General features: G+C 35.4%; 1 protein-coding gene and 1 long non-coding RNA gene across 3 annotated transcripts in view; both read right to left on the bottom strand.

The window, feature by feature from the left end:
- LOC149773030 (dicarboxylate carrier UCP2-like) overlaps positions 1-24,309 on the bottom strand; it is a 37,057-nt gene extending 12,748 nt beyond the window's left edge. The window contains exons 1-4 of one of the 2 annotated variants that reach the window (XM_089946862.1): positions 24,213-24,309; positions 3,702-3,897; positions 1,685-1,839; positions 149-333 (exon numbers count right to left, since the gene is read on the bottom strand). In XM_089946862.1, coding sequence (XP_089802988.1) covers positions 149-289 — 141 coding nt within the window. In that variant the 5' untranslated portion in view covers positions 290-333; positions 1,685-1,839; positions 3,702-3,897; positions 24,213-24,309. The remainder of the gene's footprint in view (positions 1-148; positions 334-1,684; positions 1,840-3,701; positions 3,898-24,212) is intronic. The other variant, XM_089946864.1, reaches the window with a different exon arrangement.
- A 1,454-nt stretch (positions 24,310-25,763) lies between these two features.
- Positions 25,764-43,587, bottom strand: LOC149773029 (uncharacterized). Its single transcript, XR_016417495.1, has 3 exons — positions 43,423-43,587; positions 26,543-26,691; positions 25,764-26,257 (listed from the first exon to the last, which is right to left on the bottom strand). It is a non-coding gene; the product is annotated as an uncharacterized LOC149773029 (long non-coding RNA).
- Positions 43,588-72,089: the final 28,502 nt, after the last annotated feature.

Genomic DNA, 72,089 nt, shown 5'->3' with positions numbered 1-72,089 from the left:
GAATTTATTAAGTACGAGCGAGCGTCCGACAGTCAGGACTGATTGGAGGGTGAAAGCTTCAGTATGAAATAGACCCAGCTCGGTTGGTCTCCTCTACCAGTAATGTCAGGGGAAAAAAACGGAGATCTACTTGTTGGTCTAAATCTACCTGTAGCCTAACTTTAGCAGTATCCAGTGGTATGGACATACATTCTGCGATACAAGCGGCCGTCCCAGCGCTAACCATTTTGACCAGAAGTGAAGGCTCCGCCCTGGGATTTTCCATTCCAGCATACCCCGCTATTGTCATGATGACCGCTAGGTACAATCTTCGCAGTAGAGAGTTTTACACAGCTGATAAAAAGGTGACAAATTTGATCAAATAACAGCTGATTGTTAGAGATTCATGAAAGATATTAGTTTTACTGTAAGAAATCAGATGACTTTTAAAACGTAATCAATTCTGACTCGACACTGACAGTCAATGAATTTATGATTCGAAATTCAAGAGATACAATAAATTTCAACTCAGGTGCGTTCTGTTTATTACACGTTCTTACTGGATTTTCTCAGAGAGTACTTGACAATTCAAGCGCCTCATTTTTCCTGTCATTTTTCTTATAGGATGTGTGTGTGTGTGTGTGTGTGTGTTTTGGATGTTTAATGTAGCTTTAACAATTTATCAGTCATATCGCTACGTTGTCTGCAGTGTGACAGTTTATAGTGATTACTAGCACTGGGGCATCATCCCGCAGACAAGTAGCATAATGTCTCACCCAGTCACATTATCAAGACACCAGGCCAACCATTCCTAATACTAAACTCTTAATACTGAGCGAAAAGCAAGGCAACTGATAGTATCATATTTATAAGTCTTTTATATGACTCGGTCGGGGCTCGAACCCGTGACCTCCCACATCCGAGGCGGACGCTCTAACCACTAGGCCACCAGAGCGTTCTCTTATTAGGATCTAGAAGAAACTTAAAAGCAACAAGCAATTTTAGCAACCAATACCGACATACTTAAAATTAACATTATACCATACTGAAATCAACCTTTTTTAAAACTTATATTCATTGTTATTAATATATTTTTTACATGTGTTTTGATTTGAATTTGGATTTTTTAACGTTGCTTTAAAAACAAATGCAGTCATATCGTTACGATGTCCGCAGTGTGGCAGTTTATAGTGATCTCTAGCACTGGGGCATCATGTCGTATACATATAGCATGATGTCCCACCTAGTCACATTTTTTGACACCAGATCGACCAGTCCTAACACTAACCTCTTAATGCTGAGCACCTAGCGAGGCAGCTGTTAGTACCATTGTTATATGTCTTTGGTATGACTCGGCCGGGGTTAGAACCCGCGACTTTCCGCATCCGAGGTGGAGGCTTTAACCACTACGACACTGGAGTGGTCTATTTGTTGGTTGTAAAATTCTTTCAATTGACTTTGAATTTGGAGCTGTATTATATTTCTTTTCTAATCGACTTCAGAAAGTTTCTTGCTCCAGCTGATAAAATGCATGTGGTTGACATTATGTTTTCAAGAAACAGTTACATGTTTGATACTTTACATTACATCGTCCAAGAGCAAGACGTCTGGATGTTTCATGTGGATTGTAATGTGTGTGTGTGTGTGTGTGTGTGTGTGTGTGTGAGAGAGAGAGAGAGAGAGAGAGAGAGAGAGAGAGAGATACCTGGATTAGTCTGTGTTTTCGGATGAAGGAATCTCGTTATAGCACTACTAGATGTCCTTTGACTGTTAATTAGGGTATCTGGATCACTGTTACAGATATGTACAGATTGTTGAAAGAGAGCAAAACTATATTCCATATTAAGTGATTCGGCAAATCTGTGGATAAAAGAATAACAGCTTATATGTTCGTGGGTGTGTTTAAAATGTACGATAGCACAAACACGACGATTACGATTAACGAAATGCAGAGCGAACATATATAAGGAATAAAAGGGGCAATTTGTGTAACGCATCACGGGAACTGACAACGAACAACTTTTCTAAAGCTTGGAACTCGTTTACTTTTACTACTTTCCCAAAACATCTTCCATTTTATAAATACTGACAAATTTATGTGATACAGTTGGTTTGAATGCGACTGAAACCAACGTCTTGCGGCGGCTTCTCTTGAAATAATGTAGAACAATGTCGTTGTTCAAGTAAAATATTTTGATAGTTTTTAATAACATCGTAAAAGCTAATTTTGTCGTTTGAGAAATTTTCACACAGAATAGGCCTATTGATCCTACGTTGGGCCTTGTGCCTACGTTAATATCGGACTCTGTACATGTCACATTATGAATAATTCCATATACAACCGCTTCTGCTCAGCTACGAATAGTTTACAAGTTGGTGTATAGACAGTGCACGCAGGGTCGCCCCCAATGCTTTTTTCTGGAGGTTTGGCATATATGTAATGGTGGCACTCGCCCCCTCCCCCTGGGAACCTGTGTGCGCACGCCCCTGAGTGCACGTTACGAAAATCAGGTGCCGAATTTGTTCATTACAAATCATATACATTTTGACTCATCATTAAATCAGTGACTTTTGTTTTAGGAACGAAACAATGGTGTTGTTGAGATAGTTCCCAAATGACGTCATCAGCCGCCATATTTGTGGTATGCTGGCAGATTTAACGTGGAGTTTATATGGTGTTTGGAAGCTTATATAAATTCATTGAATATCAATATACTGTTAAAAAAAATACATAAACAAAACGCAAATCATGCTTTCTGTTAGCATCTATATCTGTAATTTATAAGCTGATTTAGCTTCGGTGTGCCTTGTTCAAAATGGTCAAACTGTCAAGTTGTCCATCATCCAGGTAAAATATGCCGAACACCGTCTGCTAGTGACCTTATCTGATAGCATTTATAGAGATGGGTGGTATATTGTAAAACGGATTGTTGATTACAATTTAGAGACTTAGGGACGACGAATATTCACAAATTAAAATGATATTAAAGATTTATAACGAAGAATCGTGACAAAAAATAAAGCATCCCCTTCCAAAGAAAACAAAAGCAAAAAAATTCAACAGATGAATCAGTAACATCGTTCAAAATTATGACCATCAATGGATTGGAAAATTCCACAATCGTCCAGTTTGTACGCTTTTTAAAATTTTATTCGACATTAAAGCAGTGCTCATGTCACGTTTGCTCATCAATTACATTGTAAAGGTACCATAAAATAGTTTCAAGCCTTATTCCTGGGTCACTTCTTGTACTGTATCTTTTTCTTTCACGGGGGTTGGGTGTAATATAACAATAACTTCATCCTAACAAACTTTCTACCTATATAAAACATGCCCCTGCGTTATAAGGGTGGTTGAAAGTTTAAAAAGAATTAGCAATATGGATGTGTGCGATCATCATACCTGTATGTTACTATATAACGCATCTTGATTGAGGGTTACACACACACACACACACACACACACACACACACACACACACACACACACACACATATATACACACACACACACACACACACACACAGAGGTGCAGGCTTGTTCATTTTGCATAAAATTCCCATAAAAATCATACAATTATCAATAACAATAAGACGAAAAACAAATATTTAACTTTAAAAGAAATAATTCGCCTGTTATAGCCGAATCTTAGACACCTGAAGCGAGAATTTTTTAATGTATATTTACTGTACGACAAAATTATTATTTTCTGAATACTTACCTTGAGATGTGACAGTCAGCTGATCGAAGACATATGGCGTATGGAACATGTGACTCTTGTTTACACAGATAGATTTTGGAGGGTGTGGCCCAATGTTTCAATTTGATTGGCTGACAGCGGGAAATGCAATTCTGAAGGATGTTTGGACTGGAACACACCGCCTTGAACCAGCGCCTTCTGTCACCCACTCATTGACCTTAGATAAGATTATCCAGTCAAAAGAATTACCATAGATTTATTGCACCAATGGAAGTGGATCAAGTTACACTGATATATACAGATCACAAAGTATTGATGAAGTGTGTTGACGCAGCAAAATACGACCGCTTGCGACAGATGTCAAGAACAATATATGTGTGTGTGTGGTGTTCACAAATCGATCTAAACATGAGAAGCTCTTGATATATATATATATATATATATATATATATATATATATATATATATATATATATATATATATATATATATATATGCTCACTTGAATGCAATGAGCAGGGTAATTCGTACATTTTTTAAAGCTGTTTTTCGTTCGATAGCTAAGTTCAGACATGTACACTGATGCACACGGACTGACTTTCATTCATTTGTCCACTGATTTATAAAAGGTGTTTTGTTGAACGATAACTTTCAAGCTATCTCCATCGCACGAAACTACATATGTTATTGAAGTGTCAATAACGGAGATGTCGATCGACCCAAGACAAGGCCGTGATTTTTTTTAATAAACATTCTGTCTCGGACTTTCCACTTCGAATAATGGAGTTTCGTCACGAGTAATCAGTCCTTATATATGTAGAGGCCAATATATCTCATTGACCCTTCTTAAATTATAGTTATATACCAAGGATTCTGTTCATATGCACCGCTCCGGTGGCCAAGTGGTTAGAACGTCCGCCTTGAAAGGGAAAGGTCGTGGGTTCGATCCCCGTCCGAGTCATACCAAAGACTTACAAAAATGGTACTAACAGCTGCCTCGCTTGGCGCTCAACATTAAGAGGTTAGTGTTAGGACTGGTCGGCCTGTTGACAGCATAATGTGACTGGGTGGGTCATCATACTACATGTCTGCGGCAAGATGCCCCAGTGCTAGACATCACTATAAACTGCCACAGTGCAGACATCGTAGCAATATGACTGAAAATTTTTTAAAGCTACGTTAAAATCCAATCACACACACAATGTTCACCTGCACGAAAACACTACTCTCATTACTTTTGGTAACAATAATACATTTCGTTACTGCGAGACGTAAATATTACCACTCCAGCTGCTCAGTCAAGAACTTCTGTAATGAGGTTTGAAATGAAGCAAGGTAAATTTAATTATGCAAGGACAGGTGTAATGAAACAAATGCTGATGCAGGAGAGGGTTTTATGAAATGATTAGTTCTCAACTTCAGAAGTTGGGGTTCATTATTAGCGGCAGATTTGAGTATACGCTAGATATTTGATGATCTTTGTTTAGTTATGTTATATATATAATATGGAGTAGATTGTTTTGAGACTGACGTGACAATATTCCTTTAAATTAGAGAATACATTTTTGTGCGTAGGCACAGTAGACGTGAGAAAATAATCTCAGTTGGAAAAATGTAAAAAAACGAACTTTCTTTATAAATATGAACGAGAGAGAGAGAGAGAGAGAGAGAGCGTCATTATCCTATTCATATTGTAAGATATTATTTAACAAATAAAGTTCGATGAATTCGTATTGGTAATGGCACACATAAATGCATTCAGTATTAATGGGTTGTTTAAATTTCAGAGTTTTGATTGGTGAAACGTAAGTCACACTTGAATTTCATTAAATCAGATTACTTGATTTAAAATAAAAACAGTTTTGGTTTAAGTTCGGCTCATGCAATCAGCGCAAGAGCATATACACGAAACATATCATTCACATAAACATTGAAAAGTGTATGATTGAACATCAGACGGTTGTTTGTAACACTGTCCAGAGATCGCCGGACAGATGAGATAGGTGTGGCGATCGTGATTGTGACAGTAATTGTTAAAATGACAATTAAACTTGAGCGAAAGATGTAATAATATATACATGAGCTATGAAAGGCTATGTTGTAGCTAAACAGAAGTTTCTGACACATGAATGTAAATCTGAAGATTGACGGCAAACTATTGACAGAATATTTTGTAGTCTTCAAAAACTGGTGAATAGAAACAACAAAAAAAAAAACAAAAAAAAAAAAAAAAAAAAACGATAGTGCCATAGTTTCAATATTTTGATTTAATACTCACCTATAAATCAAATTTTCAGAGCTTTATTTTTTTTTTTGAGCCAGTAAATTTTTAACGAAGCAGCGAAGTAAACCATTGTAAAATGTTCAAATAATATTAAAACAAGAGAGGCCCAAAAGAAACCGGACATAATTTCTGCTCTAATGTTTGTAGATTTGTGGTCAGTAATCACACTCGGTGGTCAGAGTTGGTACTTTGGCACATTGACCGTTGCCCGGACGCCTACCTTTGCATGTTCCAAACAATCAATGTTATGTATTTCTTAATCTTTGATCCGCGACAAACTTGTAAAGAGGTCATGCGTTGTTGAAAATGTACAGAAAAATGAAGCAGGACGAAGCACAATTGGGATTCATTTTAAATGCCGCTGACATGTATCTAGGGTCAAGAGACGGTCACTGACGATTGCTTTTGCTTAGGTGGGCATTTTTGGACTATATTTATGCTTGTGATTAATCATTACGGAGCAAAGCCAAGTCATTTTGAAACACAGGCCTTCACACTAATGACCTTGGGGTCATGGCCATAATGTTTACAGCGCATTGATTTAAGTTATGTTGGATGAAAAGCTTGACAAAGAGTGTAAACTCAGTTTATATATACTGGCTTTTGCTTGGATATTATTAATTTGGATTATGCATAAATGCGGCAAGGTGTGAGCGCCACATACTCATAAAATCTGAAAGAACTGAGTTGGTGATAGTTGCCCGATTTCGGGGAAAGTACGCGTAACTAATCGGTCACTTCTCTTTGTCTTATTGCAATGAACCCCTAATTTATTTTTTTTTTAAAAGCAATTTCCTTGCTATCCGAGTTTTTAGGAATTCCCTTTATGACGCGTTTTATTTATTAGCCACTAATATGTTAAGGGATTAACGTTGTCATATTTAGGACTTGGTTTTTGATAGACGTAATCACAAGAGCACTGACTCTTGAAACAAATAAAACTGGATTTTTACTGCTTCCCTACCACGTTTAACAAATTTTGAAGGAGTCATTATAAAACACGAAAGACTGCGCTACATAGTACATGAACACGTGTGTGTTACACATGCGATGCAGTTCCGTTAGTTAACATATGAAACAAAAATATATAATATATAAAAAAGCACAAAACAACTGACATTTTATTTGAAGTGTGTGTTTTTATCTATTAGATATATTAGCTTACTTACTTTTTATTACACAATTCTGTCAATGAGTATGTCTAAATGACAATCCCCTTTACTTAGAAACCTGACCGATATAAGGCCTGTAGTAACTAAGTCCGGGTGTATACCTCCGGTAGGGATGTGTGTTGAAATTAATACAATATCCCAAATTAATTTTCTATTTAAAGATGGAAGCGACATAAGCATTTTTTTTTTTTAAACTGTGTGTGTTTGTGCTAAGATTTCTTGATATCGTTAACGCGGCTAAAAGGGAACTCCACTTTCTATCAAATATACTTAAGTGGCTGTTCTTTATGATATTCACGAGTGAATAAATTCGTTCGATCTCTGCATGCTTAATGTTTGAAAATTATATTTGTGGGAAACATTAGTGTGAGTGACGAATCTTATTTACGGAATTGGTCATCGATAACATTGATGAAACATCAAGCTTAAAAAAAAAACACGAATTTTTTAACAGCCATGTAACCTTTCCACAGGGCTGGGTGACGGCCAGGTTAAACTTGTTGCCAAAAATAGACCTTATCATGTGAAACGAGAGAGAGAGAGAGAGAGAGAGAGAGAGAGAGAGAGAGAGAGAGAGAGAGAGAGAGAGATTTCTTTTCATAATAATAATGATACTAATAATAATGAGGACTTTGTTTAGCCCCTAATCTTTAGAAGCTCTAAGCGCTTTACAACATTAGACAACACATATAACATAAAAACATATATAATAATATGATTACAAAAAACAAACACCATGAAATTAGAATACATAAAAAACATGCTGAAAATATTTAAGGTATGAAACATTGTCAGGTCTTTAAGTTTGTTCTTGCAGTCGAAATAAGTGAGTTTTAAGAGCACTCTTGAATGGGATCACTGTGTCTTTGTGTCTAAGGTCAGTAAGGTTATATAGCACGACAAAAAGGTTAGATGATAAAAAGTATGTATCAAAATGGTTTATTACAAAAACACAACGATGATATTGTGAAAGGTTCCCGATGAACAGGGGATGTAAATGGTGCGCATAAAGGGTAATTGAATAATACAGTATAAATTAGGGTGATTAACGGTACCAAAGTTGGTTGCAAATGCTTAGAGGAAATAGGATTGTACACAAGTTATATGCTAGAATAAATGTCAACTCCTCTTTAAGAAATTTAAAATCCAAGACACTTTTGCCGTATCAAAAAAGTTCCATCATGAACTGAGCATTGTAGGAACGATCTTAGTTAAGGGATTACTTGGCCCATACAAAATCGGACCATAACGAACTCGGCCTGCCTAAGTCGACTTATACCTACTAGGCTAATAACGTACTCGGTCCATATAACGTACTCGGCCCATTATTTACTCGACCATTCGGTCAACGAATTATATAACAGTAACATGGGTGTAATGTCTTTGTTCAACCGTCATTTCATTTTTTGAAAATTCTTTGTACATTTCTTTCAACGTTCATTTATTTTGCATTAGAAACATAGTGGAAAAATCATAATCCCAGATTAATTAAATTATATACTGCATAATCAACATTTTGAACCTCTCATTGTCCTGCCGCTGTTAATTGTTAATTGAGTTGAAGGTAACACATGTTTACCCTACTATTCAAGATTGTTGACAAGATTTTAATCTGATTACAGTCGGACATCCCATTCGTATACATACATACATACATACATACATACATACATACATACATACAATCTTTAGTTATTGACCTTAAGACTAGACCTGGTGCGGTGGCACGTTAACAGATGTTCGGTTATTTGCACCTGCATATTTCCTAGTAATGCATGATTGTATAATTTTAACCTTTAATATGTGTCAAATCTGAAGAGATGTTTCTTTGAAAACGTTCTTAGGAAGTATTCCGGCACTATCATTGATATTTCCATTTGCATGTATACATTTTCTTCACCGGATACAGATATCCATTTTGTATATTTCACAAAGGAAATAATTAATGAGAAAAATCAAACATGTCCAGCTATGTGTTGCCTTTCATCGCCATTTAGGACAATCTAGAGTAGATTATTACACAGGAAATGCTTTGAATTATTTGCTCATGACTGGAAAGTCGTCACAAGCATTTAATATGGATAATCCGAAGCCCAATAACAACTTATAAAAAGATGATTAAATATTTGTTATACTGTAGCGACTCAGAGCGAACAAACCATACATAAAGGCCCAATAACAAAGTAACGTGTACAAAAGTCGTATGTGCCAAAATTGCCAGAATAATACTGAATCTTGAAATATAATGGTCTCAGATATCATCGGATGCCTCAAGGCTTTTCATTACATATTGATCAGTGTAATTATTTACTCGAACTGAGAGAAGCTGCCACTTTTCATATGCGTACGAAGGATACTGATTTTGATCGGCGACTTCGTGAGTCAACCGATTTCAGCCGAAGGCTGGAACACACAATTTGATGACGCCACCGTTGTAAACAGAAGACAAAAACTAGCTATTTAGGATTCTGTAGGTGATCATTATGTGATATATTATTTTAGATTACATTGTTCCAGATATAAATAAGTTATATACGAAATGAAGGAGAAACGTAAAGCACATTGTTTATGATTTGTATATAAGCTTATTTAATTTAAAACTTGAAGGTTATATCTTCAGTTCATCATCCCATAAATAAATCTTTTCTTATCCAATCAAATCATTCTTGACGCTAACATTCGAAACTCGGTCGACAATTCAGCCTCTTTTGAACATTTCATCTTTATCAAAGAAACGCCGGACACGCCGTTTCCATGCAAAGAAATAACTGCCAACTGGTCGTTGACATCAATACTGTTATTATCTTACACAAAATTGTCGCTGAAATTTCAACGAACAGCGAACCCCAGCAAGCTCATTGGATTCGCGATTAGGTACGTTTCTCCAAGGTTCACTGTTGATTTCAAAGAATGCAAATACTGTTTCAATGTCTTAAACCAAGGGGATGTGATAGGAACTGTTATGACAGTGTATCATATACTCGTGTGTAGCCTTTACGTTTCTTCTGTCTTCATTTATAAGAGATTTTTATCCACTAGATACACGTGTGCAAAACGGAAACCACTTGATTACATTCATGTCTTTGTTTCCCTTGCTCTTTTGTGTTTTACCAAATATTCTAGTATCATTTAAGGCAAGGACATGCAAAGTACAGACCGCGAGCCTGATCGGTCCTGTAACCTGGTTTCATCTGTTAATGTTCTGCGTTCAAAATCACTGATCCGTCCCGTGTTCTGGAGGATGCTGCCCATGCCTGATTTAAGATGTAATGTTTCCATGATAATCATACATGTATTACATCTTTACTAGAGGGAAATGATTGCTAACTGTATCGCTTTATTAATTGGGAAATGAGCCATTATATGCAAATATTGATGTTGTAAAGACCTCTTTAATTGAGTTGTCTGATTTGTGAAATCAGTTCAGAATTCATTTTGCAATATAATACTACAGCTAACAAATGTCACGATGTCGTTGTGATGTGAATCAAATAATCATAATATTACGATGCTGACAGTCGTTGCCAAAGTTTGCAGAGTCTGGAAAATGTGCCAGTGACGGAATCCCCTATAAGTCAAATAATGATTTTCACTCTGCAGAGATAGAAGAATGGAAATGATTGAAATAAAATAGAAATCATTTTTCAATTTAATGAATCAACAATCAAAACAAAAAATAAAATCGGTCCTTTTCATGCCCGAAAAAATTTACTATAGTTATTGTTAAATGGGACTATTTCGTAGCTATTTCGTAGCTAAATTTAGCAAGTATATCTAGGTCAACAATCAACAATCTCGATGCTTGAATGCATGTTACATTGGTTATTTGTAGTACCAGGATCAGACATCGCAACTGCTAAATGCTTTGATAGTATAAGACAGATTGTTTGCACTACCAGATTCAAAATTAACAAAGAAATATACTCTGGAGGACAAGAAAATGTAATCTTGCCAATCAAATGATACTTTTTGATGTGCACTCTTACACTTCCAATTTGCGAGTCATTTTGAATTTATATTCCAGAGGAAAATTCTAAGCTATCGTTTACACCTCATTAACAACGTTAACCCCGATCGAATGCTTATTTCCTAATCGGTCACATTAGAACAAGGAGGAAATATAAATGTGACGTGAAAATAGTTGTTACTTAAAAAAAATTACCTCAAAATGATTAATAAGTATTGGTTGCTCTTCATGGTGAGCGGAATGAACACAACCTTAGTTAAATATAAATGCATTTCATGCTATCTGCTTTTTATAGTGTCATAAAACAAACGATTACAGTGTTAATATTCAACTTGAAGCTTTAATATTTACACAGTCTAATTGTTATGCACCAAGATAACGAATCAGTATGTGAAACGAATGCTTTGTGTGCCAGTGGGAAATTTTCAAACATATACATTACACCATTTTGGACAGATTTTGGTATGTACAGCTAGGTGAATACAAACATATTTAAAAAGATTTGGAATCCTTTACCTCTCATCCAAATTAAATATCAAATTCGTAGCCACAAATTATATGCTTTTTCATTCAACAGTTTATGTGGCTAAAAACCATGTGTGACTCTAGATTATATTAATTTTAACCGAAACAAAATCTCAGAAAATCTAATACTTTTAGGTCAGACTTACACCTACAAAGACTGACGTCTAAATATAAGAAATGATATTATGAATGAAAATGCTTTTATTATTTTTCACAGACAGGTAATGTTACCAGTAAATTCGTTCTTATGAAAATATAGATACAGTATACAGAGCCACGTATGCTAAGATTCGTGTAGCTAGACAAATTTTGATATATCCATGTTGATGGAAACAAACAAGAGATAACATTGACGTCAACAGTTTAGCTACGTATTTGAATACAGTTTTCATTTGTCTATATTCCCTACATACTTGATAGATTTTGTTAATACTTGGATGAATCATTACACAGAAGGGATTGTTCCTTCTGCAACACATTCACTTGTCCATTTGACTTTGACACTAAAATCAGTAACCCAGTTCTAGCACAATTACATGGAGTATTTTTTGGTCAGTTTGTTCAGTAATTATTATTTCCTAAACTCCTTGATGGATTGATTCTTTTCCTAAATTGCAATGAATTGCAATGAAAAAAAGACAACTGACTTTGCGACATGCTTATTTGCCTTTCCGACCTTGGGGTCATGTCACAAGGTTTGCATCTAAATACTTTAGGCATTGGTTCCACATGTAGGCTTCAGCCATCATATGGTATCACGGTACCAATTGTTTTTCCATATACCTCAATGCTAATGTTTTGTGAAATAAATATACTTTCTGTCCTACTTGGGCATGCATGTCACACACTGTCATATAGAACAATGCTAGATTGTCAATTTGACAATGACATAACCAGGTACTCCATTGCATTTAAGAGAGATAACTCTACTGGAACTAGACAGGGGTAAGAGTTATCTAGTCACAACAAGCACATTTTCAGCCATGTGTACCATATTTTAAAAAAATCATAAAAAATACAAAATATGATCTAGATAGAAATTAACACAAACTCACATGTTGCCAAGAGGCTCAACATTTTTTTTAAGCCAAACAGAAAGTACAACTCTTACATAATGCACCAATCACAGCTAGTGTTGTTCTTTAATTCTGAATACAATGTTCCATACACCTTAAGCTCCGCCCACCTGGACTTGCGCAATTGGTACCGTTATACCATATGGAATCAGTTCACAATTAATACTTCCAGTTCAGTACCCACGAATGTAGTTCTAGTCTATTTTTAGAACATTTTTTCCTCTCTCATTTTGGTGGTGATAGAAGAGTTTTATTTATGCATTTTTGGTAGGGATTTAAAGGTAACTGTTTATTCTTGATAATATGAGCTCAGGGTGTTGTTGTCTGTATGTATTTTGGCGACAGTGCACAGTGAGTAATAAGGCCTTGGTGATGATCCGGAAGTGAAATTCATGTTCTGGTTACATGCTGTTATGTTGACAGTCAATAATCTAAAAAAAGAGCAGGTCAACCTTTGACAAGAACTTCACCGTGAAGTCATCTTTGAAGGTATTTTAGATTAACATATGATTTGCATTGATTGTCACACAGTGGAAAGGTCAGTACTGAGAAACAAATGTAGAGAACATATAGTAAAATTAATTGTGTACTATGTCCTGTAAGGGCAGTATTGGAGCAAAGTTTAAATTGGTATAAAATCTTTATTATTAAAGATAGACACATGAAATTTTAATATGTCATGTATATTGACTTTTAAAATATAAGAATGAAATTAAAAGTAAAAAATTAATTTTTATTTTAAAAATTTTAATAAAATTTTAAAAAAATTAAAAAAAATAATTAAAAAACCCCTAAAATGCACATATATAATATTTTTGGGAATCATATTAAATGTTATCAGCATGTATATATTCCTACACCATATAAAAGCTCCAATGTTGGATTTTTGTCACATTTTATCAGAGAAAATATCTTTGTAGTCAAAATGAGACCTTCATTAAAAATACATGAAGACAAAATTATAATTTGTATTGGCCATTCAGACTATTTATTAGGGGTCCAATCAGTTAATTTATGTGTTTATGATGGGGTCACTTCCTGAGTAACAAACTTCTGCTTGTATAGCCTTCAGTAATTGTTTATAAACATAGTTATAAGGTATTTAGTGAGAGGACAGCGATGAAAACTTTATACTAGAACCTACTCAAGTTCTCTACTAAATCATTTTAAACTGTCTGAGAATGAAATACAGGTCAAAGGGATAAAATATGCTTCCCCCAGGTATATTTACCCTTGGATGTAAGAAAAAAGCAAAATGATGTAAGTTGAATACAAAATGCATTCCATTTTATTGTTCAGTTAGGTTAAGATATTGATTGGTGTAGTGCGGCATTGTGGCCTATATGATGTTATGGGAATTCTAATGATCCATCTTGCTTTATGCATTATTAATTACTAATACTATTTGTTAACTGACACTCTAAAGATTACATAAGAAGCATTCAAACAAATTATTTGAATTTAACTTTGTACATGGTTACATATCCCACATGTACAAATATCCATCCATTTTAGAATGTTTGGGATCAAAAGTTCACATTCAGTACATCATATAGGCTGACATTGTATCTATAGTGAACCTGTAAAGCACATTTATGGCTATGTGCACTGAAAAGATCCCAAAATGTTATTTTCATCATGAATATGCCTATGTATGGTAACATATTTCAATTTAGTACTTTGACAGAGTGCGGTATTGAAACATCAGCTGATATCTGATTCCATTCAATCAATGAGCTTAATAATTGGTAACCAACACTCTTCAAAATACCATATAAATGTTCAAATAGATAATTTGAATTATGTTTGCACATTTGATCTTAACAAGTACATTGTATATGTCCTACATATGCAAATTTCCATCCTTGTTTACAAGTTTTGGGGATGAGAATTTCACATTTAGCTGATGATATAGGATTTATTGGTACTTATAGTTGATTTGTATGACCACATTTGGCTGTATTCACTTGCAATATCCAAAATTGTTATTTCCCTCATGAATAAGAATGCTTATAGTAACACATTCTAATTTAGTACATTGTCACCTGACTTTCCTGTATACTGGTATGTAATAATGTTTACACCAATGATCAAACCTCACCGCCCCAACATTGCCTTAAACTTTATGATACATAGTCTACCTGATTAGTTTTTTAACTTGTAAATGGCTAAATGTGCTTCTAGAAACCTCATATACTTTTAGGATGAATTTAACACTTTAATACATGGCCATTGCTTCACATTTCTGAGTGTCACTCTGTCAAGTTTAATATTTTCCCCCATGCTTGCAACCTTAATGTTAATTTGAAATCACCATATCTAACACAGTTTAACTTCATTTACATAGATCTTACTGTTTTCTAGAATTAAGTGAAACATATTGGATCTTTTCAGGTCTAGCCTGGTATCTGGAACAAAGTGTTAGAGTTGGATTAGCTTGGAAGCTCTCCTGAGTAGTCTGGTGGTAATAGCATGGTTTCATAAGGGCATGTGCAGTGTACTGCCATAAGTGACCAAGATTAGTTCATATCACCACACTGATATATGGCACCTCAAAGACATGGCTTAGGTTTTCATGAGAGAGATCAGCACCATTTTTCAGTAAGGTAGAACCTCCCTAGTAACTATTTTCCTGTCCCATTGCCACCTTTTGTTGTTATCGACATTGAAATGGAATGCATTTTTGCTATAAAACATGGTAGTGGTCCCATTAGAACTTTAAATCTGAATGTGCTATTAGTTATGGAAACAACTGCCTAAGTACCTGACACAATAAATGTGGAACATAGCACCTGTCAGTGTTTCTTTAGTGTGTACACCTATATGCATCTGGACAGGCATATTGCGGTTTGCTGCCAAAATCACTATGAGCTATGATGCTTCACTACCCCTGGGGAAAATGTTATCAGTTATACAGACCCAAACTACCATTTGTTTTAAATATCATTCATTAGTCAACTTTTCTGTCTAAAATTTGTCAAACTGTGTTTTAAAACTTGTATGAAAATTTAAGTTTTCAATAAAATTTAGTTTTTAAAATTTAAATGTTAATTTAATTTGCCATTAAAACTGAATTTATCAACATTTGTAATTTTCAAACATATTTTCAGACAGGGCTTATCTTGTATCACAATTAGGTTTTTACTGCATTGAAAAATTCCTATAATTAAGGAAGATATAGCAAATTTAGTTTTGGTTTCTCAAGAGCACTTGGACCAGAACTTGTACCCTGTGGAACACCAGCACTACATACTTTCTGACAGGTGTCACATGTTTTCCTTGCAAGGAAATTCAAAAAGACTTCATGTATAAAGTTGAAATAGGTATAGCATGCAAATATAAAAGTTTGACTAAAATTGGCGTAAAACATGTAGCCTGTCAGGAATCAGTTCACAATTAATACTTCCAGTTCAGTACCCACGAATGTAGTTCTAGTCTATTTTTAGAACATTTTTTCCTCTCTCATTTTGGTGGTGATAGAAGAGTTTTATTTATGCATTTTTGGTAGGGATTTAAAGGTAACTGTTTATTCTTGATAATATGAGCTCAGGGTGTTGTTGTCTGTATGTATTTTGGCGACAGTGCACAGTGAGTAATAAGGCCTTGGTGATGATCCGGAAGTGAAATTCATGTTCTGGTTACATGCTGTTATGTTGACAGTCAATAATCTAAAAAAAGAGCAGGTCAACCTTTGACAAGAACTTCACCGTGAAGTCATCTTTGAAGGTATTTTAGATTAACATATGATTTGCATTGATTGTCACACAGTGGAAAGGTCAGTACTGAGAAACAAATGTAGAGAACATATAGTAAAATTAATTGTGTACTATGTCCATATAGTGATACACTGAATCAGTTTTAGTCACACTTCAAGCAGAGTGGCTGTATCATCTCAGGAATCGCTGATATTTTAGTCATGATGGACGTGAAACTTGGCAAAGGGAGTAAACTGCGGACACTAAAATTACATGGAAACCTCTTATATCTGACAAGGTATGCGTACCACTTATTTATAAAATCTGGATTAACTTGAAATAGTTTCCAGACTTTCCAGGAAAGTCATGTAACTAACTTGTCATATCTATCTGTCTCACAGCAGTGAACTCAACCCTGTTTGATAGAAATTTTCCTTGCTATCGAGAATTTTAGGGCTTCCTTTTATGACCTGACACGCATCCATGTGGACGAGAGTGACCATGAATATTTTGCGGTCACCGGTATGTGAAGCCATGTTATCGTTTCATATTAGGGTCTGGTTCCTTATAGATGTCATCGCAATCATTTGCTAACTCTAGATGAAACAAGTAGTATCATTATGGGTGGTTTGCCCTTTGCTACTGATTTAGGCCGAGGCCTTTTATACCCATGACTTTACTTTCGAATCACACGCGGGTGCATTATTTAAGAGAGCCAGAGATGGGCCTCCATATCCCAAGCGGAAGCCCATAACCGAAGTTACTACGCTAGGTGCCACGGTTAGGCCAATAATTATTATTGATTGTGACTATTCCACATAACATTTTATTTTGCAAACGTTCCTTTTGTCTGAGACAAAATTACAGGAAAATGATTATTGATTATGACTGTACTGCATATAATATATTTTGCTACTATTGTTTTCTAAATGCGTGAATACTCTATATTGCTTGTAACTATATTTCTATACTGTGCATTTTGTAGCGATTGTGTGAGAATATTATATTGAACAATTACCGCCGTGCTTATTATATAAATGGTATAGACTTCGCTGATTGATGCATCTATTACTTTGAGGAGATTTATGAGTGTATCTAATGCGGGAATCATATTGCCCGAAAAGCATGTTTCTAGCGTCAGAGAAAAAATTAAATCACTATTTGTCAAAGAGGGTCAAAAGATGTATGAATCCTTAAATGCGTATCCATAACTTCTTGATAATTAATCGAGCTAAGGATTTATTTAAGAACAACGACGTAAATGTGGTTAAACATATAGAAAGAAAACCCTGATATTGTCAAAGAACACTTCAAGTTCCTAACGTTGAATAGGCCGCACAGAGGAATTAGTGAAACGAGTTGTGATTACGTCAGTGATGACATTGACGCAATTAGTTAAGACAGTAGCGGCATCAAAGATCAGCAACGATAACATTAATGAGAGATTCTTTCATCATTATAATATCTGGATACACCAGATAAGTTTTTACCTAAGTAAGATGCATATTTACAAGCCACAGAGTCCAAACAATGGATGTAATGCCGTGAGTTTTATGGATTCACATGCAAAGAAGCGGTGGAGTCTATATAAAATAGTTGCAAGATGTTTGAAATAATCGGATATCATTGTACAAGCGGCGGTCATTTACGAGTTGTTACAATTTGTTCCGGCCAGCGTACAGTGATATGATGAATTAAAGAAAATTATTTGAACCAGGAAAAGCTATTTGACGGTTATCTCCGATTGATGCGACCTAGTCAGAAAGTTTGCTTGCTACTTGTTGCAGAGACGTTGAAATTTTCTATCGTGGATGACGAGTATTTTACACCGAATGGCCATACAATAAAATACCATCCACGTAGAGTATTTCTATATCCCAATATATGCGGCGAGGAGAGCATACGTTGAAGATACTTACATCATTAATGTAGCAAACAGATGATTTGAGAATATAATTCGCATATATAAACAAAGTGCAACGGTATTAGGACGCAATCAACGCAAAGGTCTGTGCTTTGGAAAATATGAATATGTCATTATAAATATTGTAAATCATATTTGCGCGCGTTATGTGTTGGTCACGGTGCTAGACCTTGCCTTAAATATGGCATCAGATTCAAGTAACCCAATCAGCTTTGCTGACTATGCGGATCTGTTCTCGAGTGTTATCGTGATCGCCGGTGCAGACTCGCTGACACAACATATATAGAATTTATTATTGTAGAAACACCCGACGATGTCGACACCTTTAAGGAAATATATATAGAAGTCAATGAAATGATAACCAGGTTCAAAGCGATTGCATTTTCAGATTATGGTAATGTGAAAAGAAACGCAATTATTGACGAAGTGTGCGTTTGGTCAATGATTTCAAAGATATACCAATATGCTACTTTTGATTTAACTGGCGCGAAAGAGTGGAATACAAATACCAAGTGGTATTCGAAAATCTGGTATACTTGAATTATTTGGACACGCTAAAAGGTTCGTCTTACTCTTTCGTAAAAGAGTATATCCACATGAGTATATGGATTCTATCAAAAACCTCATTGAACCTTCATTGCAACCACGGGAGCGTTGATACTCTACACTGACGTGTAAAAATGTAAGTGCTATAGATCACACATACAATAGGCGTTACGTGATACAGCCATGCGCGTTTACAGGCTCGATACAGCATACTACCTTTCGTCACCGGGAATGACATTAGGACACACTGTTGTATAACACCAAGGTCCAGTTAGAACTGTTCACTGACACTGACCAGCATTTATTTGTAGAACCTAGATTACGATGCGGAATTTCAATGGCGAGTCATTGCTACGCTACAGCCAACGCATATCGAATGAATATTGTTATGTAAATCTATTTTATGCGTGTTATCATTCATAATTATAGTAATGATTATTTAGTTAATATTATTTAATATTCTAACTTTATTATCACTAGTTTGTTCGCACTTTAAAGATGAGTCATGAATCAAGTGCGTCGATTCATTCATGAAGTTCCCGGTTGAGGTGTAGTTTATATTAAATAAACATCACGTGATCCGATTTCAGGACATTAGTTCTGATAGGCCGGGCTGACTAATAATTGATTAGTTAGTGTAGAGCACGTGATCCTGTTTACTAGTTCTGATCATTGAAGAATAAATTTGCGCCTTATAAATCAAACGTGTTTTAGCAATCTAGATAAACGTTTTCTGGGAAATTAGGTATTCTTAGTATACCACCAATCTTGGAAGTTATTTAGCAATATTGGGAGTTTTGATTCATTTGTTTTAATTAAATCATTCATTGGAGTTGCAGTGCTTTAAATTTTCAGATTAATTCGAATAATTGCCGTAGATAAATTTCTGTAAATTCATTCAAAGACATTTGGATATTCAACATACGTCAGGGAAACGCTGATTTTATTTAAATACATTTGGATTTATAGCTATCCCGGAAATATTGTGTATTCATTTCAAGACACGGAACCTAGGTCTTAGCAACAATATCAGGTGATTGATTTACAGACAGTAAAAATCAAGTAGTTGTTTGAAAGTGTATATTAATTAGCTTGCTAGTATTTTTATGAGTGATTTGACTTACGTAGACGGCATCTAGAATAGTAAGGTCGCTTTTGAGCGTCAGCGGGGAGTGACTCACCACGAGCATGCTCGAGCGTAAATAATGCTCTCGAGGGTGACTTCAGGGTATAAGCATGGGGTATAATAGATAGCTTGAACCTATATCAGTAACAAAATTAGAAAGCCCATAACGATACTACTGAAAAATAATAAAACCATTACCGGTTATTTTATCACTTGTAAAAGTAATAATGAGAATGCATGAAGATGGTGAACATATTGTAGAGTACGTATACGTCTTTGCATCATCAACGATGCAGCACTGTCATTAAAAATGACTGCTAATTTTTCAGTAGCATTTATTCTCCCTAAATTTATAATATGTTTGGTTTAAGTTTGTTTTAATCTAATATATCTCTCTAACTTACTGGGTTTAACTGTTCATATTACACAAGTCTGTAAATTAGTACTTCCAAATAAAGACTAAATTTAATTAAGTCTTAAAATTTATACATTGAGCGTGTAAACGTTATATTGGGATATTTCTTGCAATGAATACCAGATACTAAATTCATTTTCAATTCAATAACAAGAGAGACATATGGATTTTGCTTTTGATTTTTGTGTGTTCATACTAAAATTTCTCGCTATCGCTTACATGGTTAATAAGCAACTTCTCAGTTAAATAACTCTACCCCACTTGTCAAAGCCTGTATTATATTTTCGACTTTGCACGAGACATGAAAACAAATATTTTTAATGCGATCATTTTTTTCAATTTGATGACAATATGAAGAGGGTATATTTTTCAGACAACCCTGAGTAAACATGGGCAACATTTTCTCTTTCTCATATGTCATGTTTAAGAACAGCGTTTAAGAAAGAATAACATGGAACATGCAATGTTATTTAATAATCTAAAGATTGATAACGTTCAAGAAAAATTAAATAAATGCATCTAAGTCAAATTTAAAGGAACTTTCTTAATCTGCTTATTATACATTCCTGCTAGAATACGGCGTGTCACGCAAATAACACGACTTTTACTACCGGTGTTTGTTGTATCATGGCTGTCATTTTAATTTTTCTTTTTTTTTTTTTTTGGGGGGGGGGGGCAGAATATATGCGAGATTTGCTTACTCTCGGAATTGAACATGCAAATCTGCGCAACTCCGAAACTCAAGATTTGTCGACGGATTGCTTAAATGACAATAGAAGATTTTACATTTTTGCCAAAAATGTTACTTACTTTAAATTACAATCAAGACATATTTTATATTGACCTTTGCAAGTCAGAAAGAAGAACGAAGTCAAGAGGCCATATGCTGGAAATTAATCCTGTTATTCTTTAGTAAAAAAGAACAAAGTCAAGAGGCCATATGATGGAAATTAATCCTGTTATTCTTTAGTAACACGTGTCCGCCAAGGAAATCAGCTTGGGGATAAGATCCAAAATGGCATAGTTAATCGCCAGATCGCAGAGGCTCTGACTTAGAAGCAATTTTGCAAAGTGCGGTGATGCTGTGTTAAGAATCCCTTTTAGGAGAATCCATTAGGCTCATTTGTGTAGGTAAAGTACTTCAAGGACTTTAGTTCTTCGTTCAGTTACATTGTAAATGAACATCTAATTCACGAACTTGCTAACAGTGTCTTCGCTAAAATCAAATTCCAACCTGGCTTCATCCTCTTACAATTCAAAAGGAGATAATCAAAGAAGAATGTATTTGTGCCAATTTATTTATTGACTTGGCTTCTCCATTCCCTGGAAAGTCTGGAAATGTTGACACACCGCTCCGGTGGCCTAGTGGTTAGAGGGTCCGCCTCGGATGCGGGAGGTCGCGGGTTCGAACCCCGACTGAGTCATACCAAAGACTTACAAAAATGGTACTAACAGCTGCCTCGCTTGGCGCTCAGCATTAAGAGGTTAGTGTTAGTGTTAGGACTGGTCGTCCTGGTGTCAGGATAATATGACTTTGTGGGACATCATGCTACATGTCTGCGGCATGATGCCCCAGTGCTAGACATCACTATAAACTATCACACTGCAGACATCGTAGCGATACGACTGAAAAATTGTTAAAGCTACGTTAAAAATCTAAACCACACACACACACACACACACACACACACACACACACACACACACACACACAGAGTTATGGAGTGTTATGTTGATATCGGATGCCTTAAAATATGACAGAGCATCCAAGACGGCGGTCATACCCACAACTTATTTAGTTATACCTTCATCAACATTATTTTTTTTAAAGTTGGCTTCTTTTGAGTATAACTTCAAACCTGAACATGACTGATGTTAACAATTTCCTTTAATTAAAACTTTCTGGTAAGACAGTGTGATTTTTAAAAAAAACCCATCAAAAATCAGCAGCAGCAAACAACTAAAGCTAATGAAACTCCTTCCACCTTTTCAAACGTCGATATAAATATAAAAACGCAATTTGTAACATGTGTACAGCACATATTTACCTCTGCACCGTAATTTGTGATTAAATGTAATAATTTTTATATTTTAACTCGTTTCCCTTGGATGGTTAAGATTCATAAACTGTTACCATTGAAATTAATATCAAAGTCAACACGGTCATTGGCTAATAATTATTAGTCAATTTTTGAGGCATGTAGGCTCAGAAACTCGTTTTTTGTGTACACGTTATGAACTATTTTTCTTCTTCTATGTTCAAATAAGAAACTTTATAACCATTATGCTATAAATTGGTACCGTAGTAACAGAGATGATGTGGAAAATATGACAGACTTTCAAATTTTCATAAGAGTTTCGTACGATTGGCAGTTGAGTCAATATTGATTGAAAAGACAGTTGTACTTCATATCAATTCACGATTTCATGCTGTATGCACAAGGGAACATTTCTAGTGCTTGGTTGTTAGCCTTGTTCGGGATTAAAGTTTGGCCTGCAATGCGCACGAGCCGCTGCCCATGTTCTTCTAGCTGTTTTTATGCGTTTATATCAATTTTCATAGCGAGTGATAATGTAGGAAATAAGTAGTACGTCCACATTCATTTCCATCAAATCAATAGCTTGGACGCGATTGTCACCGCCTTATGTATGAAATCTCTCCGATGATGTTAATTATAGTCTGTTTAAGGAGTTGCAAATCGCGAGTTAAAATTTTTTGACGTCTTGAGGACTTGATGTGTGATTCTAAAGCAATCTTTTACTAATAGTTTCTTTTTACTTCGATAGCGGGCGGCCTCCAATGTAATTGATTACATCCTCAATCCAAGCATGGCCAAAAACTGGTTATTGTTAGCCTAATGAAAGTGAATTCAGTTGAATTTTAAATAAGACAGACAACTTGGAAAATGGATTCAAGGTACATACAGTCATTAACAGACCAGTTTTTATTTTCTGAGACACAACAGTCACCCTAGAATAACGATGTTGTTTGCTTGGTTGCTTTCTAGCGCCATTTAAAACACAATATTAGCTATATCGTGCCGAATAAATGGAAACTAAGTGCCTTTCTCAAAGACAAACCAAAATAGCTGACCCATCTGGGCTTGTTTGATACCCATCAAGGCCATCCAGTGTCCACTGCGTCTTCTTACTTTCTGTAAAGTACACTTTTATTGCGAAATATGCTCAGTATTGACATCCAACTCTTTCTTCTGGAAATATGCATGTCTAACGAAAAATTAATTATTAACGATTGTAACACTCAAAGAGCGTAATGTACCTGCTGTTTACAGAAAAGGGACTATGTTGAATAATCGGCACTGTTTTATCACCGTGCCAAGCTATAAGCAAACCGTCACAAATTTATATTACTTAAATGTTGATCTCTTTTAAACTTTTGTGCAATTTTATTTTTTTCCAATTTTATTTGTTCGAAATATCACTGCCTATGGCCGTATTAGTCGAGATCGACTGTGAACTAATACTTTATTGCGCATAGTGATGTAACCAGCACCTATTGACGTAGCTAGTGTTACAGCATTTTTGTCCGGTGAGGAAAATTCTCTGCATCTTTAATTTCGTGGTTTTCTTGCATAAAGTCTTCCAGACATCATGACAAGTTGATGCACGATATTAATCATATGATTTTTCATCTAACTGAGAACAACGCATTACGCGGCATCAGATCTTCGCCTACGTTGCTTGCAGTGATCCACCCTTATATTCTAATACGTTCGGTACAATGTGAGGGCAGTCATCCCAACCATTGCAATATTATCCGACTGTGTACAACAATATTTACCTTAAAACGAGTCTGAATTTAAAATTTGTTTCTCTCTTATGTTCCATCCATCTTGGTGATTTGTTCTAGCTTCATTTCCATTTAAAGTAATATGTATATTCCTCCACCCTGTTGCTAGGATATGACCTCACGGACGTAATCCCGCGTGACGCAGCCTTTGTCTTACGTATTGTCACGTATACTGTATTCAGTTGTTATATAAAATGGACAAATATGCCCTATTTTACCCCACTCCAACCCCTTGTAGGAAAGAAAAGAACTTTCAGGTGGACTCTATCAAGGACAAAATGTTGGTTCCTTAGAAACAGCTCGAGGATTAGAAACATCAAAATTTTATTTTAAAATCTCTTTTCGCTAATATTTTGTGAGTCTCCTCCAGATTTGACACTCCTTCAACGTCTTACATCGCTTCATAACTTAAACTTCATTATTCTATTCTAAACTTTGCATTGTGCAAAGAATCATGCGATAGTGAAGCCTTTTCAACGACTGTGTTCAGTAAATTAATGTTGATTATAAATAGTCTAAACATGTGAGGGAATGAATGAAATTCATACTAATGGATCAATCATATTTTATTGAAAAATGGTTTTGAATTTCCTGTCCATGCGACAACCAAAATAAATTATAAACGTTCAGTGAAATATGTGATTCTTCCCCGACACTCATTTTCAGAAAGCGTTGAAGCTATGCTAAAGAAGTGATGATACAGATATGCATTTTTGCAATTCAGAATGTTGATATCATTTATACCATCTTTATATTACACGCAGTTTAAATTTTATACCAACGTTTTTATTTGCAACTGACCTAATTACCTGAGTGCCATAAATGAAAGTTTAAACATAAAAATAAAAAGGAAGTAAAATAAAACTAAAAATTGGATATGCGAGTTTTAAATAAGCTTTTAAAATAAATATTAAAAAGAATTTTGAATTTTGAACTCGCAGCCTCTTGTTTGACAGCAGGGACACACAGAAAAAAAGACAAAAGCCTTTGATGAAACGGGAAAGGCAAAAAATACAGTTATATATATATATATATATATATATATATATATATATATATATATATATATATATATATATATGTGTGTGTGTGTGTGTGTGTGTATATAACTGATAATGAACTCAACTTGAACAAAAAATATCAGAATCAGAAATGTACTTTCATTTGAGAGTCTTTCTCAAAATCAATTACAGGAAATATTCTCGTTTTCAGAATTCCTCTGTAATGCAAGCATATAGTATCTGGACAACAAAATTCATCTGGTATAAGAAGACATTTTTTGGGGAGGGGTGTGATGGATATGGGAGTTAGGTGAGCAGTTTAATTTTTTTATGGACCTAGTTTAAGTAGTTTCCACATAATTATTAAAAATTTTCTCGCTAATAAGATAAATGATGCTCTGTTTTCTTTATCTTATATATATATCTTATATATATATATATATATATATATATATATATATATATATATATATATATATATATATATATATATATATATATATATATATATATATATAAAGAAGAAATAATGCAAGACTGATTGATCCTGGAAGTATATGTGTTATTTGGGATATTTCATTACATCAAATTTCATGTAAGAATATTATGAATTTGTAGAAGTAACAAAGTAACGGTGATAGCAAGATTCTGACTAAATTTAGTCCAAACGAGAGACTAGATCTGGAACATCTAACACATGCTAGCAATTCAGTGAAACGATCTCACTTTCTGTATTGCATGATCACTCCAAAAATTTCTTATCATGGCCACTGAACAAGTCACGTAAAGCAGTAAGATCATGCTACTGAGAGAGTAATAACTAAGTTTTATGATTGGAAATCCGCAAAATATGACATTACTTCCGGTCTTCCCCGTCCATTATCGATAGGACTCATCCATGTTCGTGTAAAGCTGCACTTCACAGCTGCAGCTTTCCAATGGATACAGACAGTAACCCCGAAGGTAGTTGAGACATTTCAGGTCGCCACAGCACTTGGTTTTTCCCGGTATGCACGACTCCATGTACAGCGAACACTATAATAATAATAATAATAATAATAATAATAATAATAGTGTTGAAGTACAACATATGCTGGAAAATTGTTGTATTCATATGTTTTAATTCAGACATATTTCTAAGAGGTTTGTTCGAACAGATTCAATACCGCTGAGGTACATGTAGATTTCAATTGGCTTTAGCCCTATTAGCAGCAACAAATTCAGTTCATCAATGTTTCGTGATTTAATTTACAGATGGGGCTTACAACATATAAATGTGTTGAAAAAATACGGTAGGTAGAAAGGTGTGCATACACTCACTCCATTTGCCTGTTTGTGGAGCTCCATCGCCTTCATGTAACGTGACAAGACGTCGGAACGTTTTTCAGGAAGGGATTGGGCGTAGAAGCCGGCTGCCAGGCAAATGCAGATAGTCAGGTATAGAGGCCGTGTCATATTAATGTCAAGCTCTGAAAAGAACGAAAATAAGCAACGTGTTAATCAGACGAAGATATAGAAGGTCTTGAATTCGCATTCGAGAATGGCAAATGATATTAGTGTTGGAAAGTAAAATTAATTAACAACGATGACCAATTCTTCATCGATTCCACTAAAATATTGTACATGTATATATGCTATTTTAATACAGTTCTTACGTCGTTGACCTTCGATATGGCATTTGAAAGGTATGATACAAATCTGTCACAGCCCTGCCGAAAATTGTATACGAAAACCTTATAACTTCCATTACCATAAAAAGGTGACGTGATGTCCGCTTCATTTCTTTTCAATAGATTGACGGTTGAAGAGTGAGGATTAATGCCACCAAATATTAATGACAATATGTAATGGGATACAGATATGAGATATCCTGCCAATACAGCTGATAATGGGTTTTCAAGTTATTATATCACTTAATACTGGTTCATGCAGCTTGAAACCTACTGTTGAATGATGCGTAACAATGTCCCGAAACAGGAAATGCATAATTAGATCGTATCCCATTAGTAGAAAATATGGTAATCAAAACTATTAAAATTATATAGGCAACAATGTTTCTTTTTTTTTGTTTAAAGTATTTCTATTACGTTTTGGTCCGACTAGCTGCTAACAGCATTAATAGATGGGCACATTTTCATTCGGAAATCTGACACGTTAACCGTTTAGTATTTATCAAAAATGAAGTTGCGGTTCCAAACTGAGTGCAACATATCACGTTTGGTTATCTGATAGGATAATTGGTTGTTAATTGTGCAAAAAAAATTTTCATTTGGAAAATATGACAGATTCTTCCTGTCAACATAGAATTTTCCTTTCATGGGAGACGCGATAGCTAAGCTGGTAGAGCTTCTGACTCGAAATTCAAATATCGCGGATTTGATACCTGCCTAGTGTAGCGCAAGTTGGTTGCCAATGCGTGTTCTAGGAAACATGTCAAATGTACTCGGCATGATATTAATGTGTTAAAATTGCCATTAGAACCAACAGCCAAAAATAGCTATGTAAAGTGTAATAAGGACATAGCACTGAACTATGAGCAACAACTTTTCAATGGATTTTGACCGTTTACATGTGTCCTCTATCTAATTTCTATATACAGTAGAAGAATTGGTGTGAAATAAGAGAGTAGGTGAAAATATTATCTTTAAATAGAAGATAAATAAAGATAATGATAAATTTGAACATCCGAAGTTCCTAATTTCCGCAGTAGAATAGTGTGATTGAACAGGACTAATACTTTTCTAAATTTAGCATTAATACGTAAGAATGAAGCAACAGGTTTAGTCTAAATGTACACATTTCATCCAGTTCTTTTCTTGAAAAAATGACGTCAATCTCGTTAATATTAATTGACTGGAAATAAATGTTTTATATATAAGCAATCCTGGGTGAAGGTATTTTGCATACAGTACAGTCGCCTTTCAATAGCATATCATACATATGTAAAATGTAATATACTTTTTTAATGTTATAAATGTACAGTTCATCAAATGTATCGGAATTTATTACATCAAATTTTTTAGACTGCACTAAGATTCAACTCCAATTCACACAGTTTTTGGTGTCAAAAGAACAATCTTTTATTGTATATTTTGTGTTATGCTGAAGAACAGAGCATCGTTATCTTTACTCGTAAATGGAATACTCTTGTTTGGTTTAATAGTATTTATTTACAGAAGTCGTCATGAAATTTAAAGGATAGAGCAACAAGCATAAGCTTATTTCAAGCTCTGTCTTCATCAAAAGTAATTTTTACTCATATAATGTGGCTGAAGTGATTATTGACGTCATAACACTAAAAACATTGACGTCATAACACTACAAACATTGACGTCAAAACCTGCAACCATTGACGTCATAACACTACGAACATTGACATCATAACACTGCAAACATTGACGTCATAACATTGCAAACATTGACGTCATTTATTTTTGTATAATAATAATAATAATAATAATAATAATAATGAGGACTTTGTATAGCGACTAATCTTTAGAAGCTCTGAACGCTTTATAACATTAAACAACACCTAAAAGATAAAAAAACATAATAATATTATTACAAAAACAAACACCATGAAATTAGAAAAACATTAAAAAATAAAAAACATGCTGAGAATATTTCAGATAGGAAACATTATTAGATCTTTAAGTTTGCTCTTGCAGTCGAAATAAGTGAGTTTTGAGAGCCCTCTTGAATGTGATCACTGTGTCTTTGTGTTAAGTTCAGTGGGCAGTTCATTCCACGTTGCTGGGCCCTGGTATGCAAAAGAACGCTGTCGATATGACTTTGTTTTCATAGTGGGAATAATGAGCATAAGATTGTCAGAAGAGGAGCGTAAGTATCTTGATGGTGTGTACTCATGGGTGAGGTCTGATAGGTATGTTGGATTAGAGTCCGACAGTGAAACGTAGCACAGAGAACAACTTTTGTGTTTGATTCTGGATCGAATGGATAGCCAGTGTAGGGTACAGAGCAGCGGGGAGGTGTGCTCTGATCGTTGTACTCTAAGTATGATCCGAGCAGCTGTGTTTTGAACCTTTTGAAGTTTCTGGAGCAGATATTGAGATGAACCAGACAGAACTGAGTTACAATAGTCCAGTCTTGAAAGTACTAATGAACACACAAGTGTTTTAGTGGCATCAGCTGAAAGATATTTGCGAATTGAGCTGATGCGTCTCAGCTCAAGATATGCAGCCTTGCATATGTTCACGACATGTTGGTACAATGTGAGAGTACTGTCCAGAGTAACACCTAGGTTTCGTACTGATTGTGTGAATTTAATGTTGGTATTGCTGATATTTATTGTTTGAGGTAAAGGATGTGAATGAGAAAGACTTGGTGTTGTGATCAGAATGGCCTCAGTTTTGTCATCATTCGTCTGCAGCTTGTTACATGTCATCCATGATTTCACACCAGAAATGAACCTCTCTACACCTTGGATGGTAGCATCAACTTCAGTTGGGTGAATAGATTTGTATATTTGGGTGTCATCTGCATACAATTGGTGAGACACTGGATGATGAGAGCGACTGAGTGTACATAATGAAGAGAACAGACCCCTGTGAAACACCACAACATAGATCAACTGGGCTGGAGTGTATTCCATTTGCAGATACAATTTGTGTACTGTTGACCAAGTAGGACTTGAACCACAGTAAGGCTGTATCATGAATGCCAAATACATGCTGGAGAGGGTCAAGTAATATATCATGGTCTATTGTGTCAAATGCTGCAGACAAATCAAGGAGGGTGAGGACTGTAATCTTTCCGCTATCCAAAGCAGACAGAATGTCATTAACTACTTTTAGACGATTAGTTTCAGTACTGTGGCAAGGGCGATATGCAGATTGTACATTGCTAAAAAGACTTTGAATTTAGATGAGATACAAGCTGGGATAGAACAACCTTTTTTAAGATTTTTGATATGAATGGGAGATTAGAAACTGGGCGGTAGTTCTTTAAATCGTTATGGTCTAGTGTTGGTTTCTTCAGCAGAGGCTTTATAATGGCAGTTTTGAAAATGATGGGAATTCCCCAGATGAGGGAGAGAGGTATTAATAACAGCAGTTAGTGAAGGCAATAATGGATCTAAGCACTCAAGCAGCAGTGATGTTGGAATTGGATCAAGTTCACATGACTTTGGTGCACTCTTCATCAGGATTGTACGTACAAAATCCACAGAGACAGGTTCAAATGCTGCTAATGGTTGCCGCTCAAATTCTGTATCCCAACTGTATGGTGACGACGAGTCAATTGAAATTGTGGTGTCAAGCTTATCTCTAATGGTTTGTACTTTGTCACGGAAGAAATTTGCAAACATGTCCAGAAGGTCGATTGGAGAGAAGGTAGTTGGAAGTGGTGTACATTTGTTCCTTGACATTAGCTGGTTAGTAATCTCGAAGAGCTCTTTGTAGCTGAAACTTTCCATGATCTTAGTAGTGTAGTGGGCTGATTTGCGTTTGAATAGTGATCCTGGTGGAAAGCCAGAGCCTCTCAGCTTTACGGCGGTCTCCTCTTTTAGCAGTGCGAAATTGGTCCCTAACACTGCTATACCATGGAGAACACTTTTGAATTGATACTCTGCACTTGGTAGCTTGGGCATGTTTGTCAAGCAATGAACGCAGACAGTTATCGAGTTGTTCTGCGGTAGGAGGTAAGCAAGTTGTTAGGTTAGTTTGGATGTCGTGCATTAGTTTGGTTCTATTTATCATACGGAGGTTTCTCTTAGTAGCAGAAAAATGTGGAGGGTTATGGACTGATACGTCAAGATGTCATATAATGCAGAGGTGATCTGATGCAAGGTCATGGGATACCAGGGAGGACCGTAGAATGTTATCATCCGGTCTATGAAGAATCCAGTCTAAAATGTGACCATGTTTATGGGTAGGTTGGTTAACTGACTGTTTGTAATTGAAAACATTAATGGAATCTATGAGTTTTGACGTATCTGAGTTTCCGGGACAGTCAATATAAAAGTTGAAATCTCCAAGAATAATCAGGTTGCCACCTATCGAATTTCCATATTCCAGGAGATTCGGAAACTGCTCCAAAAAGAGAGAGTCAGCCAGCTTATTTTTTCTACTAGGAGGAGGGCGGTATAGGCAGAAAAATGGACTGACCTTTGCTTCAGTGTGAGTGTGGTTTTGACTAGTTCAAACGATGTGTGGTCCAAAATTGAATGTTGTGGTGTGGTTATGACGTTTCATCAAGGAGTACTTTTGTGATGACAGCAATTCACACCTCCGCGAGAGTTACGGGGGAACGACTTGATGCAGTAACCAGTGGGTGTTAGATTGCCTGATGTTTTTAGCCATGTTGATGTGAGGAAAAAGACGTCAATATACTGGTCGTTGATAAAATTAACTATTTCTATGCGTTTTTCCGGTGGTCCTACTGATTGGGCATTGAATAATGCAATACGCAGAGGTATCTCTTGGATAGTTGACATGAAGGTTGACGAATTAATAGGGATTTGAATTAGGTTATCTAAATTAACGGTAGAAGTTTTTAATTGTCGAGCCGGAAAGGGCATAAGGGAGATAACTGTAATTCTTCTTCCTGTTCTACGCCGGCCAGTTTTGAAACAACGTTTCTTTTTTCGCTTCTGTTTACATTTAGGTAATGATGAATTTAGTCCCAGTTCGTTTAGTCTAGAGCACAATGTAGTGTGGAGAGCCAACGAGTGGTCATTTAAAGCAATTAATGAGGGTCCATCATAGCATAAACGAGTAGACTGGCGAGTATCACGTGATTTGTTCAAATGGAAGTTGTAGCAGTGGAGTAAGACAGTTAAGAAAAAGTCTAATTGTTCTCGTTTCCAAAACAAGGAGATGAAGAAACACATACAAACTGAACAGCCAATATATAATGAATACAAAAACGTAGACGAAGACAGGCTATCTTGTTTAGAAATCCAATATCTGAAACCGACGACACAGAAATAATTAGCTACCACTCCTCTTCATGTGTGCGAAAATATATCTGTCGGATGTTTTACGTCAAGTACACTTATACGTTTTCAAAGGCCGGGCAACAAAATCTTCTTACATAATTAAAGAAAAAATTGTAGTGAAGTGCCTTTTTCAGGAACATACCACATTAGTCAACACAGGCTGTTCCAGTGGAAGAATTCAAACCAGCATCTTATCAATTTCGAATTTGCATGCTAACCACTGAGAAGGGAGCCACATGTAGACCAGTTTGTAAAGTGTCGGACTCGTAATCCAATGATTGTGGGTTCGACACTCGACCATTCAAGTCCGGTCGGCTGCATCGGTGTATCTTTGGGAGAGGCACGTAGCTCTCATTTCTTTGGTATGATATAGCCCAAAATGTGTTAAAAGTGCCGTTTAAACCAACATGAAATAAACGTACCACTAACTACTGAACCACCGCGGCCTCCTGCTGTACATAGAAATATGTATGATTTGCAAAAGTAGGGCATGGGAAGTAATCCTAAACTTCCAACAGATAACAAAATTATTCTAGTCTTGCCGTGTTTCTTACAAGCCTACCGTTTATTCTTACAAACATACACTGTAGAAAAAAAGACATGAATTTATCACAGTATTTTATTTGTATATTCCTTTCCAATTGCAGCGTTTTATTTGAATATTACATTTCCAATCAAAATGTTTAATTTGTATTTTATATTTACAATCGCAGCGTCTTATTTGAATATTACATTTCCAATCAAAATGTTTAATTTGCATATTATATTACATTTCCAGTCACAGCTTTTGACTTGTATATTACATTTGCAATCAAAATGTTTTATTTGTATATTATATTTCCAGTCACAGTGTTTTATTTGTATATAACATTTCTGGATACACAATTTCTGTGTAAACGTCTTACATTTGAGATTCAAACACTGTGACCGAAATGTAGTAACTTCCTGTCAATGAAAAGATTTGTCACTAATCCAACATGGTACTGCACCTTTATCCATAATGATCGTGCAGATAAATCGTTATAACAGTATAGGCAGAAAATTTATTTCGTATAAGAACTATGTTTCGAGGGTTGATGTTGGTACGTATTAGAAGGATATTACACTCCATATACATTGTATCATATCCAGGAGATGGGAGCTAAGTGGAGATGGGAGCTAAGTGCCGTTGCCAGGGATAGATTTAGGCAACAGACCCTGTTTGCTGGTGCGGGTTCTCGGGCTTACTAACCAGTACGTATATGTTACTAACCAGCACTCACAACTACTTTCACCTACACCTACTAACCAACCCGCATTCTTACAGACTAGAATCCATATCTACTGTTAATATAAATCATTACCTATATTTTAGATTTTTCTCTCTTTTGGTAAATTTGCTTATATGATACTGATGGTATAAATATATATAATCAAAGAAACCAACTCATAATAACACTAAAATTACAGAGACTAAATGTTGTAGTAAAATTCCAAATGCTGTTAAAGACCATAGAGGCTACTGAAAAAGATCAGGAAAAAATGTAAATGACATGTGCTACTATTTTAAATTTTGTATTTTTAAGCATTAAAATTTTAACCGAACACGGACTCAAGCGGAGACCGAAATTAAACCCTGGAAGTAATATACGAATTATGGCAGTGATTAAAAGTGAACTAAAATTGCAACACAAAAACGGAATTTAGAGGAGATTAGACAATTGCCGGAACAGTCTATAAAAAAGGAATATATTAAAATAATAATATAATTATGAAACTGTGACGAACTTGAGCTGTTACATAAAAATTTCAGGAAGATATTGAAAGGTATCGGTACGACAGGAAGTAGTGCTTGTATTCTGAAACCTATACAGAGTTTTGTGGAAATCATAAGAAAATCAGATTTTTTTTTCTTCAAAATATGGCGAGACTAAAAGTAATACTTAAATTTCAAAATGACCAATGACTCAAGTGAGGACTGAAGAAAAATCCAGAACAAATATAAAAGGTATATTTGAACCTTAAAGAAGTATTAAACTTCTGAACCTTTCACGAAGTTTAGTGGATAGTATGGAAAAATCCGAATCAAAATTTGTAAACACGACCGAAACTAAATATAATAATAAAATCCCCAAACTAATACGAAATTTAGTATATGCTACGAAACGACCGACAAACTGAAACACTGGTAAAAGTAAATGAAGCCCTAAAAAGCCAAAAATTGTACGGAATTTAGATGAGACGTTTACACCCATAATCAGAACATTTGTATTAATATGTGGCGGAAACAAAAACTGCTACAAACATTCAGAATCTGTATGGATTCCAGCAGAGGCTTAAAAAATCCAGCAAAAATGTAAAGTTTATTGGCCTCAACAATACTTCGTGCCGAAATTCCAAAATAATAACGGAATTTGGCAGACAATAACAGTCTCCTTTTGTTCTAGCACTAGTTTTAGGCAATTAAGCAGAGACTGAAGACATCTGGAAAAATAAAAATTATGGCCGAGACTAAATACAGTACTAAACTTAAGAAACTTAATTCAGTAAAACCTTAGACCGTTCCGGTGGCCTAGTGGTTACAGCGTCCTCTCCGGATGCGGGAGATCGTGGGTTCGAACCCCGGCCGAGTGATACCAAAAACTTATAAAAATGGTACTAACAGCTGCCTCGCTAGGCGCTCAGCATTAAGAAGTTAGTGTTAGGACTGGTTGGCATGGTGTCAGGATAATGTGAGTGGGTGGGACATCATGCTACATGTCTGCAGCATGATGCCCAGGTGCTAGACATCACTATAAACTGCCAAAATGCAGACATCGTAGCGATATGACTGAATTTTTTTAAAGCTACGTTAAAAATCCAAATCACACACACACACACACACACACACACACACACACACAGAGTAAAACCTTAAATGAAATTCCGAAAAAATATGGAACAATTCGAAAATTTTAAATGACATTTAAACCTTTTTTAAAAATACAGTTAAATTACACAGCATGAATCATGCTTAGCAGAGAATAATAAAGACCATTACGAGAAAATGTTAGCGTTGTAAATAGCATTTAAAATCCAGTTAGCTGTAGCTCGTGAGTCCAATGTGCCGCGGAGTAGTTTGACAACGAAGTCTTTGGGGAGAAAGTTAAAATTTGGCTTTAGTACTGCGGCCCTGACGCAAGGGAGACAAATTATATAAAATATAGTCGACAAAACCGATTAACACACAAGCGTTACTAAATGCTAGAAAGATGTATTGATCCAGACAAGAAAAGATCCCTTCGGATACCCTTAAAATACCACAGCGCCTGTAGAGATAAAAGTGAAGAGAAACGACACTGTCCACAACATTAAAGAAATTGTACCCCTAATCGTAAGAATAGATAACAGACGTTCCAAGAGAGAGCCAAGACAAATGTTATCTGTGTCAAGAGCAACGACATTGACTTTTTGAGTGTCCTCCTCACAAGACGAAATTGAAGAAAGAGAGAAGGGAGGAGAAAACGAGATTGTATAACAAGAAGAACCATTTCACTCAAAAGAAATTCATACCCAAGACACTGACGTGAAAAAGGTCTTTCTTGACATGTTAAAAAATTTGTTGTTATTAGTATTCACGATAAACACTAAACTATATTCTTCTTCTTCCATTATTATTATTATTATTATTATTATTATATGGACATTCATAACCACGTATAAAGATTTGTTTTGATTTGGCAACCATTTATTAGCATCTTTTTTTTCGGAGAGATACAGGTGGTCCTGAAAAGTGTTGTTGCTTTTAAAAAAGTCATAAAATGGATATTCCATCATCAGTTGCAACTGTCTTAATTATCTGCATCGTCTGAGTCTATCGCCGCTGCCACCGTCATCATCCATATTATAATTGCTGCAGTTGCTGCTGGTGGTTATGATTGGGGGTGGGGACAAGGCATAAGATGGATTGTATTGATCCCTCAGCTAGGATTTGACGTGCGTAAAATGTGTGACAGTAATCATCACATATATCCATTCTCTACCTTCATCTGTTATTTATGTAAGGGTGAGGGTTGTTAAGTGTCCGAGCAAGTGATAGGACCCGTTACATATCTTACATCCCTTTCAAACGAGTTTGTACGTGTGTATTGTTGGATAGTAAATAATCTTTACTAATTAAAATTATGTGTGATAATAACAACATGCCATGTGTCACCTTTCAAATAAGTTTGCATGCATGAGTGTGGCTGTTCAATAGCAAGAGGGTGTCTTTTTTCATAAGTTGAAATGAGTAACCCATATCTATTCATATTCCATCATCGGTTTTATTTGGAAGGGTGGGTGTTGGATGATAATTATGTGAATTGATGGCCATCACACAACTCTCCTTTCTTTGTGTGGATGGGTGTAGGGTAGTCAAAATAGGTGACTGATAGTCATTAGGTGTTATGTCTCATCATTTTTAGGGTTGAATCAAAAGAGTGTAGCATGCGCTGACAGCCTCGCTTTTTGTTAACCCTGAAAGGCGCTTTTCAGAACCACTGAGATTTCTAGAAGTATAAATACTATTCAGCATTAAGAATCCAATCATATTGTGTCATTATTTCGATATTAATTCTTTTTACCGTTTAAATTTGTTAAAATTGCAGTAAATTTTTTAATTTATAATTTTTTGTTTACCTAGAGTTTTACAAGATAAAGAATTTCGTTTTTGCAGGTTTACATTACATAATTTTTCCGGAATATTTGTTTTAGTCTCAAATTTCAATTTGTATGATTTGAACTTAATAAATTTGTTTTGCAATTCGTAAAAGTCTTTTTTGTTTTGGCATTTCGTGTTCATCTGTGACGAATGTGTATTAATTACTGATTTATTTCCAGTAGTCATTGTCGATTTTTTTTTCTTTCGGGTATTTTATATACATATTTTGAGACTTTTTTTTAAGTTTAGAAATTATATCCTGAAAAAGCCCAGATTAGAGTATAATATTGGAATGCACAATATTCTCAATTTATTTTCCAACCGTTGTCGTCTTTCAAGTTTTTCTTTCTTCTTCAAATTTTATTTTCATCCCTCGACGGCTATATAGATTGTATGGGTATCATTATTTGCTACAATTTCCCACATTTCCAGAAGAGCACTATAAATTTCAGCATCTATCTTAAATTCACTTTCACTAGTATTTCTACTTTAGCGAGTTCTTTCTTCCCTGAATCGGCATTTAGCACACGTATTAACTGGAAGTAATACCTACTCCAACTTTAGTAGTGTTTTCAGACTTAAATGCAATATTACGGAAACTGTGCCATGCAATATTTTGAAAACTGTGCCATGCAATATTTTGAAAACTGTGCCATACAATGTTTTGAAAACTGTGCAATACAATATTTTGTATAAAAAAAAACGAATGTTGGCTTATCAGGTATGGAAGATTCAAAATCAGGTTTAAACACAAACCTTCATCTTTAACCTTTAAGTACATTTAGGCCATCATTTGCGGTGAGTGAAATAAGTGGCCTATAAAGACAAGTAGTTGCTTAATAAAGGCTTAATACGACGATAATGGTGAAAATGACCGTAAAATGTCTCTTTCAAATCTTGTTACACGCAATGGGTCTTATACCAAGCAAATCAAACTACTGCGTGGGCGTAGCATGACAGTCAATTGTTTCTCCCTTTTTCCAAGATCTTCAGGACATAAGTCGTTGTCAAGGGAAGGGTTCTTAAACGCGAATACTACAAATAATTTTGTGTAAGGACCTAACGACCACAGATAAACTATAATTTAACACTTGCATGTTTTTATATTCTTGTTCACATCTTTATATATCATTAGTAAGCCTTTCCGAATTCAATCTCAGTACTTCACGTCATGCAATACACAACACCATTCAAACGTCTCCTACAAAGAATGATCCGTATCTCAAATTACTAACCACGTTAAACACGTAAACCTAAAAATATTCAGATAATACCCAATGCTATGAAATTAGGGAGTGTCCATTTTTCGAAACTAATCCATGTTATCATAAAGTCTCGTGAACACTGAGCATTATGACACTTGTACCTAGAAACTAGTTAATTACTCGGACTGATAAATATCTTCCCTACGCCGACTTCCAATAATCAACAAATTAATCACTAAAAGCTAAGTTATAAACGGAAACGTAAATATAAATAGTACATACCCTAGGTTTATAACTATATGTATCCTAAGTCTACAAAATTACCCCTCCTCATCACACCCTACCCACTCACTCCCACGCACCACCACTACCACCACCACCACCGACCTTTGTCCTATTGAATTAGCGATCGCAAGGAGCGTGTAGGACGTGTTTTGTATAACGACCAAAATGATATATAAAACTGAAATGAATTGGGGCTATAATGAAAGAGTTACATTTATTCAGTTCTTTCGTACATGTATTTGTGGTGCACTTGTTATAAAGTTTTATATCATAAAGGTATATCAAACCTTCCATAGAGCAAAATTAAAAATCAATTGATTTAAGAGTAGTTGAAACAGGTATATTTTGTACAAGCGAGTAGATTTTGTTTAAAAGTAGTCAGGCGATCGTCAATCTTTGTTTGGAATTTTCTATAATAAGTTACGTAGATTATTTATTGCGTCTTAAATCAAAACAGTTGCCGATTGAAAATGTCCTTGAATGCTTAAGTGAGCTCTTTGGGGAACTGAAGAGTTATAGTCCTAAGGCAGTACTATAATTTTTGAAAAAGCCAATCTACGTTGGGTTCAGAATTGATTTAAAAAACATTCATATTTTTTTTTCTTCTTTCGTACCTTTTAGTACCTGCAAGAAAGCTGACGCGCTTTATGTCTATAGCTTTTGATCGATTTGGGTCCAAACATTAGCTTGATTAATATACGAAGTCTTAAATACAGGCACATAAACTCTGCACAAATTGTCTATATCATTTTGTTAAATCTTACAAGAAGTGCTTCTCTATACGACACATGACATGTTCCCATTCGTAAAGGGGACAGAGGTAAATGAACGGTTATTTAAGCTAATTTGTTTTCCTAGTCCTGGAAAATTTACACCAAGCAGCAGATTCGTGAAAAATAATTTTGTTTAAATATTGTACGTGTCGCAATTTGCGTTTTAAGCACAACTATTTGAACACTTTTACCATAAATAAGAGCTATCAACACAAAAACTAATGAAGAGGAAAAAGATGAATACATTGCCAGCAACTGAAGCGATTAAAGTAACAAATGTAAAATTACTCATTTATTAAGTAACTAAGTAGCAAAAGGGGGCAGGTTGAGAAAGTGTACTTTGATTACTTGTTTAATAAATTGTTTTAAATATTACTGTCTAAATATTGAACAAAATATTATATTTAAATGTTTCTTTTCTATTTGTTTGAATTCAAAAATACCTACCCACTGCTGCAATCATATCATTCCGAAGTCAATCATATTGTCCGAAATCAATCATACTGTCCGAAGTCAAATTCTTGTCATGTTTACTACCCATGAAATTTTATTTGGGTTTATTCTAAATTCTGCATATAAAATGCTGTACACCATTGTTATATATTTCCGTTTGCTAGAATGTACAATTTGAATAAATATTTAGTAATTCAAAGGAGTCTAATTATTCTAAAAGAAACTTATTCAACTCATCATGCACAACATCATCTTGCGTTGATTGTTTAACACCAAAAAAATATTTTAAGTTTATTAAAACGCCAATTAACTCTTTCAACAACATGCCCTTGCTTACGTTCCCACACTATAACACCATATGATATCACTGGAATAAAAGGAATCTCAAATAAATTGTTGGCCGGTGTGTCAGTGAATCTATATCAGTACTTATAGAATGCAGACAAAGACTTAATGCCTTCTACTCCTATGTTTCTTTTCTGTCTTAAGAGGGTTCTCTTTATGTAAGGTTATGATATAACCTTCTGACCATATTAGACCATTATACAAATTAAACTAAATAGAGATGGACATAAGACAATGGCTCTGTTGAACAATATGTTTTAAATTCATTCAAAACTTTACCCGGACCCGCATTTTGATTATGGTTCGATTGATTTACGGTGATGATTAAGGTGTTTGTGTATTTTCTTCTCTCATGTACTGCATGCAATACATGGCATGTGTCGTCATAATTGTAACGTCGGCGCGAGGCTGTTATAACTACTGGACCACATTCATAACTTCCTGGTCATTCCTGTGATTGATACCTTGAAGGTATTTTGACCACCTCGGCTATACACAGTACAAGGATTGACGAAGAAGCTGTGAATGCATCGAGCCATTTTCATTCGTATCTTCTCCGTCAATCATACTGTCATTGTAACTGAAATAGCCAAGGTAGTCCGAATAGACTATAGTTTCTTTTCTGCGAAGAAATTTCAGACGAAAAAATGTATGATTTTTCAGTAAATTGCTGTTACATTGGAGGCACATAATTACGCTATACCTCCTGTTCTTCTAAAACAAATATGTCACACAATAAAACAATTATTTCAGATATTAACAGTGGTTTCTTTACATGTCGATCACAAATACACATATAGATAGCCATGAAAAGATCACTCGACAGACCAATGGACTTTTACAGTCATAACTGGTAACAAAAAAAGACTGTTATGACTCTAAATTCCTGCGGAAAAATGTTGTGCTTCAAATGGCCATACCTAATTAGTAGTGCTATTGATGCTCTTTGATAATTCCTAAAATAAATGTATACCTTTGCTAGTTAAATTAACATGAAATACCTGAAGATCGCTTATGCTTATATTGGCACTTCCCATCCTTTTCAATATCTGTCTAGAATTATACATAAAGGACCATTACAAGTCTTTGGAAATCAGGAAAATATAGGAATTTTAGAATTATATTACAAAACAGGGTGTCGTAGACCGCCTGGGCGGAGATTAACATGGATGGTAGTTATAAATGACACGGAAGGACATTTATTGCAGTTTAATGGGTTTTTGTTCAAAACGAATCGCATCAGAACAATTTCACGAAGAACCACAAAAGCCATAATCATTAGCACTGAAGCCACTCATATGCTAAAGTCTGTCAGATGCTGCCACTATAAAGAACCCGATATTCATCAATTTGCAGTATATTGTTTCACTTTCGACAAATTTAATAGAAACAGAGTATCTTTGTCAGGACTAATTACTTTGTGGTGTCAATTTTCAACCAAGCGAAAACCTTGCAGACTTCCCAGCCACATCAGGTTGACGAGTTTCTCTACAACTTTAGACAATATTTATTTTTCTTCTTCATAAATAGTCACGCAGGCCAGAACAGGTTGGTTGCCTATGAGTGTCTGTTCTTGAGAAAGGATCTCAACTCTTATTTTTTTAGGCATGATACAGACAATAAAGTGTTAAATATGCCGTTCAAACCAGCATCCCCGACCACTTTATTCATACAAGGTATCCAATCTTTTTCCCAGTAACACATTTCCTTCCATTTTTTCAACCCGTCCACCGTCGTTTGTTGGTCTTGGTAAAATACTAATTCTTTATATAGATGTCCAATGTCATTTTTCGCCTTTACATATTTATCAGCTACAGACATTCATTATCATGAATATTTCTGCGCAATTGATGGCGCAGATTTAAAACAAACGAAGGCACCGACGGTTGTCGAAACAACGTTAGGTTTAGAGTTGTTTAACCGTTTTCGCGATTTTGTTTGATTTCAGTGAAATAGCCCCATTGTTGTTTAGTACCGAATTTCTGCCCAAACACTGTTTCAGCCTGTTTATTGTGAACGATGACGTTTAATAATGAGCAGTAAGCGTGTTATCACCAGACCCCTAAGTTTCATTCCAGTTTCAGAATTTCTTCTCAAATTTAAGATTATTTTGCATACGATACGTAGTAAATGTCAACAAGAGATTGCATAGTAGAGATGGAATATTGTATTCTTTCTTTGTGCATATGTCTTTAGGCCTCTTTAAATTGTTATTCCTTAACAGAATTGTGAAAATTTCAGTTTTCCATAAGATTTTTCTCTGACAAATTGGTACATTGTCCTGAGGAACTTTTAAATATACTGAACATCAACGTAAGGCATGTTTCTTGGAACGATTCTGAATTATAATATTAACTCACATGTAAAATCAAACCATTCGTGAAAGTTTTTTGGGGGTTGATTCTGTGAAGACTTACATATTTACCATATGCAGATAATAAAGATACACGAGATGTTGGGTTTGGTATCAATATTCATTTATAAATACATTTATAGAACAACGCAAAAAAAATTAAAACGAGATTTTGCGACTGCATTCTTCTACAAACATTTTGAAAGATATATTTTCAGATAGAAAGACGACATGTACATTTCATTGTTATGCTGCAACATTTTTTAACACAAAGATCCTTGCTGATAAAAGGTTAGATTTATCTTAATTTTAAACAAAGCGAAATACGTTTAAGCCATGTTGATAATACAATGTCAAACAGAAACATGAAATTCTACTTTAGAGAGCGAATTTGAGTTGCCTCAAGATGATTGTCATAAAATGATATCAAGGTATACATCATACGTAGGAAAACAAAACAAATTTAATGAACAGTAAATAAAATAAATCAGCAATATAAATTTTAATTGAAAGAAACGAAAATGAAATAAAGCGATGTTAGAGACTATTAAAGGAGGAATGCATGCAGAAGTACATAATTGTTACTGAAATACGTCGCTCTCCAGTAGTTTTTGTATTATGCGCCTTCTTGGTTACAATTACAAATGTTGTTGTACTGCTCTCTGTTAGTATGTACGTCCGCCCATAATTCGTTGTAGGTGATTTGAGAAAAATTATATATATAGTTTCTGACTTGTGGACATGTGCATATTTAGCCAGCATAATGATGGCTCAACAAGAAACTCACCTAGGATAACTAACTCTGGTTGGGTTATATACGTACATGTTCATGCAATTATTTAAGCAATGGTTTTCTCAACATTTATGTATTTTATAAGTATTTCAAAGTGATGACCTTCTATATGCATATTTTGATAACCTCGTTTAATATTTATGCACTTTGAAAGCATTTTCAGTGTTTTGGAGGGCTCATTAATGTTGTTCACTTCCTGTAAATTTGCTTCCGTCAGTTGCTCTGGTGAAATTAAGACAGACAATATAATGAATTTTATCCTCCAAAATCAGAGAATAAAAAAAAGTCACAGGTAGAAAATAACAACAAAACAGGAACAAGGACAATTCAACATTTTTCATTAAGGATAGAAGAAAAAACAGTATCAGTACTTACGTCTTTTCTCACGTAGTTTCCTCAAAGGTCTGTATCTACACTCCCAGGTCAGTGAAGAGCGAATTAATTTATATCAACACAATTTCGCTGTTGACGATCTGGTTTACATACATCCTTTCCAGCATTAAGTCGGTCTTCTCACTGTGATGTCAGCCATTATCAGCGGATTTATAATTAACTGAGTGGGTTGCCAATTGATGCACAGGGGACTGGTTTTGATGACAAGGGTGTGATACAGTCTCTGTGGATAAATAAATCAGCCTAACACATTCACCGCTATTGTTATCTTAAAACAATAAATATGAATAATGGGTGTCAATAGATGGAAATACTCTAGAATCAAGTGATATATAATCTTTCAATAAATGGATGTGTATTAGCTGTAATGATCGGATGTGTGAAAAATGGTTTAATTGACATATTGGGAAATATTTCATCTTAGAGCGACACAGAGACATTTTCAATAACTATGCGATCATGCTAAATGCAAAATATTATAAATATTTATCGAACAATTCTGCATGCATTGGTTTTCAACTTTTGACAGGTTATAAATATACGTACATTATATTCGCATCAATAAATAATGAAATTGGGTAGAATCCGTTTATTTTATAGAAAGCAATGGCATTAATTGATGAAAAATATGGAATACTCCATCATTATTAGCTATCGACGGTCTGAGCTTACCTTGCTACGTGTGGATTGTTTGTCATATTGAAATATGATTTATTTTTAATGCAAGTGAGTATACTGAGTCCTACGTTGCCAAATAGTACCATCAAACGATAGAGACACGATCTTGTATTGTATTAATGCTCGTTAAAACAGCTCAGTGTGTGTGTGTGTGTGTGTGTGTGTGTGTGTGTGTGTGTGTGTGTATTGGTGGGGGAGGCTAGTTTGTACATTTCCAAAATACTCGGTTGAAGTGAGCAACATTTGCACATGATTGGTATATGTTCAAGTGTGCTAATTTAAACATGTAAGCATTAACATATCTGATATGCGTTCATATGTGTTTTTTCGATAAATGTACACATTAGAGACACAGCTTTCCCAAATTGTAGTCAGCATAAAGAAATGATAATATATGAGGAAATATATGCCATCAAAACAGTTGCTGTTGATGATGATAACCAGGAGGAAGAGGACAACGAAGATGATATGAAGAAATTAACTGAGGAAGACGGTGATTAAAGAGAAGTCGGTTTTCGTTCACCACAGACAAAGCAGAAGTTATCTGCATTGTTCACACAAGTACGAGGCATTCCTGCTCACTTTGGCTAAACAGAAATGTATCCCATTGCAAAATCAAACACTGACAAATAAGAGAGCACAACACTGTATGATTTCCAGAGCTAATATAAGGCAATTTGTTCAGCAGAGTGATGTAAGCTTAGTTATGATTGCATCATCCATGACTTCTAGGAATAACATGATGCAGTCCGTATCATGTATGGCGCAATGGCAGCTTCAGATTGCATCATTCATTATTTTGCCTTAAAAGCAAGTACTATCTAAACCCAGTCATAGATGTATTCATAGACCCGGTTAAAGATGTATTTTAGCCATTTCTGCTTTAAACTAAGATCCCTTCCCTTTATAACTCACTTATCCTCCGCCATTCCCAAGTCAAGGGTAGTATATTCTGAACCAGTATCATATCTTTAAAACTAGAACCAATCAACAATTTTAAGCATCATTTTCGTTCTCAGTAACCCAGAATTGGTAAAGTTTGGCTACATTTATTTCGAAGGCATTTTGTTTGTAGATCAGTGTTATTTTTGAAGCGAATAATATAAACTTTAATCTGCCGGCGCATTAAGCGACGATATTTGTTGACGTTCGCTTTGTTGAGATGGGTTATACATCATCATGTAATCTAGAGCATGAGACTTAATTTGGAAATGAAATCAAGGTTTCATTCCTTCAAATCACTCAGAATAGCCTTAACATTAGCTCCATGTGGATTGCTTTTGATAACATGCCATGTGACGGATAATATGTAGCTTACTTTCAATTCCCATTGGTGTCACTGATTTGGAAATGTTAATTAGGTAGAGCTATAATTGATAACCTCATCCAATATTGAAGGAGTACATTGTTACTGCCTCCTAATTTAATTTGATCCATTTAAACGTTGCGAATAAGATTGAAACTGGCGTCTCTGTTTATCGGTAATGTCCTTGTAGGTGTGCTCTTGAAGCGTGTATTTTTATCTTATTGTTCTAAAATATATGGCTTTTACATACAGATGGAATATTTTTTTGAGTGTATAAATTTTATTTAAACAAAATAAACACGTTTTTGTTTACGAGTAATTAGGTTATTATTGCGCAGCGTTAATAGACAAATATACGTCAATTATTGCGAAAGGTTTAAGCAAGTTCTCTAATCTGTTCATACTATAAAACTCGTATTGAAATATCATGTACGGTTTGGAGAATGATTTTTGGATCTGAAGTTCGCTTAGAGACACTTTGCAAAGGTGAAAATGCGGCACCGGCATTATTCTATTATATACGATAAAATGTGCACATAACATTCACTCATATTGTACAAGTATTTAATTTGTTAACTAAATTACTTAATAATACTTTCATCTACCGTAAGCACAGTATAGTATTCTAGCCCCAATTGGTAGCGGTGGAAATAATAGTTTCCCAATATTTGGAACTAAGCAAGCTCTTCGGCTGGGGAAGAAACAACCTACAAGAAAACGTTACCACTTTATAAGTTTGAATGACAGGTGAAACCCACAGAAAAAAGTGTTCAATAATTAAAGAAAAATTAGATGAAAACAGTATCAAAATGCGAGAATTTTGTATCGGCACCAGAATAGCAGCTTATATGTATAAAAAAAAAAAACTGATCCAAGGTGGTGTCATCCGCGTAAATGCGTGCTATCAGTGCTGAGAACCAGCATGCTTAGACCAATTCCAGGCAATATATTTATAAAAAAATTAAAAAACTGCGCGTAGCGAAAGACTTCCATTTTACGATCAAAAAGATCTATGACGGTACATTATTTTGCATATGGGTCTTTACATCCAGGAGATATTTTTAACTACGAGAAATAAAGATACGAATGTTGTTATATTACAAGAGAAAGTGCTGGCAAGAGGTAATAATAATAATATAATAATAATATTGAATAAATAAATAAATAAATATATAATAACGCCATTAGGGTATAGCTGCGGATCGTATACAAGTTTGCAAAACGTTTACGTTTTTCTACCTCACTGAACTTTAAAAAAACTAGCCAATTCTTATAGTTAAATTTTACACCTATAAATGACAGCTGTAAGAAAATTCTTCCAAAACTGTACCAAAATATATATTCAATATGATCGTTTTATATGTTTATTTTTAAAATGTGTATCAATATAGTCAATATTGCCGTTAATATCCGTAATTTGTATTGAGCCAGTAGAAAGTGACGATCATTTGCCTGAAAACTGACACGACTCCTTTTAAATGAAACCTTTAAAGTAATGCCTCTATCGGACAACAAAGTCAAATTACAATAAATTAAATCCACTCAGAGGAATATGCAGAATATTATATGGCAATTGCCCCCCCCCCCCCACTTTTGTTTTGATATTCATGTTCCCATATTAGCATGTAACGATATAGCAACACGCGAGAAGTGTCCACCAAGGCGTTACGCATTCGCCGCTAAAAAAACAAGTCATTTTCTTCTTAATTATGCACATATTTCATGAAGATCACGTATACTGAACAGAACAATTTTTCACATGAGAGAGAGAGAGAGAGAGAGAGAGAGAGAGCAAATGACTTTGAGAATGTACGAAATGATAATGATGCTTGGTAAGAAATCATCAGTTTAGTTTCGTACAGGTTGATAATTAGCCATAGTTAATCAAATGAAGCAAGAGCGTATATGATTACTATCAATGAAGGAAGAGCGTATATGAATACTATCAATGAAGGCTGCGAATTCGAAGATTTTATATAGAACTGACAAGGCTACTTTTTTATAAAAAAACAAAACAAACAAAGAGCTAGATCAAACGTTCACATTTAAATTTACCCAACTTTATATGAATTTATCGACCTAGAACCAGTTCAAAAACACTCTGAATATATATAAATCTCATCACAAGATTTAAACTAACAGTTTTCATTAACAAACAGGAGTCAATCGAGAATTTAACGCTTAAAGGTAATGAAATTGTCAGATGGATGATCCTAGCAGAGGTTAGAAAACAGAGCAAAGAAACCTATTCCCGCTTCGATAAATTTGCTGATAAAATACACACTAGACAGTAAATCGCGACGGTATGGTGCAGAGCATTTACTTTTTGCGGATTTCCAAGCAGTATCCGCGCCACTTTAAACAAGGCTTGGTAATACCAATCTTTGAATATGGGAAGAAGAACAAATTAGATATGAATAATTATCGTGACATAACTATCGTTTCAGTGTTTCAAAAAGTCCTAGAAAAATTATATACAACAGGCTAGTTATATTTTCTAAACAGATTTCATTCAAAATCCATTAAAACGGCTTTAGAAACATCGGTAGTATAACTGCAGCTTTCTGTTTATTTTTACAAGATGTACAGACTTAAACTCCAAGAAAAGACCTGGCGCATCATGAAAGGCTCGCTCGAGAGCGTAACAATATCTGTTTTATTTGCGGGCAAACTGTATGAACGTTTCAATATTAAACTCTTTTTATTTTATTGGTATCAGAGATGGTGGAATGAATCTCTTAACAAGTCTTAAAATCTGGAAGGAATCATTCTACTTTCGGTTATATAGGATGCGAACAAACGTCAGCATGCCACATTCGATTATGGACAAACTCGAGTTATGTTAGAGGTATGCAACAAGACGTATGCAAGCTTTAGATAAATACTCGCAGCACCCTTGGAAGCGATCACTTCCTTATCCTACGCACCCTCAATATATTGACACAAACACACTCAACTAACAACATACCAAGGTGGAGGTGTGACAAAGCCGATTGGGATGAATTTAAAATCGCCCTCTCTACAATAACTCTAGCAGATCTTTATAGTGATAACATAGATCAATACAATCAATATGTAATGAACGCCCTAACTGAGGTAGCTAAAATAAGTATACCCAGAACAAGAGGACAACAACTTAAATCCACTGTCCAATGGTAGAACGAAGAATGTAAAGTAGCTAAAAGAACTAAACAAAAGGTCCTTAATCGATTTAAACACACAGGAAACTCCAATGACTTTAGGATTTACAAATGAAATGAAAACAATAATCCAAAATGCAAAAAAAAAAAAAAAAAAAAAAAAAAAAAAAATCGTGCCAAGCCTTCTGCTCTAACATAAACTGCAAAACCAACGCAAAACAGGTATGGGACAAGATAAAAGCAATAAAGGGGAAAAGCAAGCAACCAACTCCCAAACTGACTGGAAATCTAACCAACAAAGAAAAGGCAAACTGCTTGGCATCACACGTTGCAAGCATGAGCAGCAACTCCAACCATACCCAAAAATTCCAAGAGTACCGCCAAAATGTAGAACAAAATTATCCAAACCTCTTCTCCGACCTAGGATCCAAACAATCTAAACTAAACGAGGACTTCACAATAGCAGAATGGATAGCTGCACTTGCTAAGAAAAAGGCAACCTTACCCGGAGAAGACCAACATGGCTATGAAATATACAAACACATCCCGGAAAATATAACCGAAATCATAAAAGATCTAGTTAATAGCTTGCAGAAGGGCCAGCTACCCAAAAGTTGGAAAAAAAGCTATCGTCATTCCAGTACCCAAACTTGGCAAAAAGCCAAATGACATAAATACATATCGACCCATATCTCTAGCTGATAACATGCGCAAAATAATGGAAACAATGATTAATGACAGACTAAAATACCATCTAGAAAGCAAAAACTACATTGCAGAAACACAAAGCGGCTTTCGCAACAAAAGCTCCACCCTGGACCAATTGTTCAGACTCGAAGCAAGCATCAAGCTAGCATCTAAAGCAAAACGCAAATGCAATAGACGTCTAATCGCAGTATTTCTCGATCTAGAAAAAGCATTAGATTTGGTCTGGACAAAAGGTCTTATTGCGAAACTTAATGTATACGAAATAACTGGCCGCATACATAACTGGATAGCAGACTTCCTAACAGATCGGAGGATACTGACAAAAGTACGGGATCAATTCTCAAATATATATAACCTAGAAAACGGTACGCCACATGGTAGCGTGCTTAGCCCTACTTTATTCAACATCATGGTAAACGAACTTGGTACTATAATTAACAAGAATAAGGTAGATATATCCCAATTTGCTAACGATAGTGGGATTTGGTAAGCAGGCAATCCAAACAGCAAAACAGTCATAGGGCAAATACAAGATAGTCTTAACCAAATAGGTCGGTGGGTAAATAAATGGGGTTTTAAAATATCCAACACTTAAACAGAAGCCTTTATGTTCTCGACACACAATAGAAATACCAAAGAATATCCTAAACTGTACATACATGGGAAAATAATAAAATTTGCCAAAACAGCCAAATTCTCTGTAATGTTCCTTGACGAAAATCTAACATGGAAACACCACATTAAAGAGCTCACCAAAATATGTACAGTTGATCTAAGTCTATTAAGAAACCTGAAGGGAACTACTTGTGGGGGGTGGGGGCGGGCGGCAAGAAACGCTTTTAACACTATATAAGGCACTTATAAGAGCAAACATAGATTACGGATGCCAAGTGTATGCATCAGCAAACCAAACATCACTTAGTAAAGTAGATTCCATACAACATGAGGCACTAATCATCTGCACTGGAGCACTAAACTCAACCTCCCTAGAAGAGCTCCAATTACTGACAGGAGAACTACCACTGCAACTAAGAAGAAACGGAAGCATATTAAGATATGCCGCACGAGCTTCGATCAACAAAACAAGCCACCCCACCAGCAAAATTATCCAACAAAGTAATATCCCTTTCATTAAAAAACTGAAGCCACAACCACCCGGTGAAAAAAAAAATTCATGAACTAACTAAAGATCTTATTCTACCCACTCTACAAGCTGAACACTACAGTTACCCCGACCCAGCACCATGGACGGGAGGTAACCCGAATTGTAACACAATAGCCCTTACTTATGGTAACAAACAAGAGCATGTACATGATATAAGGACAAAAATATTAGCCAAGCTAGAAGAAAAATACATATGGTACACCAAGATATACACCGATGGCTAAAAAAAAACAATGTACAAAACTGCTGCGGCAATAGCAATCCCTGAAACCAACACAGAATTCGGAGCTAGATTACCGGACACCTACTCCATTTACAGAGCCAAATTCTGGGCCATTATTGAAGCTCTAAATTGGATCTAACTAACAAACACTAGACAAGCAGTTATCATTAGCGACTCCCTTAGCGTCATCAACTCGATTAAATCAAACCACTCTATGACAAGAAGCAACTTCCTGATGGAAACCAGCCACTTAATTAAACAACTGCTAAATAACAAACATATAATATAACCACTTGTATACTTTTGAAATTTCCTTGTCTTTACTGTTTCAATGATAATTCGTTGTATCATTAGCATCGTCAAGCCAGTGTTGAAACAAACTCAGTTCCATGCTAAAGTCAGTGCAATTTACCTCGGACTACATGTTTATATGATTACATCTATTGAGATGTTTCGCTTGGTCGATATGGTGGCTGGTTCAGTACTATTTATTTTTGTGATTTTGATTATATGGTGAGTCTCATGATCTTGTATTATCCTGATCCATCCATCCATTCATACATACAGCTGATTTACTAACCTTACCGTCCTTATATAGGTCTGGTTGTCTCCGTCATGATGTACGCTCACTAGAGACTACTTTATCAAGGGAAGTAACCATTTTTGTCTTTTGGTTTGCCTGATGGAGTTGTTTTACAAGAATGCAAACACCGATGCCTAACAAATTCATCAAAATGGTGTAGGAGGAGAGAAACAAATAACTAACAAAAATAAATTAACCCACCCCAACAACAACAGCGACAGAGATTAAGCAAAACGAAACTCGCCTATAAGCTATATAACATCTTAACTCTTAAAGGTAGGAGAGCTAAACTCATTTTTTTTAAACCATCAACTGGGCACCTATTATGTGTATACAATACGATACAAATTTAAGCGTGAGAAAATACTTATGTTAGAAACTAATAGAAACATAATCTCCAATGTCTCATATACAAATGCTATAAACATCGCTGGCTACAAAACGTCCAAACAACTACTGTGACAGCTATAAATGTCAGACTTGCTTTCTTAAAGTTCCCAGTCTGATGTAGTTGAATCAAACACGAAAATGCAGTCATAAAAGACAATTCCTGCTCTTACCAACTATCGTTTATTCGCCCAGACACTTCTAACACAAGCAGATTTCTCTGTGGCATATTCTTGCACTAGTAATAGCAACATTTGTGATATTTCCAAGACAGAAAATGATAGTGACACAGATCACGATCCATAAATAGTCCAGCACATGGTCAATCGTTTTACGTTTGCTCTTCGTTTGAGCTGTGTGCGAAGTATCGTATCATTGTATACCATAGAGATTTTCCAAATTAGAACTGATGAAATTTAAAATTTGTCCTTACAAAACAATATTTTAATTGTCATGTTCCTATGATATCCATCGATTCGATTAAATGCGACAATAACTCAATACTCTCAAATGTTGGTATGTTGTTAGTTTCTCAAGCTTAGAAGTTACGTACTTCAGGCTGACAGGTAACGCTCTATTGAATATTAACATATTGAATATTGCTCTTTTCGGAGGGGTGTGCTTAAGTGGCAGATAAAGATGGATTCTACTAAGACGATTGTTTTCATTTTCTTTAAACAATATAAGACGGAATGACCTATAGAAAAATGTAAGAAATAATAGTACCCGATGAAAACTAAATATATTAAACTATCTTGAAATAGTAAATGGTTCTTTATACTTTTAATGGAAAAAATTGGATGAAAAATTGTTACGTTGGCGTTTGAACCTAGACAAGGAAATTCTAGTTGCGGGGTTAAATTATTTATTTCTCCTTTTAGCCTCGTGGGGTACAAATAATGTAACCTCTCGACTGAAATTTCGTTGTCTCAGTGTAAATCCCAACATAGATTCTATTGTTATCTTTAGCAAATCGTGTTTGCCGTTTTCTTATATGATATATCTCGTACTAGACATGTTGCTATTTCTAGTAATTTTGTTCATTTCTTTTAGTGTTGACATTTTCATTACCTCTTTTCTTCTTTCTCTATGCCATTATGTAAATATTTCTTTCTCTAAACTTGTTACTGTTTTGTTTGTTCATCTGTGAATAAATGCTATTATTCCACGTGGAAGACTCTAACAAAGGTCGAAATGTAGGCAACCTCTGTTATTTTCTAGCTTTTGTGTCATTATATAACATTGTTTTAATGGTCTGCATTTCTAATTCAAACGCCTTGGGAAATGGGACCCTATCATAGCTCAGCTTTAAGTCAGTGTCATATATCGTATAACAACAAGTACATGTGATTATCCTCTCACAATGATTTATGCTTCAATTTAGAGAAAATACATTTGTATTATTGAAATAATATTGGCTACAATGATACACAGTCAATAAGTTACTGTTTCACTGTCTGTACGTATTTCTTTATTTCTTGAGTAACTCTATTATATCGTAGTGAATGGACAAAAACAAAACAAAAACAAACAGAGCTAACATATCTTTTATCGAGGTTCTTTAATTGACTCGATAAACACATTAGTATATACGACAGTAATTAATTTAAAACCGTACCTTTGTGCAGTTGTTAAGTACTTGAAAGAAAACGGTGCATTTGACCCTTTTCTGTTTTCATATAGTAATTTGTGACCACATGCTGTATATATAAAACATTGCTTTTGTTAGTCGTTTTATCAGGTGGCAGGAGATAGTTTCGTAAATTGGGCTCTGGCTTATTTATTAAAGTAAGCCTGTTAAGTGACATTGTTTTCAAAGTAATGAAATATTTGTGAATTAGGTGATTCGAGCTTGTGTGAGGCATGTACACAACCCAAAGTTACTTCACAGCACTTAGGCAGTGAAATACCAATGGTCGGCTAAGAAGCAGAGCTAGCCACTCACAGCAGTAGACACGTGGGATCAAGGTATGTAGACTATCTATTTTTTTTTAAATGGCCATGATGGCAACCATTTTGAATTGCTTCAACCTTCTGGTACACAATGATTTTCAAACTTATCACAGAGGAAGGGCTTGCGTTTGATTGTGAGAATCACTTTGTGTCAGAAAATGCCTATGTATGTGACTGATACAAGTATACATTTTGGGCTACGATGCACACACTTTTTTTTCAATCAACTTCTAATGACTTGTGATATCGAGTGAATGATATTCTTATATTTTGTGTTATTATAGTTCTCTAACAACAAGGATCTTTTTAACCTCACTTGTGTATTTCTTTTGTATACATTTTTGTATGAGACAGGTGGATGCGTCATCACATGTGTGCTTAGAAACTTTCCCATGTACCCCCAGTACATGTATACAGTAGTGGCATTTTATTTTGTTCTCGAATGTTCTTGAACAATACCGAACCTGAATCAAGGGAGGTAATGCGATTGGTACTTTTGAACATCAGGCTTTCTACTATAGCGATAATATGTAGAAATTTGAATAAATAGCTTGGTAGATGGAAGAACGAATTGATGAATGCTTGCACTAGTGAATGGTGGATGGCTGCATGCGTAGACGAATGGATTTACAGCGGGATAAAATGTATGTATGTATGTATGTATGTATGTATGTATGTATGTATGTATGTCATGAACAGATAGATCAACGAATGGAGGAGTGGATGACATGTGTATGTAATTGTTGTTATTATGGAGCTTAACGACATTTTCAGCACAAAATAGGCAATACATGGCGGCAAGTATAATACGCGAAAACCCAGGGAAGAACTACCGACAACCGAAAAGATACTGGAAAACTTTCAGCAGCAGAGAGGGCGAACAGACCAAATGATTCCGACAAACAAATAAAACAAACAAAAAAATAATAAACACGTAGAAAGGTCCAGATTTTCACAAATAAACGTTTCCTTGAGATGATTTTATTTTTTGTTGAAACCAACCCCATCAATAAAACCCTATCGAAAAGGTAGCTGAAAAATAAAGTACTCTACGTGTTTATGTTTTTTTTTGTTTAATTGCTGGACGACCAACATTGGTAGGCGCCCTCTCTGCTGCTATTAATTAAAATATTTTATCAAGACCCACACGATATCTTGTTCTTGGATCATGTAAATTTATTGTTATAAATCCATGCGGAGTAGCTTGCGCTCGTGAGAAGAAATTTCTGAATTTAATTATATCCATGTCACCACCACACCAAGTTTGATGAATATTTCGCAGCGTGTGTGTGTCTACACCATTAAACACAACTAAAATATTGCAGTTGTCCCTGATCACCTTCGGAATTTGTGTATATCGTTGAGTAACATTGATCACATCTGTATTTTTATGTCTACCTCGGGAAAATATTCTGGCTGGATTTGATTGTTTATCTAGCATCACATCGTCGTATACAACTAAATTATTGATAAATCCGTCTAAAACATCTACGAACGGTGCTTCATCAATATCGGTTGTAAACTCTATAACATCATTACCCTCGTCCAGTAATCGCGCGTTTTCACTAAAATCTTTAAGTACATCATAACATCGTTGATCATCAGCGGATGGTGCTACTAAATATAATTTATCCCATTTCAACCATCTCATTATCAAATTAAGTAATAACTGCGTCTTACCAGATCCAGATGGTCCTATGATAATCATTCTGATGGAGTTCGGTAGCGCAGGATGATGTTTAACTGGCTCTCGTTTTCTTGTCGCTGAGAAATCAATTATATCCATATATATTATATCATGAGTTTATATTGTTTACGCTGTAGATTTAAAACTCCAACTCTTGATTTAGCTACGGTTACAACAAAAAATAAAAAATAGCGTATGGTGGAAAATTTTCTGTGTGCGGTAGAAAGAAATTTTCGTTTTTACCTAATAAGCGCGGTGGTGATGTTGCTAATTTGATGTCAAAGTTTCCAGGTGCTCCATGGGCTAAATACAGTGGAGAAAAACATCTACCAGGATATAATTATTGCGGTCCTGGTACCAGACTTGATATCAGGCTCGATAATCAAGATCAACCAAAACCAGGCGCGGAACCAATAAACGCTATTGATGGAGCTTGTCACGCTCATGATGTAGCTTATAAAAGTCAAAATCTACAAGATAGACATATTGCGGATGTGAAATTAATTCACGCGCTAGATTCTATAAAAAATAAAAATATCAAGGAAAAATTAGCTAATTGGTTAGTAAGATCCGCGATGAAAAGTAAATTACCGCTTGGGGCTGGTAATATATAAATGGAATCGATTTATTATTCACCGAGAGGATACTGGAGAGGCAAAGCAGCAATTGGTAAACTTGCTGATGCAGCAGCGGTTAAACATTCTACTGCTAAAACGTGGTTATCTAAACAAGCAATATGGCAAATTTATCTACCACGTCCTAAACAAATTCAGTACGCGTATTTCGATGTCAGTGTTCCTAATGAAGTTCATCAAGCTGATATTCTGTTTTTACCGCATGATACTGTGCGTGGAAAAACATACAAGTACGCGTTAACTGTAGTTGATGTTGCAAGTAGATATAAAGAAGCAGAACCGTTATCGACGAAAACATCATCTGAAGTAGCCGATGCGTTTGAACGAATTTATCAACGAGGTGGTGGACCACGAGGTGGTCTACGATGGCCACAATTATTACAGGTTGATCCTGGTAAGGAATTTCTTGGTCCAGTATCATCGTTGATGAAACAACATAATACCAAAATACGACGAGGACATACTGCAATTCATCGTGATCAGGCAATTGTTGAGCGATTTAATCGAACACTTGCCGAGCGGTTATTTGGATATCAATACGCGAGGGAATTTATTCAGGATAAAAGATCTCGCGAATGGGTTGCAAGATTACCAAGCGTGATAGCAGCGTTAAATAGCGAGATCACACGAACAACCAACATGAAACCCATTAATGCAATTACGAAAAAAAATATACCAACACAACGAAAAGATGTTGAAAAACAGAAAATATTGGGTGATGTTGCAGTCAGATATTTATATGAGCCTGGTGAACTTGAAGGTGGTAGCGCGAGAGCGACTGATCCTATTTGGAGTGTTACCACACACAAAATATCCACCGTGACAAGATCGCCAGGTAGACCAGCAATCTACAGATTAGATTCGGCTGCTCCTCAACGCGGATTTGTACGTGAACAACTACAAATAATCCCCACGGATACACAACTACCACCGCGATCACTTAACTAGCGCCGCGACGCCGATTACATTCGAGACAGGTCAGCATGATATTTTCTCGTGCATGACCGCGACTATTATCTTTTCTGTCCACGGTAAATTGTCTTGAATCATTACTCGAATACCGCCATAACATTATGCAATTGCAACTTGTGCAATGATTATTCTGCTGCTGTTTTAACTCAATAATAAATTCAACATCAAGATCAAAGTCGCGTTTATTTTTTTTATCAGATTGTTTATATCCGATTAATTTTTACTTATTATATCATCATCGATGATGTTAAATTTATCAACGATTTCAGGAATTATAATTCTACGTAATTGAGATATCTTTCTGACCCTCGATACCGCTAAATAAACTAAATTTGACCACTCGATGTGATCGTCTACAATCCAGACTCGTGTGTCAGAAATAGTTAATCCCTGAGACGAGTGGATCGTCATAGCGTATCCCAACACCCATGGAGATTTGTCAGCGTGTAATGCATCTTCGACCACACTGATATCAACGGCGACAATATCATTTAATACGAGATTCTGTTTTTCAGTCTGCCCTGGAATATCAACATTAATATTCTGTTTTCGTGTATCTGATGGTCTATAACACAACGGTACGGGTAATTCTGAATATTTTTCTTTATGTAGTTGAAATAACTGCTGTTGTAAATCGTCTCTGATTATTTTTCTACTTGCTACGATCAAATCGTTGGGTCTCCATAAATTTAAAAAATCACCCACTGAGGTCTCTGAGATTACTCCGCGTAATATTTCACACTGAATTTTGTTTGATTGTAATCTGATTAATTTTTTAAACTCCTTCAAATTTGCATCGAGAGCTCTATGATCATCATCTATTTCTTCGTAATAATCAACGAAATTGTTTAGCCAATCATGTGGAGATGGTCCAACAAAAGGCGGTTGTTGACCATGATCGCCACACATTATTATAGCGGTATTTTTCGTCAGCAACCAATCAAGAAACGTTTTTAATGTATCCAATGACACCGTACATATCTCATCCCAAATAATTATTTTAGGTATATACTTTTCTCCCATTCGTTCAGGAGTCCATGTATCCCCGTGCCACCGAAAGAAACTATGATACGTGCAAGATTGTACTTGCCGTTGTTTCATCTCGCGTGCAAGTCTATGTGTGGGTGTCAGCACGATCATATCTGAATTTCTAAAAACATTAATTGCTCGAGTCGTTTTGCCGCATCCACCAGGTCCATTGAGATATACTGTCTTATATCTTGTTATTGGATCACTCACCGGCGGCGCTTTCGACATTTCTGATATTTTATTACCCTCACGATAAAAATCTCTCATTGGAACATCTGCTGATTCTGTGTAATTGTGTAATATTTCTTTTTTTATCCTCCACGAACCCCATCGTTCATCATTACTTGTAAATTTCATAACAGATTCTAAATATTTACTCGAAATATAAAACGAATCTGTTGCGACTCTGACTGCGGTCTTAGGAAATCTATTAATCATCGATAATAAATTTATGGAAACATAAGCCAACATGGAAGATCTTAGATGAGTATACTGTGGGGAGACGTCATTTATGTAACTAACGATCGTGCCCAATTTTGTTCCGTCGGATAAATAAACATTTTCTCGATTTACAAATATATTTCTCGCTGTTGTATCAGCGATTATAAAATCGTACTCGGCATCATCTAAAATTAATCGTGTGTGATGTCTTTTATGATCATATGCACCACCTTGAGTAAATTTACCTATAATTTTTCTACTGAGATCTTTTGCGGTTTTGAGTTTAATCTCGAGAATTTTAGGAGCTTCTTTGATAATATCATCTTCGGAAACATCAGGACATTTTTCCTTAAACTCGCTAATAACTTCATCGAGATTGATATAATCTGGCATGGGCAACCAAACTTCGGTCTGCGCGCGATATGATATAATTGCCTCACTGACCACCAACGATGTCAGTATCGCACAATCTAGCATATATCGTAACAAAACTATAGGTGCCCAACATTTTTCACAAAAATGTCTGCCAAACCAAACATAACAAATCTTGTGAAGATTTTCGTTAAGCTCGAATGATTCAACACAAGCGAATCCAGTCAGATCAAAATCAGGTAATGGTCCATTAATTGCCACTCGCATCATCTCGTTTGTGGGGTGACCGAATCTTTTAAAGTACACAGAACAATCTCCGTATCCTAGAAAACTTCCCGGATAACATACAACCATATCAACCGAAATAACATCATCGTAATTATATTTGGTATTCCACAATCCGCCATGTCCGTATTCGACGCAACTTGCGCGTACGTCCTCGAGTAAATCAAATCGTGTTGGTTTCCATGAATTTCGTTCTCTGGCGAAATGAGCCGCAACAGATGGAACGGTAAAACAATTAGTTAGTAATTTGTCAGTATTTTCCGCGTGTTTGCACTCTAAAAACCTATCCGCGAGATTTTTCATCTCGTCATGGAGAGATTCTGTTCGATATATTTCATCATTTGGTCTAACAAACTGATCAAATTCACCCTCCTCATTACTTTTAAATAACCATACCGATACAGGATCGTTTTTACTTATTTCGTTGATAAAATCAAACATACTATCTGCCCCAGAATTATCTGGGGGGTAAAATCTAACAGTTCGATCACGTGGAAATATTGTTACTGCGCTGGTCCATGCGTGCGCGTTATGATCAATAATATTTATTGGAGCTCCTTTTGATTTATATTTGGATTCGTACAGTACCTCCCCCGTTATTGTTGATACTGCTATTGGAAATTTTAATATTTTTCCTAACTCAGCAACATCTTTTATTGCGGCACCTGTATCCTTAACTGAATCAGCCCACGAGTTTATTTTTTTACGTCTTAAATCAGTTAATCCATTTCCACGCATCGCGTTTGTAAAGTGTTCTATTACTCGTTCGGCTACACAATTTAACCTTGAAAATTTCATCGGCGCTAGTTTATCAACGTTGGGTTTTTCATTTATCTCATAAATTCCATAAATAACCGCTTTTACAGGATACGCTCGCTCATAATACGGTTTATCAACACCCGTCAATAGACCCGGTCTGGAATTTTTACTTAATATGACAGTTTTATTATTACCAAGGACAGGATCATATTTGTCACGGATAATCCAACTACCTGTTTCTGTTAATACAATAAATTTTTCTTTGAGGAAATATTTTTGATTGCCCTCGTATTCAGTGATGTAGTTAATGATAGTTGCCGCTCGCTTGTCATTCATTGTGGCGTCCTTGACAGTATTGCGAATAATCTTGAACGTTGACCATGTGTGAGATGCACCATCTGTGTAAAATTCCTTCTTGGCGTCGTGAATTTTCGAGATCAGACTTTTATTTTTCGGATCAACCAGATCTCGTACTGGTAAGTCAGAAGATAATCTGTCGAGGTTGAATTTATACTTAACAGGCCTAGCTTGGGATAATCTCCCAAACTCGTTTATATAATTAAAACAAATATTTAAATAAAAAATATTATATATACAATGTCTCAATGCAGATGGTTGATGATAGGTTCAGTAAATCGATGCAATAAATCCTGTAGAGGCGAATTTTGTTGGATGCACTTACAAAGTATACGACGAGGAAGTCTAGGACCAATACCGTGTCTGCGGTGTGGTGTTGGAGTGCGAGGAAAAACAAAATTATGTGGAAAGTGCGGGGGAAAACGGTTCAGAGAGCTTAAAAGATATTATGACAAAAAAAATAATAATGGTGAAAACGTTATAAAATCCGTGGAGGATTATATATCAAGATTTCAGACAAACAATGATTTAAACAAATAATATTATTATAATGGAGCAAAATAAATTTGTCCCACATCCCACAATAACAAACTATGAATCAGATCGTAATGGCATGATTAGAAATTGCAGGTTAAAAAAACCAGTTGGTCGTATTAATAATCATGGTTATCTAATGTTCACGGGGGGGGGGAGAAAGGGTATCTCTGTCATCGTTTCATCTACGAATGTTTCTTCGGAGTGATCAATGACGGTCTTGTGATCGATCACATTGACGGGAACACTCAAAACAATAATTTATCCAATTTACAAGCTATCACACACAGCGAGAATAATACACGTGGTAATACTGGAAGATGTAAGACAGTTTCTAGAAGGGCGGTAAATTCCACAAACACAGAAACTGGCAAAGTAATTATATTTCGTTCGATGTGTGCTGCTGCGAAATATTTTGATATTCACCCGCATTCAGTACGAAAAGTAGCAGAAAATATATATAAAACCGCCTTCTCAAAGAAATATAAGCAGAAAATCATCTTTCAGTATCAATAATTATCATCACCACATTATTAACTATCATCACCACATTGAATTAATTTTTTTAATTTATGTCACAGTATGTCCTCCATACACTACTGAATTTTTGATTATTTTGGGGGGGGGGGGATTACTTTGTAATATATAGTTTTCTTCGTAGATTTTTGATTTTTTATGATCGTAATTGGTCAGTTTAACTAATTACGTCGTAATTAATTACTCGTAGAAGCATATTTATGGTTTTTAAATATTTCCCATCATACAACATTACGAGAAATCGGGGCAATTTTACAACCGCTGTTATTGATCCGCAGGTAGCTATATACAATCAGCTTAGAAACCGTTGTTATGGTGTACAGGTGCATTTCACAATCCGTTATTGATTTCTCAGGTATTTGTAGTCTGCATAATACAGATATATTCAGAAACCGCTGTTATAATTCAGAAACCGTTATTTTAATACAGGAGTAGTTATTTAAATGTAGAAATTATTATTATTATTCAGAAACCGCTATTTTAGTGTAAATATATTTGAAATTAGTTCCTTAATTATATATTAACTTTCGAAACATATGTTTCTAACAAGATTTGATAGCTCAATCAGTACCGTATTGGACTGTGACGCTCGCGGTCCAGGATCGAATCCCATGACTGACAATTGGTCGGGTGGTTACGCATATTAGCGATTTTTATAATTAATTGGGGCACCGCCAGCCCCTCTCCGCGAGAACACCATCCTATCATGTCAAACGTGGTAGATACATGTTTTTGTATTTCCCACGGGTTGATTATTGTGGGTGGGTGTTCTCGGGGAGAAAATGGCCTCATTACATTACATCTCATTTCATTCATTCATTCATCACATCTCATTACATATATTTCATCTCATTATATATATTTCATTACATTACATCTCATTACATACTTAATGAACCTGCTAAAAGACTCGAATAGAGGTTCCATTTCATAATATATGTTTGTGCCGTCATTCATTCATTCATTGCATAATGAACCTGCTAGAAGACTCGAATAGAGGTTCCATTTCATAATATATGTTTGTGCCGTCATTCATTCATTCATTGCATAATGAACCTGCTAGAAGACTCGAATAGAGGTTCCATTTCATAATATATGTGCCGTCCATGCATAATCTGAGCTCGCTAAAGACTCGATAGGTGCTCTTCATTCATTAAATGTTATGTGTGCCTGGTGAACTTAGTAGAATGCGATGGCAATCTGCGAGTTCTTGGCTGTACTGTCCTTGAAACATCCCGACGAACTCGCTAAAGACTCGATAGGGGTTCTAGGGATAATTTTTTTTTATTTTAAAGATTTATTTATTATATAATGAACCACGAAAATATCGAAGATATTATTTCTGCTATCAAAAAACTAGAAGAAAACGGAATTAATATATCCGATGAACTAAATCCTGAAAAAATAATGTCTGATTTTGAAACATTAGAAGAGCTTAAGAACGAAAATAAGCACGTTCTATCATCTCAATATAAGTTCATAAAGCGGATTCAGTCAGTTATGTTTCAGTCACTGGCTGTGGTGAGCGATGATCAAGTAAATAAATTTGTTCCTCTTTCTGTTGCAGTAGAAAAGGTCAGATCGATGTTATCACACGAGTACGAAACGAATAAAACAATCAGTATCCGCATAAGATACTTAAGAAAAATTATGTCAGCGGGAAACGACCAAAGCACCCCTGTCTGAATTAATTATTTATTTATTCTGAATTATTATTTATTCTGAGATTATATTTATTCTGAGATTATATTTATTCTGAAATATCATATTTATTCTGAGATTATATTTATTCTGAAATATTATATTTATTCTGAGATTATATTCTGAAATATTATATTTATTCTGAAATATTATATTCTGAAATATTTTATTTATTTCTGAATTATTTTATTTATTTATTCTGAAATATTATATTCTGAAATATTTTATTTATTTATTCTGAAATTGATGGGCTGGTTGGTACTCAGGATCATACAAACCAATCAATTTCGTAATTTTGATGGGTTAGTTGGTACTCTGAATCATGCAAACCAATCAATTTCGTAATTTTGATGGGTTAGTTGGTAGTCAGATTTATTATTTTATTTTATTTTTTTCTGAATTATTTTATTTATTCTGAATTATTATTTATTCTGAGATTATATTTATTCTGAGATTATATTTATTCTGAAATATCATATTTATTCTGAGATTATATTTATTCTGAAATATTTTATTTATTCTGAATTATTATTTATTCTGAGATTATATTTATTCTGAGATTATATTCTGAAATATTATTTATTCTGAAATATTATATTTATTTTGTAATTTTGATGGGTTAGTTGGTACTCTGAATCATGCAAACCAATCAATTTCGTAATTTTGATCGGTTAGTTGATACTCGGATTTATGTAAAATGATCAAATTTGCAATTTTGATGGGTCAGTTGGTACTCAGATTTATTATATTTATTCTGAGATTATATTTATTCTGAAATATTATATATTTATTCTGAGATTGATGGGTTAGTTGGTACTCAGATTTATGTAAAATGATCAATTTCGTAATTTTGATGGGTTAGTTGGTACTCAGATTTATTATTTATTTTATTTTCTGAATTATCCATCAGATCGTAGGGGTAAGTTGCTTGATTCTCTAATTGATTTCAATTGAATAAAATACCAAAACCAACAAAAATTAGAAAAAATCAGTAAAATTAGCTCAAATATCAGTAAAATTAGCTCAAATATCAGTAAAATTATCTAAAAAAATATGTAATTTTTTACTGATTTATTGGTTTTTGCTGGTTTTGATATTTTATTCAATTGAAATCAATTAGAGAATCAAGCAACTTACCCCTACGATCTGATGGACAAAATCACCCAAAATGGGTAAAATACCCATCAAAAACACGAAATTTGTTAATTTTTCACTGACATTCAGAAAAAAATAAAATATTTCTGATAAAATAAAATAAAATAAAATATTTCTGATAAAATAAAATAAAATAAAATAAAATATTTCTGATAAAATAAAATATTTCTAATAAAATAAAAATAAAATAAAATAAAATATTTCTGATAAAATAAAATAAAATAAAATAAAATATTTCTTAATCCGCTCCTTATTTTATTCATTCTGGAATATTATTTTTTTAAGTTGATCGACTTTAATGCAGGAATGTGCATAATTTAGAATCTGATCTCTGCTACAAATGATCTCGATAATATGTTTTTGACGGAGCTCATCTAACTGTTCTTGTGTTAATAAGAAATCCTCACCTCCTTATTCATCAATAACTAAATTAACGTTAAATTGCTCCATGTTTTGTGAAAACGCTGTTCTGATGGCGTTTTCAAGTACTTCTTTGTCATGTATAAAAACCCTCACGTGCTGGTACATTATATAATATTTACTTGATTAATTCGAGATCAAAGATCTACGATTTCACATACAGATTTATCACGAGCTCTTCTCCACGTACGTCAATTAAGCGATTGAGGTGGTCTGTGAGCTTAAAATTTATTCGTGTTAACATATTATTGTGACACCGCAGATAAACAGGATTAGTTGGTTCTTGCACGATTAAACTTCCGGGGGAAACTTGTGGTGTAAATGTATATAAAATATATCCTTGTTGAGCCTGATTTGATCTTCCGAGATCTATTTGATAGCTGCCATCGACTACGTCACAAACCAGATTGACCACGATCGTGCTGGTTATATTAACGATTCCCGGAGAAACGTGTCTGCCGCCGCCATGTGGATCATTATTATGTCTGAGAACAGATGCTAATGGTGCTAGTTTTCTCCATGCGTCGAGTATTTTAGGATAAAACTCATCAATGACATCATTGACAGATTTTCTTAATTTATCTGGATTATAATCAGGAAACTTAAACGTTACAATGTCAGCTTCGGGTATTTTGTATTTGGTTGCGAAAAATCTTCTGTGATCGCCCGATGATTCAAAAACCAGGTTTATGATTCTATTATGAAAATATTCAATAGTATCAGCTATATTATTTAAAATTTCTACTCGTTTAATAATTTCTTCACGCGTAGATGTCAAATCAGACAAATATTCCCGAAAACTATTACGTAAATTGTCTAGTTGTTCTTCGTGATCTGAATTTACGATATGAATGACATTATTGATATTCAAATCGTAAAATGACTTACCGCCATCAACGTTGTGTAAGATCCAGTAGTACTCACCGGTTTTATCAACACGAAATTGATCCCGTTTATCCCATACACGTTTTTCTATATTCCACCAGAAACTTGTACAATTCATTTTAATACTATGATGAAAACTTTTCGATGATGTAAAATCAGCTCGTTTTGGTTCTGGTGGTCCTTCATGCACCGGGGGAATTTCAGGCCAACCTAGTACGGATCTTATCGTGGATTGATAAATATCAACGACGTAATCGGGAGAATGTATCTCAACCGTCGAAGATAGCGTCGGTTCATGAACGTTAATTGATATTTTTGCTTCTTTTCCGGTTATTGATTTTATTCTACGCTGAAATTCCTCACTGATATCTTCAATCTCATAACTACCAGTGGGTATTCCAACATCTATCCAGTCAGGAGTACCATCTGGTTTGTTCTTGTTAGCAAATACAAGCAAATTATTTGCTGGTGTACCATTAAATGATTTTGATCTGATATTTGGCCAGCTGTAATATACCCGTAATTGAGCTAACGCTATTTCTTTTACTGGAATTGCAGTAGGAAAATTAATACTAAATTCAGGATTAGATGAACTTACCGAGATCATCGTTATCTTTGGCGGAGTTGTGTTAGTCACGATCTGCTGGAGTAATTCTGTGATTATTAATATTTGTATCTTTAATACCGATACCTTCGTCGTATATTTTAGTCATCATTGAAAACTCGAAATCGGATATAATTCCATCACCGAGACTCGCTGATAACAACGAGGATAATTTCGAGTATGCTACCGTCGCTGTGTGTAATTTTATCATGCAATCGGATAATTTTTCGTTCGTGCAAGTACATACTTTTTTTGCGATGATATTGAGCACACCTGCAATCGTTGTTGCCGCTGAAATACAAATAGTTACAGCTACTGGTGCCATCATTGTCACCGCTGATAATATAACACCCGTTCCAGCAACAACAGCGGATACTGAATAAACAATCACGTCGACGATAACTAATCGTCGTCGATATTTTTTTACTTTTACTGTATATTGTTCGACTTGATCTTTTAGCGCCGCCTGCCATTCACGCGCTTGATTGTACCTGTATTGTGCACCATCCATATATTTTTATGCAGTAACCAATTGAGGTGTTTCAGCTACAAATTCCAAACACCACCAGTAAGATGTTGCGGTTAATTTCTTATCAGCTGCTTCCAGGATAAATATTTCTTCTGTTCCGCTATTTAATATAATAGATACAACCCCGGAAAACCTGTCGGTGGAATGACGCCATGGAAACGTTGTGAAGATCTCAAATCGCGCAGCACTGAACACGGACAGCCTGTACACGCCAGTGACTGTTGCGGTATATTTGATTGTATTATTTTGCTGCGACCATGATGCAAATCCCGATGATACTGTGTATACGATGTTTGTGATATGTCCGGGAGTTATTCCGGCTGAAATTTTAATCAGACCGGTTTTGTTAACGATCTCAGGAATACCCGCTACGATGTTTTGCTGTGTTTGTTTAATCGTGTCAATGTTGGTCTTGACATCTTGCTGTGTTTGTTTGATCGTGTCAATGTTGGTTTTGATATCAACGAGTTTTATGTCAACGACAAACGGAGTTCCGAAGAATTCTTCTGTGGTTCTTTGATGGTTTCTGCGAAATCTTGCAAAAGCGCCCACGTGAACATCATACTCAGCCCGTAACGCGGATAATTTATTATCTACTGTACCATAGCTAATGTCAACATACTTTTTCGTTGCTGCGTCTTCGTCGGATGTTGGATCTCTTAAAACTACTATTTTGTTTCCGTTCATGCTGAGTTCACCCGTCATTGTGTCGCCGGTGTTTTTCACGCGATTAGCAACGCTTCTTCCAATTTCATCTCTAATGGTTGCAAACGACATACTTGAATCTCTGATTCTGCCGCCGTCAGTAAACACAGGAATATTATCTGTAACTACACCGAGTACTCGTCGAACTATATCATTCCATTTAATATTGCTCGTTTTTAGTTTACCATATCGATCTTGAAAAATAACAACTTCATCTGGGTCAACTCCAGCCAGGTTCATAATATCAGCGAGGTCATCCTTAGTCGCATACTTCGACAGATCAACATCGCCGGTTTTGTTCTTAACGCGTGAAGATCTTCTTCCGTAAATATCAACCATTATAATAAGACATGTTGTTTAAAACGCTTTACGCGAAACGAATCTGTTACTTGTATACTCATGCACGACCTTATGTGGTAGTTTGGATGATTTTGATATAGCGTCGAGTACATTAATTACTTCACGGCCGCATATTGGCGGATCTGTCATTGTTTGTGTGGGTAGTGTTGAATACCAAACTCTGGAACCAGAGGTTCTTGCGTGGAGTGGTGCGACATACTTGATAAATTCAGCAGGTGGAGCTAACCCGTACGAATCAAAATAAACGATTCCACGTGGATCAACCGCGTATGATACCCAATGAGTACCGGGTCCTGAATTCGAGTCTAGATTAATAATACCTGTTTCGAGTTTGTTTGGTTGTTTTGGTAATTGATCTCGCATAAAAACACCTCTAAAGGCTTTTATTTTTAATCGTTTAGCAGCATCAAGTAAATCAAAATTTGATGCTGGAGCATCTAACGTGGAAGCCTCAGACCTCTCCCCCAGCGAGATCCGGGTAATCTTAGACCGCGTCCTTTTTTTTTGTATCCACTTCCAGTTGCTTTCTTTAGAGCCATTTCAGCAGCTGTTCCAACAGCACCTAACGCGGCTGCTTTTGCTACGGCTGGAGCAGCAGCAGCTATTAACGCTGGAATAGCCGCAAGAAGTGGAAATATACCACCGGTTTTAAACATGTCTTTGATGGCGCTCGGGGAAAGATGAAATTGAACTCCAGTTTTTGATTCCAGGGCTTTATTGAAATGTTTAATCTGATTATTTGTCAACGATAATTTGTTTGGACCACCACTAATCTGATCTCGTTTTAGTGATATTTTAGTTCCGCATTTGTTGGCGGTTTTTGATTGAAGCTTTTTTACCTGACCAGGAGTCAGAGTAACATTAACATGACCATACGACATTTTTATATAAAATATATTTTTCTAAATAACATGATTAAAGATTTTCCACCGGTGCATCAACGACCCTCATTCGACCACTACCGCCTTCAAGTAACATGGCTTTGTCGCTAAGTATGACCGCGATTGCTCTGTAGAAGGCACCACCACCTGGCGGGTTAGTAACATGAGCTCGAAAGTGTATATCAACGACAGATTGCTTGGATAAATCAAGATGTTCCAAGAAAAATAATAAATTGGATATAAAGTTCTGAAATCTAATTGTGATATTTGCAACCCAGTATCTATATTTTGATCACGTCCCATGAACGACATTAAACGATGATATGCACGCGCTACATGATTTTGATTAAAATTTAACAATATATCCTCAGCCGGTTCTTGATGTCCATTTATCCGCAAGGAAACTTCATTAACTCCAAGGTTATCAAATATCATATGTGAACGTTCTTGATTATTCGCCCGAACATTATCTTGCAGCGCAATAAAAATATGTCGTGGTGCAGAAACACCCTGTTGTGATGCTATATGCCATGTAAATAAACCATTAACATTGCTTTGAGCAGCATCTGTGGTTACTGTTAACCATGATAGCAATGATTTACCACCTTGATCTATAAAAGAGAGTAATTTTTGTTCCTCAGTAATTGATGGTGTCATTACTGGCATCCACAATGAAAGTTTTGATATATTTACTTTACCAGCATCAGCAACACCAGCACCTCGCAGATTGCATCATTATTATCACCTTTTCTTACGAGCACAATTGTGTGTTTAGCTCCAAAGATGACCTTTCTAACATTTCTGCAAAATCCAAAGATGTGAGATAATGGAATTGCACATGAAAAATTTCTACTATCTCCCGACAACGCTGCTCGGCGTGTTGCAAATCCTAGGTTGTAAGTTGCATTAACACCTTTTATGATTTCAAATTCAGCTGCTGGTCTACCTTCACGGTCTGGGTTGGCAGCTTCTAACTGATTAGCAACAGAAGTATCCCGTGGTGTGAGTAACTTGATATACTGAGAATGGTTGGCGTTGTCGGTGATATCTTTAGCGAACATCATTGTTGGACCAGCTGATCTTGTAAAGTCGTCAGAATATCTCGCCAGACCAATTATTGCTGTAGCAACATCGACATCCTTCTGAACTGATTCAATATTTTTTCCGTCAATCATATATGTGGCGCTATCAAACAACGCCATAATCCCGTTGTTGACAAAACCAACACGCAAATTGTCACCATATGGCGTATTATCCCCTTTTACAAGTTCACCTTCTACTTCAATAAACGCCTCAGCGGGCAAGAAATATCTACTTGTGTCCTGAACCTGTAATTCGATTCTTCCCCGCTGATTTGGTTGTCTTGCGTCATAAGAATAAAACTGATAATCACGTATAGATTCGTACTTGAGGACAGGTGCCTCCATATCAAATGCTGGGTCTGATTCGCGCCTGAACATTTTTATTATAGTTACCATTTTTCAAATGATAATCATCGTCGACGAAGCCCGCTTCCTGCTATTAAATTTGCTGTTATATTTTTTTCTGCTTCTTCAGATATCGCCGCTAGTTTTTGATTTGCAGCCTGATTTATTATTTTACTTACATCTGCTGGCATAATTTCAGTACTTGCCAGTTTCACCGGTTGTTGTTTTCGTCGCAATAATCGTGTTAATCTTTCTTTGATTGCCGAGAACGCCTTACCAGGAACATTGACAATTGCTCCAGGAGCTTTATCACGAACAATATCGATAGCTTTCATCGATAATTGTTTTGCAATAGGTGCTGCTTTTGGAGCTATCCTTGTAAATAATCCCCGCACAACGTCACCAAGTCCATCTCCGTAAGTAACTCTGTAGATTGGTAATCGTGAGTTCACCGCTCTGACCTGCATGGGTTTACGATGATTATTATGTATGATCATCTTATTTTTATTTACCATTTATCTAACAACTAGTCATCAGCAAGTTCATCGATAAGTTCTCGGTAAACGCCGATATCCATGATACCACCCTGAAATAATCGCCGACAAATATCAGATGCTTCATTAATTATTTCTGGTGAGTTATTTCCGGCACGTTTTCCTCCTATAAGAACCTCTAACCGTGACACATCATTAATGATATTATCAGGACAAACAAAATTATCTCCCAGACCACTGCCAGTAGCTCCTTCGTCTGATTTCTTAGATGGTGTCGATCTAAATAGCTTTTTAATTTTTGACAGCGATGAAGAAGATTGTTGTTGTTCTATTTGTTGCAGAGGTGGAGGAAGTTGATGATGGGAGAGTTGTCCTCGTTGTTCCAGTCCCTCTCTAAGTTTTTTTACTTCTTTATAAAGAGCTCTGTATTCCAAATCATTTCTTTCAACCCGTCTTTTGTTTGCATGTATGCGGTATATCCATTTAATAAAATTATCATCTTTTGTTTTTTCATAAGGGGGGTTTAAAACAGCAGATTTGTTAGATACATAGTCTAATATTTTTTCGGGTAATAGTTCTTCTTTAGTATTTCTAATTTCGTCAATAACTCCTTCCCTAAATTTTGAAATCAATTCCACGTTTACTTCTACTGGTTCGGGTTCATGTGCACGCTTTATTTGCACGTCGGCGAATTCAGCACGAAGTTTTCCAATTTCTTCAAGTATTTCCTCACCAACAGGTGGAGGTTGAGCCGCAGCTATTTCCATGGCTATGCCAGGTGGAAGATCTCGTAAAATCTTCTTTGTTTGTTTAGTTCTTCTTGCTATTTTTTTCGGTTTGTTCTGCTGTTTGTTTTGATACCGGAAGAAGATCCTCTTTGATGACTGTTGTAACTTGTTCAGTAGCTGCAGTGACGGGCTTAAACAGTTTTTTAGTGTCTTCTTCGTACTCAACTTGTGCTTCTTGTTGCGCTTGTAGATTTTTTCTAAATGAATCTCGCACGGGAAGAAATTTTTTAATTGCTTCTAATCGTTCTCGTGCTGTTCTTGCAGTATGAGATTCTGGATGTACCATTATTTTTAATATAACAATCTTTTAATTAATAGCAGCAGAGAGGGCGCCTACCAATGTTGGTCGTCCAGCAATTAAACAAAAAAAATAAATAAACACGTAGAGTACTTTATTTTTCAGCTACCTTTTCGATAGGGTTTTATTGATGGGGTTGTTTTCAACAAAAAATAAAATCATCTCAAGGAAACGTTTATTTGTGAAAATCTGGACCTTTCTACGTGTTTATTTTTTTTTGTTTGTTTTATTTGTTTGTCGGAATCATTTGGTCTGTTCGCCCTCTCTGCTGCTCTTTCTCACGTACCCACATTAATCGTTAAATGGAGCAGCAGAGGGGCTGTACAGACCGAAACTTTTTGCACAATAAACCCCTCCAGGAAACTATTCCTCGATAGAGGGCTTATTTCGACGAAATAAACCCTTCTATTCAGAATACAGGACAAAAAAAAATGTCCCCCGAAAACTCGAAGAGTTTCCAGGGACAAACTCGTTGAGTTTGCACTGACAACTTGGGTTACTTCAATAAATCTGAAACAGTTTCCGTGGCGGGGTCGTTATTGAAAAATCCATGGGTCGGGTCCATCCCCTCTGCTGCTCTGGGAAATGAGTTTCCAAGGAAAAACATTTTTATGTTGCAAATAGTGTATCAAGTCCAATACGGTATCTTGT

Source organism: Sinohyriopsis cumingii, unplaced genomic scaffold (assembly GCF_028554795.1).
Source record: "Sinohyriopsis cumingii isolate HCF-2022 unplaced genomic scaffold, ASM2855479v2 utg000913l, whole genome shotgun sequence".
In the NCBI taxonomy this organism is placed as follows: domain Eukaryota; kingdom Metazoa; phylum Mollusca; class Bivalvia; order Unionida; family Unionidae; genus Sinohyriopsis; species Sinohyriopsis cumingii.
This window is presented reverse-complemented; position numbering and strand designations above follow the sequence as displayed.